Genomic DNA, 72,089 nt, shown 5'->3' with positions numbered 1-72,089 from the left:
CTAGAATGACTAATGACTTCGAGTACTTTTTCTTACTCTGCCTTGAGTAATAATGGGACCAGTGGCCTTGAGATCTACACAAATACCCAGGCATCTTAGAGGCTGAGGTCCCTAACATGCAATGAATGGACTAACTAAGATCCACAGAACTCACCTAATGAGAAACCATAAATATTCCCTCAATCTAGGTGATAAGAGTGAAATAAAACAACATGTAGCAGGAAATAGTACTATACATAAGAAAAAGGAAACAATATCTTAAAAATTCAAAAGAAACTAATTCTTTAGATATTATTTACTATCAGAAGCAGGAGAAAAAAAATTTTTTTTTTTCGGAAAACTGCTTGATCATCACTATTTTTTAAAGGAATGATCAGAGTAGGACAGGAGCAGAAAACCATGAGAAGATACGGGGCAGAGAATGAAGAGCAACTGTGTAAAATGATAATGGATGTGACACCTCTAAATGTTTAAAAGAAAATCTATGGATGCCAGATTTTTATGGCAGCCAAATTGGCTTTCATACGTGAAAGCAACAAAAGGTATCAGCAGATGTGTGAGAGCGCCAAAAATCAGTAAATCACAAACTTTTTGAAAAAATGAAGATCTACCTCACTAAACCAAGATATATACATTTATTTGTTCAGTAAATATTTATTTAATTGCTGTCATATGATGCCAGGCAATTTTTTTCAGGGTCCTAGGAAACAACTGAAAAGGTATTACACCTTTTCATCAAATGGATGTTGGCCCTTAAAATGCATGGTTAATTATGGACTATTGAAGTGTTATGTAATGCTTTTTATTTAAATAACAGGGATTTAGTTACTGTTCAAATGTTTTGTAGTTTAACTGTTCTATTTGGGAAGATCGCTGACAGACCTGTTCTGACTAATCCAATACTATGGCTCATAGAAACTTCTTGGCCATTTACTACTTATACTAATTGGGAGTAATCAATGACTAAATAAGTAATTAAGAAAGCAAATAAATAAAAAGGTTTTATTATAAAGTAATTTCTCACTTTCATTTTAATATTCCAAGAAGACTTCAAGATTATAGGGTTCTTACTATAAGGATGTGGTTTCATTGTACAATAGATGTGAACAATGCGTGCTTCTAGAATTCTAAATCACAGGTCATCTATTCTATAGAGACATTTAATTACTAGTGAGAACTTATTTGTCACATTCTGCCCTCCAACTGATTAGGCAAAGAGTTGGAAGAGGAAATTTGATCTCCACTGTCCCCGAGTTAGACACATTCTTGAAAATGCACTGAAGGTTTTCATGTACAAATATCAATAACCTGGAAAACATTAGGACTTTGACTCTTACCAGATAGTAGCAACTGGAAAGCTATTCTGACAGTAAGCCAGTGAGCTAGGTGGCTGCATACAAGTAGAATGAGAAGAACTCATCTCAGGAAACCCCTAGAAATTGCACCTGTAATTTGTCCTCTTTACAAACTTGATCTATCCCATGTTATTTCAAGCATTTACTTCATATAATGGAAGGTTTTCTGTTGTTGTTGTTAGAAGCACAGAGCGGGGAAAAAGACTCTTTAGAAAAACAACATAAATTTCTCCACTATTATTTCCACATTCCTTGTTGACTTACATGCCTCTCCTGCAATAAATAATTTACTGCAATAAAAAATTTACTACACTAAAACTATCATTAAGGCCACTGAAAGAATAAATCACCATGTTTTACACAGTATGCCTAGCTAACCAACTTTACTGCTTGGCTTTTTATTTGCTGGGTGATAGGATGTGCAATGCAGTTAGAGGAAGTAGGGATTACTGAATAAAAATTAAAAACATTCCTACAGCAAGCTACCAGGATTGAAACTGACCTTTGGGAAACAAATCAAAGGGTCTCATAAAGGCTGTGCTTCAAGAATTATTTTTATGGACAAAATCTCCAGTGAGGTCTTTGACAATATGTGTACTCATGACTCTCAAAGAAAAGAACAGGATATAATACCAGCTTGTTAGTATTCCAATACAATGTGCACACTTACACATCATTCTGTGTCCCCAAATACTAACAAAAACTCCAAGAATACCTCCTTTAACCTTGTGCCTTTTATATGTATATAGTGTATTGCATATATAATGTATTAGGTCTATTAGAACAGCTTTAGATAACCATTTAATAACTGTAATTTAGATAACAATGCAAATAAACCATTATCTAATTATTAAAATTATAGCTATGCAATGAATTGCTTTGTGAAGGTACCACCTTTTCAAAGAATAAGTTATTGTTCAAATGTTAAGTGATACTGTGTAGTTTTAAAATACAATGAGAATAATTTTAAAAATACAGTATATCTTGATAATACAGAGAAAAGTTATAATTTCTAAATCTTATGTTATTCATATCTAGAATACAACAAAAGGGAGAACACTATTTGAACTTGAATGATAATTTAATAAATATCTTCCTGAACTTAACTTTCAATTATTATTCCCAAAACACTTACCTCCCTCAAGCTTCATTTATCATTTATGATTTTATAGTTAAGCTTTCCAAATATTTATTGATTAATTTAATCAATATTTATTGTGCTCCTAATATATATTTAAAGTGCTATGCTAGTCTTGGCTGGAGGTATAAAATGGTTACAATATCCTTTATTCCTGATCAAGGATCAAGTAAACATAATATCTGTACCTGTGACTCTAAAGCTAAAAGGAAAGAAAAGATCATTGAAATTAAGCTTATAAACTCAGGAAGCTAGAGTACTGGCAGGTTTACACCCATGATGCTACTCAAGTCACTGGGACTGTTGCCAGGATTAGAGTGAAAAGAATCTGGAGCCATGTGCTAAAATTTTAGAGAAGCCAGGAATTGACAATGGCCTCAACATCATTCATATCTTTAGGATTTTCCTTTTTTTTTTTTTTCATCAAAACTGTGTCCTCATGCTCTATATGCAGAATAATATCTATCATTGGTATAAGGCTTTTGAGAACTCTTTATGATGACCCAAAGCAGGTGGGTAGGAAGAATGAGCCAGGACCTCATTCAGATAGACACCAGGGCTAACTGGGACTGGAGAAAACAATTTAGGTCATATGACATGATGCTAAAGTATAGCAGAAGGATCAGGCACAGTGCTCAGGAGAGGTAGTGACCGAAGTCACTCTTCTGGAAATCGAAGGACAGTGAGTGAATTATGACAGCGGACATTGGGGTGAGAGCATGCCCAGAAGTCCAAGGCAGGCATTATCCACTCCTGAGCATCCCAGCCTCAAATGCCAAGCATTTGAGGTTGAGAATCAGAGGAAAGTCTCCCTGAGCAAGAGACTGGCAAGATCAAGGGAGGGGAGACATCCCTAAGCATTGAGCTATAGCAAGGACATGCTCCACTGGGTTGAATGATGGGGCAGGGCTTCAGATTAAGGACCAAGGCAGAATCCCACACCCTGAAATCAAGCCAATACATGGGCAGGTGAAAGAGCTTTCAAGTCTGTCAAGTAGTTTGGAAAGAAGAATAGAGAGGGTAAATCCAGGTGTTGTGTGGCCTGATGTTTACATAACTTTGAGGCCATTTTTAATCAGAAAAGATACAAAATGATGAATATTAAACGTTAGGATCCTTCTCAGAAACTTGAAAGGTATCCAAGCAAGTAGGATTTTGTAGTTTAAACTCATTAGTTTATAGCTGTACAGGGACAGGGGGCTTGAAAGGGATAACTTTTTGTTGTCCCTAAAGCACCCACCAGTTTTTAGACTAAGATGCTGATGGTAAAATACACATTTTCTGCCTGTTTGAGTGGCCTTGGAATCAGAGTGGATTGTGCCTTCAACTTCTGAGATCATAGAGGTCAGCCATGGCAATGTGGAAAAGAGGGAATTGGGAAAAGTGAAGCAAAAAATTTATATAGGAAACTTTTACTTGCAAATGTGAAATGAATATTGATTTCCCTTGCTAAATTTCAGAAACTAGTTACATGAACATGCATGCATATTTGAGCATTATTTTTATGTAAATAATGTAGAAATGTGAGGGATAAAAACCATATGGCAATATAGAGTAGTCATGCTCAATATTTTCAACATGACAATATTTTTAAAAAATTTATTCAAACTGTAAAACATGCAATAACCACATTATAGGAAAGAAAGAAAGAGAGTAATCATTATTAACCCAGACACAGCCATTTTAGTTTTTGTTCATTCTTCTCAAGTTTTTTAAATTAATATATTTGCTTATACAGTTCCTGTGTCCTTTGAAATAGAGGATAATTTTCCTGAGCATTAGAACATATCTCAATTATTTATTCACTAACTTCTAAACTGCACCCTCATTTCTTTGAACCTGGTTCAAGCTGCATTTCATGCTTTAACCATCATTTCCATCCCTGTTGCTAACTGTTTAACAACAGTTAATGCAGCCCTCAATTTCATTAATGGAAGCATAATGCCCAGAATACAGGTGTTAATAGCCTCTCTCTACCCTGGCCTGTGTAGACCACATGTAGATCACTGTGTTCATTCTCAGAAACACATTTTATAGGGGTCATTGACAAATGAAACTGCATTCATTCAAAGGTGGATTATCAGGATGGTGAATGCCAAATGAGGGACATTAAAGAAATTGAGGGTCTTTAACCTTGGGAAGAAAAGCCCTTGAATGAAATGGGGAGATGTGATAGATCCCATCAATTATCTAAAGTTTTGTCATGTGGGAGAGGCATTAAGCTCATTCTACCTAGCTCGACCATTAGGTGTAAGTTCCTGGGAATCGAGTTGATGCTCAGTATAAGTGAACTTTCTAACCACGAAGGCTGCCTGGAATTTTAATAAGCTCTCTGTTCCCCATGCCTGAGAGTGTTCAAGCAGAGACTGGAGCACCACCTGGCAGATGTGCTTAATTGGGAAATGAGTCAAAGGCCCGGGAAGGTATGCGGGAGGACACAGAGCAGAGTTAATATGAGGAGACAGAACATATGGCACACCGGAGTGAAACATCCAGCCCCACCCTCAGCTGACGGCAGTCACGTTGTGTTTGGGACATTTAGAACACAAAAACACATATAGTTAGCAGGCCAAATTTGGCCTCTGGGCACCCTGACCTTTAAATTATATCATTTCTGAGATCTCTCCAAAGATTAGGATTCCTGTATTCTAGGTCTATGTTCAGTAATGTGCCCAAGGGAACATAATATTTTTATGTTGATGATCATGAATAAGTTTGCCTATTTTAACTTTAATTAAAACTGTATCATTTATAGGATTTCATTGATATTTAACATTTTTTTAAATATGGGCTTTTATAAATTGGAATATATTTCCTTTTTTTTTTTTTTTAAATCACCACCCCAAACTCAAGGGGAATTAAGGATTAACAGGAGTCCTCATTAATGGCATCGTCTATCATTGCAGATGCAAGTAAACAGAACCTCTAAAAACTGAGAATTTGAATCAGATTTTTCCATTGAATAATTTGTATGTGTGCAGTCTTTTTCAACAGTATTTCATAGTAAGTGCCCCGTCAATAAGTAATATGAAGTATTTGAATAACCTCACATTTGTCCAGATAGAGGAGAAAAATCCTTATCCTTGTTTCAGCTAAACATGAAAAACTAAAAAGCTCCTGCACAGCAAAAGAAACCACCAACAAAATGAAAAGGGAACCCACTATGGAGAATATATTTACCAATAATGCATAGGGTAGGGGGTTAATCTCCAAAATATATAAATAACTTATTCAACTAACACAGGGAAGACAAACAATCTAATTTTAAAATGAACAAGGACCTGAAGAGACACTTCTCTGAAGAGGACATTCAGATGGCCAGTAGATGTATGAAAAAATGCTCAGTGTCACTAATCATCAGAGAGATGCAAATTAAAACCACAATGAGCTATTACCTCACATCTGTCAGAATTGCTAGCCATCAACAAATCGACAAATGACAAGTGCTGGTTAGGATGTGTTGACTGTGCCAACCTTCTGCACTGCTGGTAGGAAGGTTGGTGCAGTCACTATGAAAAACAGTATGGAGTTTCCTCAAAAAATTAAAAATAAAACTGCCATTTGACCCAGTGAGCCCACTTATAGGAATATATCCTAAGAATCTCGAGACACCAATCAGAAAGAAGATATGCACCCATATGTTCATAGCAGCACAATTTACAATAGCTAAGATCTAGAAACAGTCCAAGAGCCCATCAGCAGATGAGTGATAAAAAAGCTGTGGTACATTAACAAAATGAAATACTATGCAGCTGCAAAAGAGAAGGATCTCTTACTCTTTGAGACAGTATGGAGACACTACGTGAAATAAGCAAGTAAGAAAAAAACATATACCATATAATCTCACTTATATGTGGAATCTAATGAACAAAATAAATTGATGAACAAAGTAGAAACAGAGGCATGAATACATGGAACAGACTGACAGTTGTCAGAGGGGAGGAGGTTGGAGGACTGGATGAAAGAAGGTAAACAGATTAAGCAAAGAACATATATGTGTAATCCATAGACACAGACAACAATATGGTGATTGCCAGAGGGAAGGGGAAGGTTGAGGTTGAGTCAGGTGGGAAAAAGGAGTAAAAATCAGGACATATGTAATAGTGTCAACAATAAAAAACAAAAAACAATAAGATAAAAAGTCTATTTTTACTATTTAATTTTTTTAACTTTTTATTTTTAAATTAAATTTATTCAGCAATGTTTTGAAAAATAGAACAGATCATCCTCAAATTTGTATGGAAACACAAAAGAACCCAAAGAGCCAAAGCAATACTGAAATAAAAATAAAGCAAGAGTATCACATTCCTTGACTTCAAATACACTACAAAGCTACAATAACCAAAAACTGATGCTATTGGCAAAAACAGTATGGTATTGGCAGAAAAATAGACACACAGACTAATGTAAGAGAACTGAGAACCCCAAAATAAACCCACACATATATAGGTAACTCATTTTTGACAAAGGAGCTAAAAACAAACAATAGAGAAAGGAAAGATTCCTCAATAAATGTTGTTAGAAAAATCTGGAAAGCCACATACAAAAAAATAAAACTACACTGTTATCTGACACCATATACCAGTGATGGCGAACCTAATGACACGCGTGTCAGAGGTGACACACAAACTCATTTTTTTGGTTGATTTTTCTTTGTTAAATGTCATTTAAATATATAAAATAAATATCAAAAATATAAGTCTTTGTTTTACTATGGTTGCAAATATCAAAACATTTCTATATGTGACATGGCACTAGAGTTAAGTTAGGGTTTTTCAAAATGCTGACGCACCGAGCTCAAAAGATTCACCATCACTGCCATATCCAAAAGTTAACTCATTGGCTCTGGCCAAGTAGCTCAGTTGGTTAGAACATCATTCAGATATGCTTAGGATGCAAGTTTGATCCCTGGTCAGGACATATATAAGAATCAACCAATGAATATAAGACCCAAAACAAAATACATAGAGGAAACACAGATACTAAACTTATGGACCTTGGTCTCAGAGGGGTTTTTGTGAACCTGACCCCCAAGGCAAGAGAAGTAAAAGCAAATATAAGTGAATAGGACTACATCAAACTAAAAAGCTTCTGCACAGCAGAAGACATCATTAACAAAACAAAAAGGCCAACTGAATGGGAGGAGGTATTTGCAAACAATAACTGTAATAAGGGACTAATATCTACAATATATAAAGAAAAATCTATTTTGACATACATTTTATAAAATGTAGTTAAAATTATAGGTTTTTCATATGTAAGTAGTCAGATTATTGACAATAAATGGAACATTTTAGATCCATAAAATAATTTATGTGGAAAAGTAATCTTAAATATACAATAATTTGCCTTTTGTCTAAAACACCACTATTTTGGGTCCCTGATATTTGAGGTGCTGACTGATACACTTAGATGTGGGATTTGGTGAAAGTGGTATTTTGAATTGATAGTTAATGAATACAAATAATTAATCATTGAAAAGGAGGAAAATATTGAGAATGGGAGTGAAGTTAGAATTCAATTCTGGACCTGTTGATTTTGAAGCTCTTTTGGGATTCTCTCTAGTCAATAGATGAATATAGATGGTTCTATAACTCAGGGGAGAGCTGTGTTCTAGAGCTGTACATGTTTTTATTTTTTTGTTAATCCTCACCCAAGGTTATTTTTTCCATTGGTTTTTAGAGAGAGTGGAAGGGGAGAAGGGATGGAGAGAGAGAGAAACATCAATGTGAAAGAGACACAGCGATTGGTTGCTTCCTGCACGCTCTGTGAGCAGGCCAATGCTCCAGCCACTGAGCAACACTGGCCAGGGCTAGAGCTGTAAATGTTGAAGTCCAGATGCTATTTAAAGCCAAGGGGGTGGATAAGCCCACATAATAAGAACAGGAAGAGTAAGGAGACAGTGAAAGACAAACCCTGGGGACCTGCGCTAGTTATCATGTGGGGAGGGTTAAGGGCACCTGAAAAGAAACAGGAGTAGAGGGGTCAGAAAGCAAAGAGCTCCAGGAAAACTGTTGCTCGGAATCCAAGTTAGCCCACATTTCAGGGGAAAATGATGGCCAATAAAACCAAATATCATGAGGAAAATTATCCTGTGGCATGAATGGCCCGGTTACCACGGCCAGAGAAGTTTCCAGGGGAGGGAAGAGCCTGAATCTTAATTAGAGTGGATTGAGAAGGGACACAAGGTGAGTTTTTTGGGACTTCTTGTGCTGTTATCTCATTGGGATATATATATATTTTATTTCCAAAAGTATATGTCTTTCACCACTTTTAGGTAATGCCTTATATTTCTTCTCTGCTCGGGTAGGCTCCTCCAAATTTTATCCTAGCTCTCCTCTCCTTACTTTTCTACCTATTTGTTGATATTCATCCTATAGAAATATGAATAAGAATAAATGTACAAAAATGTTCCAAACGACATTAGTGAAATAATAAAATTTGGAGAATCCCTAAAACATCCTAAATAGAGGAAGAGTTAAATAAATTATGGTATACTATAAAGTATGTAACTATTAAAATGAATGAGATAGAACTATATGTACTAATACAAAAGGAACTTAATGTTGATAAAGTTTAGAAAGCAAATTTAGTAATAGTGTCACATAATACTATTTTTAAACTTGCTTAAATATCTACACATTCATTCATCTATATATTCATGCTTTAACATGTAAACAGATGCAAAAAGATACAAACTGAACTGCTAACAATATTAGTTGAATGTTTTTGAACAAATACTGTTTCCATATTTTAAATAATTTTTAAGGTGTTTTTGCATAATTTATGCTTCAGTATTATGCTTTTTCTTGTTAATATACTCTATCAAATTAAGACTGCTTTCTTTAATTTCTAGATTACTAAAATTTATCAAGTGGGTATTGTATTTTTATTTACATATTCCTGGGGAAACTAATTTCCCATTTCAATATTATTCCTACAGAAATATGTGCATTAGAATATATGTATAAAACATTTTTTTGTAGTAGTCAAAATCAAAAGAAAATCCCAATAAGTCACCAATAGAGAAATGTTAAATTATGGCACATGAACATAATGACTATGCAGCTGTTACAATGAAGTAGCCTTTTCTGCATTTATGTCCTTGGGTTTATTTTCTTAATAAACTGGTTTATTCTTTTAATAAACTGATACACTTTTTGCTAATATTTTATTTTGCATCTCTATATCTTATTCATCAGTAAAATTAGTCTGTATAGTTTTTTCTGTTATTATCATTCATTACTAGGTTTTGCTAATAGAATTAAGTAATCTCATCAAAACAGTAGGCACCTTTTGTCATTTTCCCATGATTTTCTATTTCTTACACTGTATAAGAATTCTCTTTTAAAATCATGAAAGAACTGGCTGAAAATCCATTGGGCCCTGGGTGTTTTTGATCCCTTTTAATTGCCTTTTCAATTTGTTCAACAGTAATGGGGAAAGGAGAGAAAACGCTGCAGAAAGTTGAGTAAGTTTTACTTTTGGCGGAAGCTTCTTTTAAGTAAAAGCCTTGCAGTGAAAAGGCTTTTACTTAAATGACTCACCTCTAAGATCAAACAACGAATAAGGGTGGTGTTGCTTTCAGAGAGGAGAGTGGAGCCAGTGGACAGAGGAAGGACCACGTAGAACCCCAGGAGAACAGCAGCAGAAGGATCCTGGTGACTAGAGGAATCTTCAATTTGGGCAATGTCTAGGGTCTCTTGGAAAAAGAAGACTTGGATAGAATTAGCTAGTCTCAGGGCCCCCAAATTTAAGACAAAATTACTTTTGCTTTGAGATCAGGATTACTTGAGTAGTATCAATAAGAATCCTGTTTTATTCAATAGGTCAAAAAGTAGAGATGTGGGACAAAACCTCATGGTTTGGACGAATCAGTGACTTGACTTCAAATCCTACCCAGTTTGAGGGCCTGTCATATTGCCCATTCCTCCCAGAAGCCATCTCTACGTTGGGTGGTGACTGTCCTTCCTCTTAAACTAGAAGCTCTTAGTAGCACACAGTTGTTCAATGGCATATTTCTCAACAAATATTTTATGTTGAAATAATTTTACAGTTTTAGAAAATGTGCAAAAATAGTTCAGAAAATGCATACATAGTATTCCCATTTTCCCCTAATCTTAATGTCTTGTAATTATTGGTACAAAAGTATAATTAAACTAAGGACTATGCTAGAATTTACCACTTGTTCCATTAATATTCCCTCCCTCTTCTGGGATCAAATGTTGATTGGTGTGTTGCATTTAGTTATGTTTCCTTAGTCTCCCCTAATCTGTGACAGTTTCTCAGTCTTCCTTACTTTTTTAATCTTAAAACTTAAAGAGTATTGGGCAGATATTTTGTAGAATGCCCTTCCATTTGGTGCTTCCTCATGATTTGAGGGGAAGCCCGGGAAAATACCACAGAGTAAAGTGCTCTTCTGCTATGGATTTAATGTTGTATCCCACTCCTCGCAAATTCATATGTTTAGGCCCAAATGGATAGCATGATGGTATTTGGAGGGGGAGTGTTTGGAAGGTAATGAGACCATGAGTGTAGAGCTCTCATGAATGGGATGAGTGTCCTCATATGAAGAGACAGGGGACACAAAAGATATTCAGGGCAGTGCAATTATTCTGTGTGACACTACATTGGTAGATACATGTCATTATACATTTGTTCATATACATTTAAACCCTGAAAATGCACAACCCCGAGAGTGAGTCCTAAGTCACTTATGAACTTGAGTGCTATGTAGGCTCATCAACTGGTAACAAATGTCCCACTCTGGGGAGAGAGGGATGTTGATAATAAGATGGCTATGTATGTGTTAGGGCAGGGAGTATAAGGGAAATCTCTGTGCCTTCCTCTCAATTTTGCTCTGAATCTGAAACTACTCTAAAAAAATAAAATAAAATAAAGTCTTTAAAAAGAGAAGATACCAGAGGCATAAGCTCACTTTCTGTCCTATGAAGATAGCTCAAGAAAACTGCTTTTTGCAAACCAGGAAGAGGGCCCTCACCAGACACAGAACCTGTAGCTCCATAATGTTGGACTTCGCAGACTCCAGAACTGTGAGAAATAAATGTTTGCTCTTTAAGCCACCTGGTCTGTGGTAATTGGTTATAACAGCCTGAGCTGACTAAGATACCTTCTCATCACAATACCTGGAGTAAGGGGGTGGGGCAGGGTGGAGAGGAGCCAATGGGGGAGGGGGGAGCATCTGTAATACTTTGACAATAAAGATATATTTTTTAAAAAGGTACCAGAAGTAAATGATATCACTATGACTATCACTGATGATGTAAACCTTGATCTCTTGATTAAGGTGGGGATTATAGGTTTTGCCACTGTAAACTCACTGTTTTTCCCTTTCCATTCTCTTATTTGGAAGCTAGTCACTAAGTCCAGCCCATACTCAAGGGGAGAGGAATTAAGCTCAACCTCTTGAAGGGGGTTATCTATGTATAATACTTGGTATTCTATAAGGAAGATTTGTCCCTCTCATTTATTTATTCAATTATCTGTTTTTATATGAGTACGGTCTCATGGATACTTAATTTATTCTGTGGGTTAAAATCAAATGCTGTCATTATTTATTTTGTTGCTCAAAGTTAAAGTTCTCTTAACAAGTCCCCTGCGTGAGTTTGTGACTTGTCCACCCTCCTTCCTCAAACACCAGAGAGTCCCAGCTCGGTAACACCTGAACCTAGGCAATGCTATATAGAACTCCTCTGTTTTCTCCATTGCATTCAGCATAGATGATTGAATAGAGTAAATGTTCATCAAATACCTGTTGATAGGTGATAAGTAGAGAGAGACATGGAGACAGATGTGTCTTTCTACAATAAGGTAAATCTATATGAAAATCATTTTAGCCAGATAATTTCTTGCCCTAGTCTTATAGATCTCAAGGAGGAGAGGGGTTTGGTAGGGGGAAAGAATATTGTTAGACAAAGAGAGGGCAATAAAGAATACTTAAGGAACAATGAAGACATCTTCAAGACAATTTCCACCGGTAAAATGCTGTTTATATCAAAGCGTATTTTCCACTTAACATAAGCCTTGGCTTTTCTCTTTCTACAATGTCATATCTGTGTTAAGCATCAAGCATTCTGGCCGTTTCTACAAAACTGCCTATTTACAAAAAAGAACCACAGATTTTTAAAAATCAACACCCTAAAGGCTAATTTTAAAACGACTTAAATTAAAAAAAAAATCAACTAACGTTTACCCAACATAAAAAGGAAACACTACAAGTTTTAATTACCCTAATTTTTTTTAAAAAAACTGTTATTATTGCAATAATCAATTCCAAAGCTGCATATACTAATGAGATAAACACACTACTCTGATGCTTAAAAGCTCTTGACCCTAATGTACTAGAGATGTGTGATTCTCTAATTAGGATTCACACCATCATGTACTATTACATTTATCAGCCGAGGACTGCGTTTGTAAATTCCTTCCTGTGAGCAAATGCCAAGTGCTTAAAGGCCAAGTCTAAACAGTGAAAATGAAGCAGAATATCAAGTAATTACATAACAAGTTCAGACAGTGTGGACAATAATTACCGAGGCCAAAGCCTTCATCCTAGGTTCTGGGACAACTAAGCAACCTAAGTATTAAGCCACAGCTCCACAGAGAAATAACAATGAGTTAAATGTATTTATTAAGGTAAAGTTTAACAAGCCTTGATTGCTATTTATTCCAATTAAGAAAACAAAAGCTAACAATGTAGAGACAATTATATTATGATTGAATTCAGAAAATTAATTGCAAGAAGGACATTCCAAAGCCTTAACTAGGTTTGTAATATGTTTGAAAGAATGGTGGGGGCAGGGAGAAGCTCATCAGTAGAGAAAGTCTACTTTTCTTCTTGTTTTATATTTGAAGTCATCAGATTTGACATGCTGCTGGCCGAAGAAGTGCTTAATTTTCTAATATATCTTGAAATAGGCTGTCTGCTCTTTCCACACAGGGCTAAAGCTGGAGTGTGTATGCTGTATACTGACAGCTTCTATAAATACTATTTTCCCCTTGTGTGGTTACACCACCTGATCCCCAATTAACACAATGATTTACGTAAAATGAAAGCCCCTATTTCTTTGTTTCACTGTCATCCATCTGTAGTATGCCCAGGCAGGGCAGCATTTAAAGCAACAGCTGACAAGTATGTCTATTGAAAATGAACAGCAGCCCAGCAGGCATGGCTCAGTGGTTGAGCATTGACCTATGAACCAGGAGGTCACAGTTCGATTCTCAGTCAGGACACATGCACCAGTTGTAGGCTCAATCCCCAGTGTGGGGTGTGTAGGAGGACGCTGATCAATGATTCATTCTAATCATGGATGTTTCTATCTCTATCTTCTCCCTTCCTCTCTGAAATCAATACAAATATATATTTTTTAAAAAGAAAGTGAACAGCAAACACACACACACCACTGTTCTCATCCACAAGTCTGAAGGTATTCTACAAGAAGAGAAAAAAGAAACTCCAGCTTCTTACATTTCCAGCACTAATACTCCTTGATCCTCATTCTGCAGTTATTTCAAAGCACAGTTTCACCCAGCAACTGAGGACATTAGAGCAGAGACCATTAAGGTGGGAAGTGCTGCCTCTTTGCCCCAGAAAAGCCTCAGGGATCAAAGGGGTCCTGTTCACTGCTGTTTGAAATTCTAGTTTGCGACACTGAGCAGTAGAAATATTTTTGTTTGTTTGGGGCAGCCAGTAGTGGTGGTGACAACATCAGGAGTGCATGGTGGTGGTCCAATGACCCTTCTGTCCTATTTCAATCACTACTGAAGCCATTTCAAAGGCTTTTGTAGAAAGATAGAGAAAATCTAATTATGGCCATTTATAAACATGGAATGTGGCATGTTTTCCTCTAAAAATAAGTGAATCAAAATATATCAGGTAAGACTTAATTCATTATAGGTTAATGGTAGGCAAGGCTGGTTCAGATGGGTTTTGTCCATGTATGCTAAATAAAACTGAGCAGGAGCCATTGGAGGAACAGATACTATATTCCTTTTCATATTTCCAACTACTATATACCCAACACCTATCTTTACCCTAGTACTTCACTGCATCTGTTTATTATTACTATACTAGGGGCCCAGTGCACAAATTCATGCACCTTGAAGGGAACTGTGGGCCGCAAGGCTGCGGTGGGCACAGGGGCAGGTCTTGGCCCATCCCCTGTGCTCCCACCTGACCCCTCCCACCTTGGCCCCCGGTCCCCTGTATGCCCGCAGCCCTGCTCCCACTGCCACTGCTCCCACATGCTGCCGGCACCGGCCCCGCTCACACCCACTAATAGCACAGAACAATTGGGGCCTGCTCCAGCAGCAGGTGTGAGCGGCAGCTGCTGCCCTGATCACCTCTCAGGAGCAGGAGGAGGTGGAAAAGCCCTCAGGGGAGATCGGGGCTGGCAGCTGCTGCTCAAACCCACTGATGGCGCTGAGCGATTTGGCCCAGTGCTGGGCGCCAGCAGCAAGAGCGAGCTTTGGCTCCCATGCCAGCTGTGGGTGTGAGGGGGCCCAGCAGGGTGTCCTGGATCAGGGTGGAGGGTCCTGCTGGGGTGCCTAGCCAGCCTTGGTGAGGGACTGATGGCTGTTTGCAGGCTGGTCAAGCCCCCCAGTGGGGACCCTCACCCCATGGGGGTGTGGCCATCCTGGGTGAGGGGTTGATGGCTGTTTGCAGGCTGGTCACACCCCCTTCAGGGTGAGGGGGGTCCCGCTGGGGTGCCTGGCCAGCCTGGGTGAGGGGCTGATGGCCGTTTTCAGGTTGGCCACGCCCGCAGGCTGAAAGCAGGAATCTGGGATTTATGTATCTTCTATAATTGAAACTTTGTAGCCTTGAGCAGAGCTCAGGCCCAGCTAGGGCAGGTGGGAAGCTTGGCTTCCTCCATTGCTGGGGGCAACGCAAGCCTCCTGCTCATTCCAGCTCCATGGCCACAGCCATCTTTCTGACGGAGTGATGGAGTGAGGGTGTGACAGTTAATTTGCATATTACTCTTTTATTAGTAGGATTACTAGACATTTATCATAGGTTTATAGTTTATCTGGTAATATTTTCATTTGGCATAAAGCACATATTATGAGTTAAATTTATAAGTACAAATCTTTAAATGTCTAGTGCCTTATAATAGTTCTAAATCTTAAATTTTGAAGATATTAGAATGACAATCTTCAAACAGATTAGATTTTTGTATTTTCCACCACCACCATCACCACAACAAAGTGTTATCTGGACTAAGATGTCACATTGTGCTGAGGTCCAGAAACCCTGCAATAAAATTGCAGAAGGCCAGGCCTCTCTTTGTCACCTACTATTACTTAATTGAATAGGATGAATTTTGGTGTTAACAGCTATAAACTGTTAACACCGCACAATACAGATGAAAGGAATAAATAGGGTAATGTATATGGGGATGTACAATGAAGAAGGAAATGTAAGCTAAGAGTTGAAGTCATGACCCTTTTATGGAGAGCCACTATTTCCAGGCGATGGGGGAGGGAGAATAGGAAAGAATTAAAAAAGAAGAAGGGAAATAATTATTTCCTCAGTTTAGCAATATAATTTAAGAAAAATTTTTCTGGGATTTAATGCAGGGTGGGCAAAAGTAGGTTTATAGTTGTATGGAAATAATACAAATAAATATGTCAATTATTTGTGTACTAAGAACCATAACCTTACTTTTGCCCACCCCTGCATATATATATACATATATATGTAAACTAGTAGCCTGGTGCATGAAATTCGTGCACTCGGGTGGGGCGGAGGGGCCCCTCAGTCTGGCCTTCAACCTTTCCAATCTGAGACCCCTCATGGAATGTCCAACTGCCTGTTTGTGCCCACACTTTTAACAGATAACAGCTCCATTGTTGTTTCTTTCTTATGCTTAAAACTATTGGAATTAGTAGGTATTCAAAGTGTGTATACATTTTAGGGGGACACCCTGTATATCTCTAGTCAGCGGTGAAAGAAACCAACAGCAGATTTGGAACCCCCAGACAGGGAACCTCGCTCACTCCCCACTTCACTTTCCACCTTCGTGGGCAGCAGGAGAATCAACGTTTTCTCTCATTAATTCGGAAAAGCACGTCCTGTCACCCGCTGCCCGGCAGGAGTGCGCTAGGCCCCAAGCAAGTGAGGCTCAGTCAGGGAAGCCTTCACTCATGGGTGCTGGCACCCAAAGTGCACATTCCTCCTCTACAGTCGCCCTGACTATACCACTGTTTCACTGAGAGGACGGAATTCCTCTCCACCTCTGGGTTCTTGATCTTGAACTCTGATCAAAGACACCTCAGCGAGGGCCGCCCGAGCCCACCAGGTGTGTCTGTCTGCATCTGCTCCCAACTCAGCACCTGCATTAACCCACTAGAGGTGATCTCGTAGCTGCACTGGCCTCCTTGGGAACAGAGCATCACCATTCTGCCCTCTCACTGTCATCTCACAGGCTCCCACCCTCAGCATCCAGAACACCCAGACACTCTCCAAAGGACATGAGCGCATCAGAGGGGATGTGTGCACATCCTGTGGGGGTGTTAGGCATGCTGGGTTGATGGAAGTGCGGTGGAGAGGCGGGGGTACCTTGTGCACGCCTTGGTTTGCAACTGTTGCAGGTGCGGGAGGGTGACAGTGTGCTGGGGGATGTTTGCATGCCAGGGGGGGATATCCACACTGGAGGCCTCTGGCTTTGCAGATCTTCAAACCCCTGTGGTGCGACCAGGAGGACATCAGTCTGGCCCACCATGGTGGCTGTCCCTGCGATCCTACACCTTCTGGGCCAGGAGGCGGATCTTGCGCAGCCACTCCTGGGCACTGATAGCCTGCAGGCGCTACTTCAGCTCAGCCTGCAGGCTCCGCTTGGCGCACTCACAGTTGTCACCACCGCCATGTGGGGAGAACAGGCCACCCTCTGCCGGCCTGCCTCCCCTGTCCAGAGGCTCTCTGCCCTGCTCACCTGCCCAGAGTGACTGGGGCTGGGTGGAAGCCAGGAGTCCTGCCCTGCCCAACCCCGGCTTATCTGCCCCTGTGCGAGCTGCTGCCCTGCCGGGAAGGGTCACGGATCCGGGTCCGAGACCGCAGACAGCCTCCCGCGGTGCCCCCCGCCTGGCAGGTCACAGATCCAGGTCCCGGGACAGCGGACAGCCTTTTGCCCGCTGCTGCCCGCCTTCAGTATGCAAACTAGCCGCCATCTTGATGCTTCAGGGTGGGGGTCCCGTTTGGGTGCCTGGCCAGCCTGGATGAGGGGATGGCTGTTTGCAGCTGGTCACACACCCTTCAGCGTGAAGGTCCCCACTGGGGTTCCTGGCCAGCCTGGATGATGGGATGGCTGTTTGCAGCTGGTCACACCCCCTTCAGGGTGGGGGTCCCCACTGGGGTGCCTGGCCAGTCTGGGTGAGGGGTTGAGGGCCGTTTTCAGGCTGGCGGGCGACTGAAGCTCCCAACCTTTCCTTTTTTTCTTTTTATTCTGGGATTTATTTACCTTCTATGGCTGTCACTGGAGCTGAGAGCCGGCTTTAGCTCTGAGTTTCGGCTGCAGCTCTGAGACCTGGGCTGCTGAAAGCAGGGATCTGGGTTTGCTTGGATTCTATAATTGAAACAATGTTGCGTTCTTGCTGACTGAAAGCAGGTTTCTGGGTTTTGTTTAGCTTCTATACTTGGAACATTGTTTCTTAGAGTGCGAGCTCAGAGGCCAGCAGAGGCAGGCAGGGAACCTTGGCTTCCTCCTTCACTGGAGCAAGCAAGCCTCCTGTTCGTTTCAGCTGCCTGGCTGCCGGCCGCCATCTTGGTAGGCAGTTAATTTGCATATCGCCCTGATTAGCCAATGGGAAGCATGTCAGAGGTACGGTTAATTACCATGTTTGTCTATTATTAGATAGGATATGTATTATAGATGTGCATATATGTATAAGTATCCACACACAAAGACACACACACACACACACACACACACACACACACATATTGTTGATCCTATTTCTCTAGAGCAGTGGTTCTCAACCTTGGCTACACATTAGAATCACCTGGGAATCATTTTAAAATCCTGATTTCTGGGCCTCATCCTCCAGAAATTCTGTTTCTTTGTTATGAGGTGGGGCCACAACATTAGTAACAAAGAAACAGAATTTCTGGAGGATGAGGCTCAGAAATCAGGATTTTAAAAAGATTCCCAGGTGATTCTAATGTGCAGCCAAGGTTGAGAACCACTGCTCTAGAGAATCAGAACTAATATATTAAGCACCTATTATAAATGATGAATTTTTAACATTTTTGATGCTAATAGTAAGCCAGGATAAACAGGTACCCAACATGGGTTATTTCCTCTGAGACTCATACCATTTTGAGGTGGATACTGCTATCTTCTAAATTTTACAAATGAGAAAACTAAGGCACAAGATGTGTAAATTGCCCAAGTCACTGAACTACAGTTTCTGCCATTCTGACATCAGAATGCATAATCTTAGCAACTCTGTTAAGGTAGCAAAGCCAGGCACGAAGACATGTTGACATGGCCCCTGGCTTCAGTGGGTATTAGATGTATATGGAATAACCCTAGCACTGTGGTGAGTGTCCAATAAATTTTTGTTTAACTAAGCAAAAATTAATAAAAAAAAGTTTTAAAGGAAAAAAATACAATTTAAAAATAAAACATGAGGTTACCAAGTTCAACAGGAATCAAATTCTGATGACGTAAAATGCCATAAAACTACTGTATTAGAGGTACTATTTCAGTGTCAGAAAAGAGCAGAGCAATAATGGCCAATGGAGGCAACAGTGGCCCTCTTCCTGCAGTACATTCATAAGCTGTATGGACCAGGTGTAAAATTTTAAAGGGACATTCCATTCCATATAAAAGTGGTTCTACCTTGTACCTGGAAATTACTGTACCTTAGGAAAGCACGGTGCTCAGATAGTACAATGTTAGTCTCTAAGGGGATCTAGATTTTGTTTTAATTTTTTTTCCTCTGGTATAATTTAAGGTTTATAACTCCTAGAGAGATTTGTGTGCATCTCTGCTTGAACACAGGCTCATTATGTTCAGAACAGAAACCGGAGCAATGTGTCCTGCAGGTACAATGTTTTTCCAAGCAAATCCATTAGTCCACCAGGAGTTGCCCATTAAATGTGTGTCTTTTTACAACCAGCTGGATCACTTCCTATGACTCATAACAGGGCTATTTACAAATGAGATGCTGAAAAGTGCAACATCTTTTACCTCAGCCAAGGTACTTTCTGTTCTATTAAGAATATATAAAAGTAAGCAACAGAAAGGAAACATTTCCTGCCAGTTAACCAGATGCTAGTTAAGAGCCCAAGGCAAGGCCCAGGGCCCTTAAACTAGCCTTCTGTTAACTGCTAGGAAATGCACAGGTCACCATGGTGATGTAGGAGAGGGCAGACCCATCGAGGGGATATATTCACCTCTGCGACCTGGGAAACTGATGGATTAAGAAGAGAAACGTGGAGCAATTCAACGAACGCTTTTTCTTAGTTTTCATCTGAAATCAGTTCCATCAATACTACGGCATTTTCATGGAAGGAAAATCAGCACATCTTGTACTTTTCCTCCTTATTTTTTCATGTTTGTTTTTCAGAGCTTTTACTTTCTCTTCAATGAAATGGCAAACTCCACATGGAAGATCTGATTACAGATCTGGCACTGGGAATTTTAATAAGAGAACTTAGGATGAATGCCTGCTTTCTTGTTGCTTCATTTTGGTTCTAAATTACATACAGTACTGTTTTATTTTGTTTTGCCCAAGGATCAAAATAAAACCAAACTTCCACAAAATATCTAGGTTGGGCTAATCTTAAAGCACTAGTAAATTCACTTGCTAGAAATATTCACAACATGCCATTCCCACTTGATTAAAGATGTAAAACAAACCAATGTTGGTTTGAAGCAGCCTTATGCCTGGAGCTGCTGCTGTGATACACTGCTTTTGGGTTTGGTTTCCTAAATGTCAGCAGATGGAGAAACTGAGAAGTAGTAGAATGCTCTCCCAGTGTCCAGGAAAAGGAAGCCAGGACTTTTCTCCTCCTGATGCAGGTCCCAGGTCCATCCCCCACCCCACTGGTCTTGTTTCTGTGATATGTCTACGGGCTCTTCTCCACAGGCTATTTCTGCTTTGTTTCTTCTTGCACACCAGTACACAGGACTCCAGAGTTTTTCAGAAACCCCAGGAAGTATCAACTGCCACCAAAGGCAGTATGGCGCAATGCAAACAGTTCCCTAAGATTAAATGGAGAACTAGGTCAGTTTTACCTAATTTACCCCACAAAACCCAATATCCCTGCTTTTGCTCTCAACAAGGAATATCAGAGGAATATGTATGTCAGAGAGGAAGGGAGAAGGAAAGTTAGAAACATCAATGATGAGAGAGAATCATTGATCAGCTGTCTTCTAAATGTCCCACACTGGGAATCGAGCTGGCAACCTGGGCATGTGCCCTGATGGGGAATCCAACTGGCAACCTTTCAGTGCATGGGAAGATGTCCAACCAACTGAGCCACACCAATCAGAGTTATAAGATATTTATAGTCATTAATTAAAATTTTAGTTCCTGTTTATATTTGCAACTGGAAAATACTAGACCTTTCAGTTTGCAAGTAGAAAAACATACTTTTATACAGTAAGTGATTATTTAAAAAAAAAGGCAAGTTCCTTAGTCCTCGAGAAAAAAAAAATCCTTCTTAACTGTTATTTCCTAATTCCATCCTCATTTAACTCGGTTCCCAGAGTATGACTGTTTCTCACCTTCCCACACTTCTCTAGTCCTTTTATAAATGGGCTGGGCTTGAAAATAGAGATATATTTCACATGCATAATGGAAGTAATTTTTTTCAGTCTAAAAATCAAATCTTGGGATAGCCTGACACGAATTTATCAACCACTCCACCTGCTCCAGCACTACTACAATTAAGTCATTTTTGTCATTACACCTGCCAGTAAACACTGTCCCTTCCGATTGCCACTTGTTCTCATCATTTAGGAAGGCATGTAGAGTATCATCTCATGTCATTCTTAGATATTTTTTGTGCAATGACTTTAGAAAATAACTCTAAAACTTTTCTGAGGGAGCCTGTTTGCACTAAAACACCAATCACATTTAATTGAAGTTATGCAGGTTAAAAATGTTTTCCTGAATTAAAAGACCTTTCATAATCATTGATGGATAGCCCAATAATATAAGACTATACTAAAGTTAATAAAATGTTTCCCTTGCCCTAGCCAGTTTGGCTCAGTGGATAGAGCACTGGCCTGTGGACTAAAAGGTCCCAGGTTTGATTCTGGCCAAGGGCACATGCTGAGGTTGAGGGCTTGATCCATCCCAGTAGGGGGCATGTAGGAAGCAGCCAATCAATGATTCTCTCTCATCATTGAAGTTTCTATCTCTCTATCTCCCTTCATCTATGAAATCAATAAAAAAATATTAAAAAAAATTTTCTCTTGTGTTTTAATAAAAAAGACACTCCATAATTAATTTGTCATGCTATGCTCACTACATGCCTTTCTGTAAATTATGGTCGAGCCATAAAATTTAAGCTTGACTCTCATGAAAACTAGTGACTTGATTGCACTCAGACAAGATAGCAAGACTAAAAATAACCACTTAAATATAAGTGGTTAATAACTTACAGGAAATTTTACTACTAGATGTATACATGTCTTAGTAGAAAGCCAGTTACAAAACAGTAAGTACAGTATGACTTCTACTTTAATATATGTTTATAAATATCTAATCTAATAATAGACAAACATGGTAATTGACCATACCTTTGCTATGCTTCCCATTGGCTAATCAGCACAATATGCAAATTAACCGCCAACAAAGATGGCGGCTAATTTGCATACTGCAGTCAGGGTGGGCCAGTGCTAGCCGCCATGCGGGCCCCCGTATGTCGCCTAAGCCCCACCCCCAGCCGGGACCCCCTATTCTGGCAGGGGCTGCTAGGGGCCCAATCAGACACACAAATATGCAGGCCTGGCACCCAGCAGCCCCAAGGCCCACCACCTTGGTGGCTGGGGCCTGATCGAAGAAACAGAGCTGCAGCCCCAGCACCCAGCAGACCCAAGGCCAGCCACCGCGGTGCTGGGGCTGCTGGAGGCTGGATGAGAGACACAACACACAGGAGCGTCCGGCACCCAGCAGACCCAAGCCCTGCCACCATGGTGCTAGGGCTGCTGGGGGCCGGATTAGAGGCACAAACCCTCAGGGGTGCCCTGAACCCAGCAGCACCAAGCCCCACCACCATAGTGCTGGGGCTGCTGGGGGCAGGATTGGAGACACAAACCCGTGGGGTGGGGCGGGGGCAGCACCCAGCAGCCCCAAAGCCCACCAACTAGGCACTGGGGCTGTGAGGGCAGGATCAGAGACACAAACCCTGTGAGCCCTGCACAGGATGGGTGCTCTGCTCCAGGCGAAGTGCTTTCTCTCCAACCCAGTTCTCCCCGGGAGTCCAGCGTGGGAACCCGGAAATCCACCTCTGGGGTGACTGGGCAGCAGCCACGCCTGGCGAGCCACAGAGAGGGTGACCTACCCATGCGGATGTGTACACTGGTGGAGGTCACGCAGCTGCCATAGTTGAAGTCGTCCTTGATGTAGGAGCGGGGGTAGTGGGGATCAGAGTGGGCCAGGTTGGCAATGGAACCCCAGCTCCCCACCGATGAGTAGACACACAGTCCTCAGTCACTTCCTGAGCAGCAGTCAGCCCCGACTGGGGATCAACCCGAAACCTAAGTAGGTGCCCTGGCAGAATGGAACCCAAAACTTTGCTGTAGCAGAGGAGCTCTGACCCACAGCAGGGGCCAGGGCAACTGGCGAGTGCAGCGGCGGTGGCGGGAGCCTTTGTGGCAGCACTAAGGAGCAGCAAGCCAAGTAGTAGGAAGCAGCAAGCAGGTGGGCGGTAAGGAGGGAGGGGTCCCAGACTGCAAGAGGGCACAGGCCAGGCTAAGGGACCCCCCCCCAATCCCAAGTGCACGAATTTCATGCACTGGGTCTCTAGTCCTACATAACAAAAGGCTAATATGCAAATCAACTGACTGGCAGAACTACCAGTCTCTATGACGCACACTGATCACCAGGGGGCAGACGCTCAACATAGGTGCTGCCCCCTGGTGGTCAGTGCGCTCCCACAGGGGGAGCATCACTCAGTCAGTAGCCGGGCACATGGCTGGTGAGCACGGCAGGGGTGGTGGGAGCCTCTCCCGCCTCCACAGCAGTGCTAAGGACCCCTCAGGGGATATCCACCTGCTGGGTTAGGCCTGCTCCCCACTGACATCTCCCAAGGGTTCCTGGACTGCAAGAGGGAGCAGACTGGGCTAAGAGACCCCCACACCCAGTGCACAAATGTCACGTACTGGGCCTCTAGTAGGTATTATAAATATTCATAGTCTCAGATCTAGAAATTGATTCACAAAAGTCATCACAGAGATTCTCTCTGTCATCAGATTTTGGGCCTTTTAAGTTTCATTCTTTATATATATTTTTCTTTATTCTTTAAACTTTTCTATAATGAACAAGTGTTGATTATATAATCAGGAAAAATATTTTTTTAAAAATAGATGTGTATTCAACCATAAAATTCTAAGGTTAGAAGGTCTTGTTTTTAAATATTTAAAAAGAAATGCTAAGTTTAAAACTTACTAGGAAACCGGTATTACTAGTACATCTTCAAAATTTTGAAAATAATGTACAGACCAGGGAAATAATTAACACCAATTTTCCATCCGGAAATGAATTAGGTCATTAAGGACAAAGGACATGTAGAAATTTTTTTGAACCTAGAGTGTTAACAGTAATACAGGTGTTCCCCCCCAAAAATGTATACATACTCTGAATAATTATAAAGTCAGTGTTTATTAACATATAGTTTATTTTCAAATTTAAAAGAATCTACAGAAATGAGTAATTTTTTTTCTCAATGCCTCTTTTCAAACTGATAACTGGTCTGGTCCAGGCACTGCTGATAAAGCAAACCAATGGAATGACAAACATCAAGATTATTTCTTTCGCTATTTGTGTGCCCTCAATTTACTGACTATTGCTGGTTTTGTACTTTAAACTTTATCTTTTATGTATCCCCATAAAAATTATAGTGGCGCTTTAGGATAAATTTTCGTTGTTCAAAGCTTAGTCTGGCTTCACCCGTTATTTCACATTAGTTAAACCTGAAAAAAAGCTAAAATTAAGTGACTTATCAGCTGTTAAAGTGTGTATACATTTTGGGGGGACACCCTATATTTTCATGATATCTTTGACTGTATTATAACTAATTGAAGTTTGGGCCTTGTTAAGTAGATTCATAATTACATCATTTAATTTTAATGAAACTGAAGGAAGGTAATCATCACAAAATGGACAGATGACTTTAAAAGATTTTTTACAAAGAAAGTGTAAATTGCAGTTAATATGAATCACCCAAGCTCAAGCAAATATCCTATCTAATAATAGACAAACATGGTAATTAACCGTACCTCCGACAAGCTTCCCATTGGCTAATCAGGGCGATATGCAAATTAACTGCCAACCAAGATGGCGGCTGGCAGCCAGGCAGCTGAAAGGAACAGGTGGCTTGCTTGCTCCAGTGATGGAGGAAGCCAAGGTTCCCCGCCTGCCACTGCCGGCCTCTGAGCTGCACTCTAAGAAACAATGTTGCAATTATAGAAGCTAAACAAACCCCAGAAACCTGCTTTCAGCAGCTGAGGTCTCAGAGCTGGAGCTGCAACAGTGTTTCAATTATAGAAGCCAAACAAACCCAGATACCTGCTTTCAGCAGCCCAGGTCTCAGTGCTGGTGCTGAGCCTCAGAGCTAAAGCTGGCTCTCAGCTCCAGTGACAGCCATAGAAGGTAAATAAATCCCAGAATAAAAAAAGAAAGAAAAAAAGGAGAGGTTGGGAGCTTCTGTCACCTGCCAGCCTGAAAACGGCCCTCAGCCCCTCACCCAGACTGGCCAGGCACCCCAGTGGGGACCCCTAACCTGAAGGGGGTGTGACCAGCTGCAAACAGCCATCATCCCCTCATCCAGGCTGGCCAGGCACCCAAGAGGGACCCCCTACCCTGAAGGGGGTGTGGCCAGCTTGAAAACAGCCCTCAGCCCCTCACCCAGGCTGGCCACACACCCCCAGTGGGGACCCCCTAACCCCATTGGGGTGTGCCTGGTCTGTAATCTACCACAGGCTCCTTGCCCAGGCCGCCCCACCTCCCAAGGGAACTCCCACCCTGATCCGGGACACCCTTCAGGGCAAATCAGCCAGCCCCCACCCATGCACCGGGCCTCTATCTATACTAATAAAAAGGTAATATGCTAATTAGACTGGGAGACATTCCAGGAGACCTTCTGGACTTTCTTCTGGACAAAGCCATGGTGGTGGGTCCGAGGTAGAGGCGGTTAGAGGCCAAGAGGGGAGGGCAGTTGTGGGTGATCAGGCTGGTGGGGGTCGGGGCCATTGGGGGTGAGCAGACCAGCAGGGGGGCCAGTTCGGGGCAAGGAGGCCATGAGTGGGGGTCAGTTGAAGGTGATCAGGACAGCAGGGGGGGGGGCAGTTTGGAGTGAGCAGGCCAGCAGGGGAGCAGTTGGGGGTGAGTAGGCTGTCGGGGGGGGCAGTTGGGGGTGAGCAGGCCGGCAGGCAGAGTGGTTAGGGGCAATTAGGCAGGCAGGCAGGCAGGTGAGCGGTTAGGAGCCAGTCCTGGATTGTGAGAGGGATGTCCGACTGCCGGTTTAGGCCTGATCCCTCTAAACCGGCAGTAGGACATCCTTGGAGAGGATACAGGTTTGGCTGAGGAACACCCCCTCCCCCGTGCATGAATTTTGTGCACCAGGCCTAGTAATTAAATGATAGAGCTGACATCTCCAACTCCTTATACAAGATCTTTGTTAACATTACACCACAGAAGCGATTACCATCAGAGAATTCAAAATAATCAAGGAATATTTGTATGTACATATTTGATAATAAATTAATCTCAGCCTCAGTACATTCTTTGCCTTAAGATATTAGTGATAGTATACAGCCATCACTTTAGCAACATAAAAAAATGAATATCCAAGACTTAAAAATAAACATCCCTTAAAACTGTCACATCACACACTACGCAGTATTTTATCAAATTTCCTTATTAAACTATATGGTAAGTGTTTAGAAGTTTCTTAAGGTTTTCATTGGGAAATCCAAGTGCCTTGTACAAAAGAGGAAACGCACCTTCCTGCAATAGTAAAATGGATTTTGCAATGATGCCCTGAAAACAGCAGAGACACAATCTAAAATCATTGGAAGTGGAGGTGGGGGGAGGCAAACACTGCTGAGAAATAGAAAATATTGCAAAGACTGGAGGACACAATTCACAAACACACATTGTGTTTTTGGATTTGTTCTTTGGATAAAGCTATGGATTATGATGTATCAGTTATGGTATTGCAATGTACTATTTCAGTAATGAAATATATAAGAACTACTTTTCTTTGTGAGCCACTGAAGATAGTTGTCGGTGATGGAATAGAGAAGGGAATCGGCGAGAAGAACACAGAGATAGCCCTGGTTGTGGAATTCATCCATGACATCATTTATAGATAAGCTATTACAGCCAAGAACTGAAACCAGAAGCAAATAAAATGAATAAACTGCTATAAGATGTCAATCAAAGTCTCTCTTGCACCTGTAAAGCCTAATGAATGGTATACCTTGAAACTGGGCCACAGCAGGCCCACTGCTTTAGGTCATGGCCAGCTTTTATCACTAGATGGGAGTTTTTAAAATATGGAGGCATTCTTACAATATTTAATGGCATGGTGTGTGAATACATATATAAGTCTTTTGAGTCAAACACTAAGCAATGTGTCCAAGATCACATAAACTATGAAGTAGCAGAAAATTTTAACTCTACTCCAGATTCTGCTCATCACTGAAAGGAGACAGTAGATTCAATGACTGACTCACAGAAGAATCCTGAAAAGGCTTATCAATTAAAAGATGAGTTGTGTAGTGTTCTCTTACAAAAGATAAGAGGGTTAACTTTGTTGAGTCTTAATCTGTTAAAAAGTAGTCATAATCAATGTTACCCGGAAAATATTTATGGGAAAAATATACTTAATTTGTACTTTTAAAATAAAGATGGTATTTTTAACAAGATCACAAAATATCATCTATTTAAAAGAAAATCATGCTATGAAAAGAAAATTTTGGAAATTGATGTTTAAAATATTTTCATCTTTATGGGATTGCTGTCATTGAAAAAAATGATACAAACAAGTTAATCAAAAACCTTCATATTTGCACAACTGAACAAATAAAAAATGAGCCTTTCTAACCTGTTTTAAGAGCTTCCAAATAAAGTGTTTCAATAAAGTATAAATGTCCTCATTAAAACTATTAAAAAATAGCACCTACTATGTTTAACATTACAAAATATTTACATCTAATCACCCTATTTTCAACAAATGCTTTGGAAATTTAGGGATGGGATTGAAAACATGTTTTATTATTTAGCAGTCAGTCCATTTAGCAGTCAGAACATTTGTATGTTAGTGAAATAAAATTTTCTGTAATAGCCTTAAAACCTAATATAAAAATAAATATCACCTACAATCAGACCTTAAGTTGCTGTATCATAAATTGCTAAACAAAGCTTTGAAGAAAAACAAACAAACATGTTTCAGTTGTATCTCTCTATTTTTAGCTATTTGTGAGTAGTGCAATAGTGTTTTATAGTATGAAAGAAAAAAAATTTAAATTAACATTTATTTCAGCTTTTTTAATTTTTGGAAATTAAGTTTATATTTCATGCAGGTTTTATACTATTTAATTATATTAATTCAATCATACAAGCAAAATGTATAAATTTATGTGTATGTATTTATTTGTTGAGAGTCTGCTTTAAAAATTAACCTGATAGGATTTGTAATTTTAAAATGTGGTTCACTGATCTCCATGGTAGATGTCTGTAAAACAAGCTTTAAGCACTTCAAATACAGTAAGAGAATATTTAAATGCAAGTTTCATTTCATATTGTAAGTGAGCACGTCCAAATCAATATGTTTGTTATGTGGATTAGACCTAAAGGTAAGGAGATCTTTTCCCAGACAAACTATTGTTCCTCCTAATTGGGTCATGCCTGCTTGATGCACATTGTTTTTGCTGCTGTTGCTTGCAGGACCTTGCTGGTCTCGGTACAGCCAGGGCACCAGGAAAGCAGTGCACATTTCAGAAAGAGATCATTCCCCAAAATGAGATGGTGATCTCTGGAGAGAACAAGACCTTTATTTTCTCAAGCCTTGTGATAGTTCACGCTTCTGTTTAAATACCAACACTCTATAAAAATCACAGCCATTTATCTTACAATTCAAGAATTCTCCACAGTCGCCACATAGCAGTTTTATTACAGAAAAAAAAGGGAAGTAAATTTCTTTACTATTCCCAAATCAGATAATGGAATTCACATCTTTCTCCTTGTCTTATTTATCTGGGACTTTCTGGTAAGTACTCAATAGTGTGAGCATCATATCAGGTATATAAAGTGATCATTTATTTTGGGAATTGGAGGTTATTTGTTTCCAATTGTTTTGCTAACAGCTATAAATATATTTTAAAGTTACAGTTAAGCATCAATAAGATCAATCACGCCCTAACCGGTTTGGCTTAGTGGATAGAGCATTGGCCTGCAGACTCAAGGGTCCCAGGTTCGATTCCGGCCAAGGGCATGTACCTTGGTTGCGGGCACATACCCAGTAGGGGTGTGCAGGAGGCAGCTGATCAATGTTTCTCTCTCATCGATGTTTCTAACTCTCTATCCCTCACCCTTCCTCTGTAAAAAATCAATTATATATATATATATATATATATATATATATATATATATATATTTAAAAAAAGATCAATCACATCAGTGTGAAAGGATTAAAAACCTCATTATATATACATATATTTAATGATGATATAATAGTGTCTACACCCTCTGTAAGGATAATTTTTTTTTGAAAATAAGATAAAACTATTTTCTGATAGTAAATATACTACGTACTCATTGCTAAATTTAAATCTGAAAGTAAAATCATAAAATAATATAGAACAATGTGAATTCTCATACAAAATGGGTGGAAAAGTAAATCAATTGCCACTTGGGCAAACAACTTGGCATTTTCTACTAACACTGAGCACCAGGACACACATACAATATATAGTCTTCTTAGCAACATCCTACATAATAACTCTAAACCAGAAACAAATAAGATGTCCACTAAATAATAGAATAAAGTGTTGAAAGCTCACACATGGAATACTCTACAGCAAAGAAAACAAGTGAACTACATGTACAACTACATGAAATAGTATATAAAAATGTAAATAAAGTAACCACTGCTACATGCCATGCATACATCTGTATAAAAGTATTAAGTAGTCCTGACTGGTTTGGCTCAGTGGATAGAGTGTCAGCCTGTGGACAGACCGGTTCAATTCTGGTCAAGGGCATGTACCTTGGTTGTGGGCACATCCCCATTGGGGGGTGTTCAGGAGGCAGCTAATCGATATCTCTCTCTCTCATCGGTGTTTCGAACTCTCTATCCCTCTCCCTTCCTCTCTGTAAAAAAATCAATATGATATATATTAAAAAAGTATAAGTAAATGAACTACTGCTACAGGAATCACAGTATAGAAATGGGAAAGAGCCCTAACCAGTTTGGCTCAGTGGATAGAACGTCAACCTGTGGACTGAAGGGTCCTGGGTTCAATTCTGGTTAAGGGTATGTACCTTGGTTGTGGGCACATCTCCAGTAGCGGGTATGCAGATGGCAGCTGATCGATGTTTCTCTCTCATCGATGTTTGTAACTCTCTATCCCTCTCCCTTCCTCTCTGTAAAAAATCAATAAAAAGAAAAAGAAATGGGAAATAAATGAAAGCTACATGTATATGGAATACTATATAGCATTGAAAAGTAAACTCTAGCTGCATGCTATATTTATTTGGAATGCTGTCTATGGCCACATGGATCTCAAAAACAATCGTGAGGAAAGATACAAGTCATAGAAAAATAAATATTCTAATTCATGATGTTGAAAACAAAAGAAGACCTCAAATATGTACAGGGAGGGGCAAAAGTGGGTTTACTATTGTTTGTACGGAAAATACAATACTTAACAAATAATACAAGGATAGACTCAGTGTTTCATGTACTCATAACTGTAAGCCTACTTTTACCACACCCTGTATATTTTAATGATATATACATGGGGTCTATGCTGTAAATCAAGGGAATAGTTATCCTAAATCAGAAAAATACTTAACTCTTATCTTAGTCAGTTTGGGTTGCTATAGCAATACCATGGACTTGTAGCTTAAACAACAAATATTTCTCACAGTTCTGGAAGCTGGGAGGTCCAAGGTCAAGGTGCCAACCTTGAGAGTGTTAGGAAGAATATGGAAATAATTATTTGGATGAAAGGAAATTGGGACCAGTAATACTTTTTTCTGCTCTAACTTTAATTTCTAGACTGTTTTTTCATGTAACTGGTGGACCCATATCCCCTTATAACCACTGAGGGAGCTGCAAGTAGCTGAAAGAATAAGTAAGAATTTATTTTTATTTTTAAAATATATTTTATTGATTTTTTACAGAGAGGAAGGGAGAGGGAGAGAGAAACATCATGAAAAGTTGATCAGCTGCTTCCTGCATACCCCTACTGGGAAAGAGACCACAATCCAGGCATGTGCCATGACCAGTAATTGAACCAGCAACCTTTTGGTGCACAGGATGACATCCAACCAACTGAGTCACATGGGTTAGGGCTCTCCCCCCTTTTCTATAAGCACTCCCATGCACTCTGGTTCCACAGACAATTAGATTATGAGGGAACTGGAAAATTCAGCGTGAGTGGAGAATATTGGCAAAGAGAAAATGCGGAAATCCAGAAACCTTGGATGTAACACCACCAGAATTCAATCCTTGTTCCCAACAAACCAGTCATTTAATCTAGTTCCTACAATGTGACTAATATCATAGGAACCCAGGTATTTAATCTACATAATGTTTTCTGGACTTCTCCTAAATCTGACTTTATAAAACAGTGACTTTCAGATGCACTAATTCCTTCTTGAAGGAATATGTGTTTTAATTTCCATACTCACCACATGTTCTCTTCTAGGATACAGAATTTACACTAGAAATGTACAGAACCCTTGATATATCTACAGAGGATACTTTAGAATTATCTGGACTTTTTCTCATTTCTTAAAGATTTAAAGGCATTGTGACATAATAAGTCAAACAAAAGCTTGGGAGGCAAACCTGGTTTAAGTTCTAATGCTGTTGTTTTCCACTTATATAAGTTTCTGAAGCTTCTGATCTCTCATCTGCCAAATCAGGACAATAAAACCTATCTCATAAGGTGACTAGGAGAATTATATGAGGGGAAAAAATCCTGTCTCATGCTTCTCAAAATTCCTCAGAGTACTCTGCTCTGAGCCAGGGAAACTATGGTGCAGCCTCCTGGAACATAAATTTTATTATAACATTGAGGAGTGAGGGTAGTTAAAGTAATATGACTCATAAATAATGTAAAACATTTGATTAGATATTAAAACAAGCACATATCATAGAGTTCAAAATTCACATGACTATTAAGCTAAGAGAAAACTTCTACAAAGTGTGACTTCCAGTGAGCTGCCACAAATCTCATGCTGCCCTTCCATTAGCTATATTTTGGTGACAGTTTTTAGAAACAATATATGCATGTCCTGTGCATTGTCCAGCACTTAACAGATGCTCAAAAGCAGTAAAGATAAAAATTTCCTGATTTAGGTAAAATTCCCTTCTTAGTAGAAATTCCTCATGAAGTTAGTACTGCATGTCACACCACCTATAATACAACCACAGGATGAGCAACTGAGAATGAAACAGAGAGCAAAACACAGCACTTATGTGACAGGATCAATAACCCCTTGAACCTAGCAGACTAGGAAAGGAAGGTGATTTGTGGGAATTAAGAATTTTTGGGAGCCCTGGCAACTTGGTTGGAGCATCATCTCATTCATCAAAAGGTTGCGAGTTCATCAAAAGGTTTCCACTCAGGGCACATAGAGATTGTGGGTTCAATCCCTGGTTGGGGTGTGTAGGGGGATAAGCAATAGATGCTTCTCTCTCACATTGATGTTTCTCTCTCTCTCTCTCTCTCTCTCTCTAAATCAATAAAACTATATTCTTGGGTGATGATTAAAAAGAAAAAAGGATTTTGGGGAGAGTTGATAGCCCAGGCAAAGCCTATTTGTCCCTTGTAATCATTAGTTTTTGAAATAGGTACACATGTCCTCCTTACAAAATGAGGTAGAATAGTTTCCCCTTATCCAAGGGCGAGGGATATGTTCCAAGACCCCAATGGATAATATTGAAACTATAGATAATACTGATCCCTATATAAATTATGTTTTTTCCTAGACATACATACCTATGATAAAGTTCAATTTACAAATTAGGCACAATAAGAGGTTGGCAACAATAACTAATAATAAAATAGAACAATTATGACAATATACTGTCATACAAGTTATGTAGATGTGGTTTTTCTCTCCCTCTTTCTGATAACCAAGATGGCTACTAAATGACTAATGGGAGGGGAGCATACACAGTGTAGATACATTGGGCAAAGAGTTGATTCATGTCCCGGATGGGACAGAGTTGGAAAGATTTCATCATGCTACTCAGAATGGCACACAGTGTAAAACTTATGAGTTGTTTATTTCTGGAATTTTTCATTTAATATTTTTGGACCACAGTTAACCATGGGTAATAAAAACTGTGGAAAGCAAAACCTTGGACAAGGGGGAGGGGGACTACCACTGTACATACATGTTGGTGGTAATGGAGAGAAAGATAGCCTTGCTAATAGACTGTTAGCCAGGGAACTTGATGCTTAAGGAGTAAGAGAAATGAGCACCTTTCTTTTTTCATCCTTTTCATCATCTTCACAGATATAACAAATAACCCTAGATTAGTCTTGTAGTTTTAGGAGTAGCTGTAGCTATCACCATTCATTCAAATTGCGGATTGGCATTCATTATAAGGTAATAAAAATGTTAACTAGATCATCTCATAATTTGCTATTAAATAGAACAAAGTATTTTAACAGAATGAAATATAAAGGAAAATACCAGAGTGAGTGTTGTGCTTAGTAGGAATAATTATTGTTTCTAGAAACTTTTGTTTCAGTTATCTGTGAACTGGTTTCATATGTGTATACCAGGCTGGTCCCTATGTAAAATAAATTTTGTACTGTGCATTGCAGTCAAAAAAAGCTTGAAAGCCCTTGATGGAAAGTACCATTTGATTTTATAGATCATAAAACTGAAGCACAAAGAGTTTATAGCTTTGCAGAAGCAGATCATGAATTTTTGTTAATGTTAGGCCTCAAGGTAGCACTCAGGTCTCCTGATCCATTCCAAATTTATTTTTCTGTGTTTGCCAAATTTTTCTGCATTCCAACTGATTAAAAGCCCTGAAAACCTATTTCTTATTTTCTTTAAGAAATATCCTAGTGACATTTAAACAAATATCAAAACTTTTGTGTAAAAATACCTATATTTGTGAAAACATAAAAGGATATCTCTATCCCTAGTCTTTATCCTTTCCCTAACAACAACAACAAAATAATTGTGGTAAGCAGCCTCTGCCATGGCCCCACCTCCTGGTATCCAGGTTCTTGTGTAATGCCCTCCCATGAAGGTGAGCTGAACCAAGTAACTCACTTCTAATTCATAGAATGGGACAAAAGAGATGAGAGGATATTACTTCCAATATAAGCTTCAAAGAGACTGTATTTTCGTCCTGCTCACTCTGATGAAGTGAGCTGACATCTTGTAAACTGCCCAATGGAGAGGCTCAGATGGGAGAGAAGGAATTGAGGGAACGTCCAGATACCACCTGTCTGACAACTGGTGAGACCCTCAGTTCCATGACTGGTGAGAACCTGAATCCTGCTAACCACCTGAGTGAGCTTGGGAGCATCCTGTCCCCGGAAGCCTCAGTGGAGACCACAGCTCCGGCCACACCTTGGCGCTACTCTTGTGAGAGACCTTGAGCCAGAGGACTCATCTAAGCTGCCTATGCACTTATGACCCACAGAAAGTATAGAAAAGAAATATTTTCATTTTTAAGCCATCTGATTTTCACACTACCACAACAGTAACTTCTTCCAAACAGCAATATATCCTTTAATATATTCTCATTAAAGAGCTAACCCACTTCTTCCTTAAATCATCAGAACCTTTTTACAACTTTAGAGTACATTAAGGCCAGACACTTATTTTCTTATATTTCTTTTCATGTTGAATTTTATAAGGGTCAAACATTTTATTCTTTTTCAAATTATTCTCTAATGGGATTCTGTGCATAATCTACTGGATAGGAAATTCTTTGAAGTGCTGGAGGAAAAATTAAAAGCCTGTCATGAGGTCATAAATAGAGAAAAGAACATTTGAGCAGGATCATTTAATTGGGATACTAGAGAGAAGAAAATTTGATATGTAAAGGATGGGTCATTTTGACAGTTGTCAGGAAGGAGTACTCTGAAGCTAAAAAGGAATTTATTTATTAAGTTTTCATAAACTTTAATATTCAAGTGTATGAACTCTCACATGTCTAGGTCTGGAGTCCTTTTTCTCTCTCCATCCCATATCTAAACTATTTTTGAGTCTCAGACTGTTTCTTTTGTTATAATTATAATGGCAATCATCCTCTGCAGTCTAATTTCTCAATCACAGGGCTCATTTCCTTCCTCAGTTTTTTGAATAATTCTGAATAATTCTTCACTGGGTCTGGACCTCACATCTGGCCACCAGAATTATCTTGCTCTAATCCTTACCCTAAAGTCAAAAGTGGTTTTTCTAAATTATCCTATGTAATAAAAGCCTAATATGTTAAGTGTCAGGTCGATTGGTCAGCCGTTCAACCAATCAAAGCGTAATATGCTAATGATATGCTAAGGCTGCTCAACCGCTCATTATGACATGCACTGACCACCAGGGGGCAGACGCTCCTACCGGTAAGTTAGCTTGTTACTGGGGTCCTGCAGATCAGGACTGAGAGAGAAGGGCCTGACACACTCTGGAGCCCTGCCGTGGTCCCTCCCCAGCTGGCCAACCTCCCGTGTCCTTCCCTGGCCCCAATCGTGCATCAGTGGGGTCCCTCGGCCTGGCCTGAGCCCTCTCTCAATCCAGGACCCCTCGGGGGATGTCAGAGAGCCAGTTTCAGCCTGATCCCACAGGCCAGGCCAAGGGGCCCCACTGGTGCACAAATTCGTGCACCGGGCCTCTAGTAAATATGTAAGTCCTTTCAAAAATTCTTTCCCACTACAGGCAATGATCTCCTGCTGGGTCAATTAAACAATTGTGTGGATCTCAAACTTTTCTAGATTTTTGAAAAAAACGGAAGGGAAGGAAAAAAAGGGAGAGGAAAAATAAAAGACAATACTTTCCTAATGGGGAAGCCAGTTCAGGAAACGTTTGTTTTGAATGCAATTAAACATTTGTTTACAATTGTCAGGGTCAAAGAAGTTTGAAATCTGTGAGAAAGGTGAAATACAGGTTTAGCCTGATTTTGCCTGTGCTTCCAGCCTTTTCTTTTATCCCTCTAGCCAGGTTTTTCACCCAAGTCTTCCCCTTCCTTATCTGACAAATTTCTGCTCATCCTTTGCAAGGCAATTCAAACGTTTCCTCCATACTCAACCTCCAGGCAGGAAGCCTCGCTCCCTGTCCCACGCTGCCATCGACCCTGTTATAAGATTATTTATCACACTGAAATCATTTGCTGGTATGCTTACTTCTCTAAGATATCCAAAAGCAGAATTCCGAACAGGCACATTATCTGACTTGTACCAAGTGTCCAAGAAATGAATATTAGGTGTATGAATAAACAGAGGTTAAACATTCTTCCTATGTGTACACACCATTATACTGCTTCTTGATTAAATTATTCCTCCAGAATCTTTGGTGCTATGTCATTGAATGAGCAGTGGCTTGGGAACATTATTATCCACCACTAATTAGACAAGTTACTCTGCTGCTTTTCAGGGTATTGTGTCCTCCATGGAGGTTAGGATCAGTGTAGGAAATATTCAGCACTGGTTCTGTAGCCAAGTGCCCATGTTCAAAGCCCCATTCCACAACTTCCCAGCTGTGACTTCAGGAAAATCACACAGCTGCTCTCTGCACCAGGCACTTCATCTGATGATTCTAATAGCAAGGTTTAAATTATTTAATACCTATAAAGACCATAGAACTGTCCCCAGCACACAGTAAGAGGTCAATAAATATTAGCTATAGTTACTGCCCAAGTAAGAAGCAGAAAATCAATGTCTATAATTCACAGCTTCTGCACTAATGACCTCCAATTTGAAAAGGACTATTTAATTTATCTGAAAACCCCATTTGTTCTGTCCTCAGCTCCTTGGTATGTTTGGCATACTTTCCTACTGTAGGCACATGGGCCTCTTGCTGTATCTCAGATTCAACTACTCTGAATGGTAACTACTTACCTCTTCAAGTTGCCTCCCTGGTCGTTTTTCACAGAATCTACATTTTAAGTCAAATCAGGTCAAACTTAGTTCTCAATACTGAAAAGAAAAAATCTAGCCATTTCATCCAATGAGGTAAGAAACAGACTCAAGTTTCTTTTATTTTCTTGTAGACATTTTACCTCTTTGTTTTAGAACCGATAGGTATGTTGATTGCCAGACTAGCATTATTTAGATATGTTTTTATTGATTTTAGAGAGGAAGGAAGAGGGAGACAGAGATAGAAACATCAATGATGAGAGAGAATCATTGATTGCCGCCTCCCAAATAACTCCTACTGGAGAATAAGCCTGCAACCTGGGCATATGCACTGACCCAAATCAAACCATGGCCTCCTGATTCACAGGCCAACGCTCAACCACTGAGCCAAGCCAGCCGGGCTAGCATAACATATTTATTAATTATTTATTAATTTACAGGTTCTAATCATGTTTTATTTCTTAACCTGTGTGATGATTTATGTAGGTGTGTCACTTTGTGCCGAATTCATTGCTTTGATCACTTATGTCTTGTGAATGTTATACTTCAATAAAACTTTAAAAACACCAAAATTACACATTCCAAGTAACTAACACCTTATTAATATTTGTCTTATGTCAGTTGTTCTGCCTGGGCTATAATATTTTTAGTGAGAGAGCTTATCTCAATTCTCTCCCCAAGAACACTATTCCTTGATTAGTTAACCACAATACTTGATTCCCCAAACCAAAAACCACAGAGTAAAAATTGATTCCCCATCTCCTTGATCACTACAAATACCCAATCAATTATCAAGTCTCATTAATTCTACTTCTAAAATCTCTCTCAATGCCACAAAACACTTTGTCATTCCAAAGGCCAGTACCCTAACTCTGGCTCTCAGCATTTTTACTTGGATTACTGCAAATGTCTATTTTGTTTAATCCCTGGTTCATGGTTGTGTCCAACCCATCCTCCACAATGCTGCCTGAGTATCCTATCTAATAAAAGAGAAAAATGGTAATTGGCGTACGACGATACCCTTTTCATTGGCTAATCAGGGCTATATGCAAATTAACTGCCAACTATGATTGGCAGTTAACTGCCAACTATGATTGGCAGTTAACTGCCAACAAGATGGAGGTTAATTTGCATATGTAGGCACAATGCAGGGAGGTGAAAGGGAAAGCAGGAAGAAGCCCCCTGCCACTGACAGTGATCGGAAACCCAGGGGGGAGCTAAGAGCTGGGGGGCAGGGCAAAGGCGGCCCTGGGGCCGCCTTTGCCCTGCCCCCCAGCCATGATCGGAGAATCAGGCGCCTGTGCCACCCTGGCCAGTGATAGCAGGAAGTAGGGGTGTAGCCAGCGATGGGAGCTGGGCACGGTCGAAGCTGGCAGTCCCGGGAGCTAGGGGTCCCTTGCCTGGGCCTAAAGCGAAGCCCACGATCGCGGGGCCGCTGCAGCTGTGGGTCCCCGCTGCCCGGGCCGGACGCCTCAGCCAGAGGCGTTAGACCTGGGCAGGGGCGGAGCCTGCAACCGCAGGGAGCTGGGGGTCCCCTGCCCAGGCCTGACACCTCTGCCGGAGGCCTCAGGCCTGGTCAAGGGGCCGATCCGGTGATTGGTGATCGGAGGGTGATGAGGGTCAACTCCTCTGGCCGAGGCATCAGGCCTGGGTGGGGGGCGGAGCCGGGGATTGGGGGAATATGATGGTCCCCTTGCCTAGGCCTGAAGCCTGGGTCCGAGGCATCAGGCTTGGGCGGGGGGTGGAGCAAGCGATCAGGGGGAGATGGGGGTCCCCTGCCCAGGCATGATTCCTGGGCCAGAGGCCTCAGGCCTGGGCGGGGGCCAGAGCCAGTGATCAGGGGGAAATGGGGGTCCCCTGCCCAAGCCTGACACCTCTGGCGGAGGCGTCAGGCCTGGGCAAGGGGCCGATCAGGCGATCGGAGGGTGATGGGGGTCAACGCCTCAGGGCTCCCAGTATGTGAGAGGGGGCAGGCTGGGCTGAGGGACTCTCCCCTCCCCACACACACCCAGTGCACGAATTTCGTGCACCGGGCCCCTAGTCTATAATAATAAAAGCGTAGTATGCTGGGACATCCTTCCAGATGTCCTTCTGGATAACCTTCCAGATGAAGCCCAGGTCCTAGGCACCAGTGGCCGGAGGGAAGCTGGTGCCAGCGGCCGGGGTAAGGGGGCCTACTCTTACACGAATTTCATGCATTGGGCCTCTAGTCCTTTATATAAATCATATCTTATCATGAGGTTTATACTTTAAATGCAATTGATGATTTTCCATTGCCTATAAAATAAAGTATAAGTCACTTAAAGAGTATATTTAAGTCTTCCCCAAATCACTCCATCCTACCTTTCCAAGGTCATCTCCAGCCATCATCCACTCATTATCCACTAGAGGTTCCTTCATGTGCACATTTCTCAAGACTCCAAAGTAAGTTTATACATTTGTGCATTCTGTTTCTTCACGTCTCACTTACCCAAGTCCTGCTCGTCCTTCAAGTTTTAGTTCAAATGTTATTCCTTCTGGGGCTCTCCCTTTCCTGCCTTGTATTTCCACAGAAAGCATAATTAACCTTTCAAGTATCCTCCCTACTCTAACACTCCCTTTGCACTTTTAGTATAGCAGTACCATGCAATATTGTAGTTGGTTATTTACATATTCATTTATGCAAAAAGGGTTCTGAGCATCAGTTCTGTGCCAGTGTCTCTGCTGGTTCACTGGACTTCAATGATAAGCAGGATAGGTAAGAAGTCTGTCTTATTTTGCTTTCCAGACTAAACTGCTTGAAGTTAGAGAACATATTCATCTTTGCATCCTCACATTCGTTTAGAGTCTAGCATCTAATTAGTAAATTTTCAATGAATGTCTGCTCTCCAAGGAATAGAGACTTGAACCATCAGTACCTGGAGTAGAACTAGGCACATAAATTTTCAACTAATGCTAGCATTAATAAATATTTAATAACTCAACCAATTAATTTTATTTTCCATCCTAGTGTCAGTGCCCTAAGCCGGATCATGGATTATTTTCTAAATAATATCAAACAGTGCTTTGCTAAATGAACCTTAGTTTTCAATAATTCTCAGCTGTTGAATTGAATCAGTGTTCTGAAAAATTAAAGACTTCAAATATTTCTGAATGACATGAATCTTCTAAAATTGAAAAGCGCATTGCTGAGTTACTTACTTTAGGATGGCAAATAATCATTGATAACTAGATTTTTCAATGGGAGCCACTGCCTTTTCTTTCCAGCAAGCATCACTGATGCCCTGTGTTTGTGGAGTAAGATCTGTCGAATTTTGAACCAATCCATCAGCAGCCTCTGAGGCCTAACATGACTTGGATGACGTCTGGGTTCCTGTTTGACCCCTGGGCCATTGTTTGCACTTTCCTAGGCTATCCTACTAACCTGGTAGCCCTGTTATCAGTTGTGACTGAAAGCCTGACTTGAAACTATGACCATTAGCCCTAAAATCCAATTCCTTTCTTACAAACAGACGTTTACAGGTTAATGACCAACTCTGTAGTTGAATCAGTTTATCTCAGCATCCCATCCTCTTTAGTCCTAATTTCTATCTAATCTCTACCAGTTTATATTTCAAAAATCAAATCAGCCTTCACGATTAAAATAAGACAAGTAACACACTGAAGTAGTCTAGTATGGCCTAACCACAACCATCATCACCCACTTCCTTCCAAATGAAGCTGCAATATTATTTTGAAATTCAATACCAGTGTGCTTTAACTATGAAATCCTTCCAAAACTACAGATAAAGTAAATGTTAATTACTCCAAGACAATTACAGTAATTATATTCCCACTGGTAGCAGGCTTACATGTGACACATCCCTAGTCAATGAGATTTAAGAGACCATCTGTTGGAGGGCTTCAAGGAAAGTATCCCTTTAAAGACATAAAACTGGAACCTGTGCCTCCCTAAGACTGGAAGTTGCCTTTTAGGTGATATAATGCTGGAGGCTGCAACAGATATCTTCCCATCATGAACAAAACACCAAAACAATGTCCAAGATTCTCACTGAATTAGCCAAATCTGTAATCCCCTACTTCCAAGCCTTCTTATTGTTACTTCATTATTTCAGTCAATCTTAGTAACATATGCTGAATTACAGGTTAAAGGCATCCTAACTTTTGTATTCAGGTTCCATATGAGGTAAATATGTGAACTTATAAAACAAGAGAGAGGATAGGATATTTGGGGGAAGGGGGATAAGGGAGCGAGAAGATAAATAGAAAAATGTGAACCGCCATGAGGGCTTCTGCTCCAATCAGTGTGACTAGAAAGCCTAGAAATAATGTGAAAGGCAACCATAAGAGTCTGAAATCTGGTAAAGAGAACTGGAATGGGTTTAGCACTCTAAGACTGGAAGAATAACAGAGCGTTCAGGCGTGTAATTTCCTTCTACCAACACATGGCTATCTAGACTGGGAATGTCTGACCTCTGTCCTAGCATAAGAAGGCAGAGCAGGAAGGCTCATTTCTCTCTTGAACCTATCAGAAGACCAGTGGAAACTACTAGGTGAGCCTGTAACAAGGACCCATCAGGAGCCCTTCTAACAATTAGTGGCCTGGACAACAAATTGAATGAAACCCCAGGTAAATATAATCAGTGGGGGGAGAAAGCCAATTCCCAAATGGAACATGCCATATAGTTCTATTTATATGATGTTTTGAAACAACACAATTTCAGAGATGATTGAACAGCTAGCTCAGTGGATGCCAAGAATTTTGGGAGAGGAAATACTGAGGGAAGTGGGTGTAGGAATACTTGTGGTGATGAAACTGTTTAATGTCTTGATGAGGGTGGTGGCTACATGAACGTATACATGTGATAAAAATTGATAGAACTACATACACACACAAGTACAAGCTGAACTACAGAAATATGGATAAGACCAGTGTTTTGTATCAACTCCAGTATCCTGAATGTCATAGTATTCTATAGTTTTGTAAAATGTCACCATGAGGTGAACCTGGTAAAGTATACAGGTGATGTCTCTGTATTATTCTTTACAACGTTTTGCACAATAAGTTGAATAAAGGTTTTACTTTAAAAACACACACAAGGATTAAATAAACTGTACTTTGATTTGTGACTCCTATTTAAAGAACCCCTGCCTGGTCAGGCTTGTTCTAGAAATACCCAGGAAATAGAAAACCTCTCTGGGTTCAGGCCTTGGTGCCTCAGTAAACCTCTCACCCCATCTCTTCACAAACATTTTAGAAAGGTCCAGTAAACTCTGAGAAACCTGTTGCATCAAACATTTTTTCTTTATGCCCATCTGTATGTGCTCTTCTGCTTCCGACATACAGACCAACCCTGGTTCCTGAGGGTGGTGGGCTATATTGACTGTGTGTCATCTTCTACTAAATCCTATGGATTTCAGCAAACATAAGTTACTCTTTGGAGAAAGGAAAAGCAAAGGGAGAAAAGGAGAACGAAGGAAGTTTACAGTGAACATCACTGCCATGAGGTGTTGTGCTAATTAGGTGAAAGAGTTGCCAGAAAGTCTTTGTAGAGGTGATACTGCGTGTGGACCTTGAGCCAGCCATCGCAGCTTGTTTGTTGTCTACTAATGCTGTAAAAAATTCAGCATTTTTCATTTGCAGGTACATGAGTCATACCTCATGCAAATCAAAATGAATACTGAAAATCAACCATGCATGGAAATACAGAGTGAAGCACAGTTCCTTACTTCTCTAAGTATTTTCCATTTGAGGACTATTACCTGTTCCTTTGATATACTTTCCTCATATGTCATCAATGGGAAGAGAATAGAGTAGAACATAGACCAAGAGCTCAGTGCCAGCTACCTATGTCTTGTAAAAATTAATTTCCCCTCATTTCTGGAGGGCTTCAGGGGGAGACAGCTCTCCACACTTCAGAAGCGAAATTAAACTAACCGGGTTTGATCTTTTCTGTGAAGTTCAGATATTGAATTGCAGTTTGAAAAAAAGCTATTCCAGGCCCTGATATTCTAGGTCATTGACAATAACTTTAAAAATAATAGTTTACTTTATGAAAAATTATATAGTAAGGCCTAATTCATAATTAGCTAAAATATTCTATTTTCTTTTTGTTCATTATTTGATCCATTTGTTTTCCTAAAGGATCTATTTACATATGCAAGTTGTAATAAAATATATAAGCCACTGTCCTAGAGAAACCTAAAACAACAAACTTTTGTCACCATTGTCTACATAGTCAGGTTAATATTCTACCTGTGACCACACAGTGTCTGGGCCCAATGGTGATTTGAAAGATCAGGGACGAATAGCATTGGAAGCCAACGACAACCGTTTCACTCTGGACTGCAATGTGGACTAGAGCCAGCCTTTGACTGGCAGGAGAGAACTAAAGAGGGAACTGTTTAATTTGGCTTAAGGTTATGATTCAATAAGTCACAGTGCCCCCTGAGGCCCCTAAACCTAAGTCCCTGTGGTTATTCAATCTATGACTTTTTGTCAATCTTTCTCTCAATTTACTTCTAAGTCACAATTGACATTAGATCTAAAAATTGGATTTATGAAAAAACCCAAAGGGCACGTTGATATCTGCTCCAGCTTGTCAAAGAAAGCCACCTTTATGATCATACTATTACCATGGCAGAAATTTATTTACAATGGTTAATATGAATCCCTAAAACACATGAAAATGATATAATCTATTTATGAATTTGACTAAAAGATCCATAAAACTAAACGCCTCTACCTAGTAATTTTCTGTCATTGTATTGTTTATTATAACTTTCTGGTTCACCAGTACTGTGATATACCACAATTACTTAACCTATATCTTTAATTAAGCATTAATAAAATATGAGTTATATAATTATCCCAGCAATTTTATTTTATGACTAGTGAATAAGTTAACATGAGATTGCATTATGAGATTTCATATAAAATTCAGTATGTGCCTATGAGCTTAATTTAATGACTGAAACAATCCTGAAAACAAAAATAAGAAGGATTTTTCTAAAGCATTCTCTTATTTCTAGAAATAAGTCCTAAAGAGAAGGAAACTTTTCAAACAGCTTAGAACATTTAGAAGTGAAAGTAAGTATGAACATTGGTGGTTTTCATTTTCCACCACTGTTCCAGGGTCTCCTGACCAGCCCCCCTCTATAGTAGCTGTAATACATAGCGGAACAGGTCATAGTGCACCTTTTACAGGGCAGGAGCTGAATTCAAAGTCACAGACCATTTAAGCTCCTTGCCCAGTTGCCCCACCTTTCCCGAGGTGAGGCTGGCTCCCTAGCTTCCAGTTGGTCCAGTTCTCCCTTTCCTGCTTACCACGGCCTCTGTGCAGTAGAAAACATTAATGCTTTAATGATGTGATAAAACAAGAAAAAAATACATTAAGTTTATTGCTGAGGGAGTTTAAATCAGTGTTAGAGTGAGCATTACTTTTAAAAGCAATCACCATGACATATGATAAAGTGGTCAAGAGGGGGAAAAAAGTCAAACATAATATGGACAGGCACAGCGTAAATTGGGTGGGGGTGCATGGGTAATTCTTCTCTCACTGACTCCTCTACCATAAATTAAATTATGTTTGATTCTATTTCTGGAAAACCAAGTTCTGATTTCTATAGATTCTCCAGTATGAAAATAAAGTTTTAATTCATTAATTTAGAATTATCATTATATCTGTTGGTCCCTCCTTTAGGGACCATAACAACTGGGTCCTAGATCATATTGACCCCGAAACATCGCTGGAGGTTATTAAGACCAAACTGAAGCTGTCCTACTTTGAGCACATTATGAGAAGGCAGGGTTCTTTGGAAAAGACAATAATGCTAGAAGACAGCAGAAAAAGAGGAAATTAAGTAGGAGATGGATTGACAGCATAAAACAAGCCATAAGTGTGCACCTACAGAAGCTGAGCAGGGCTGTTGAGTGCAGGACTTTGTGCACAGCACTCATTCATACACTGGCCAGAAGTCAGAGCTGACTCAACAACACGTAATGCATAATATAGCCAGCCTTATATTTTGTTTTTGTAAATACAATTTGTATAATTTTCTCATGTGTGTTTTTTTTTTAAATTTTGAAGACTATTTTAGTTGAGGCCTCATTTTATTTATAAATAAAATTAAGAATTGCCTGTTCACAGTTTTAATAGTATTTGGTCTTATAAGAACGAGGTGTATTTTTCCAATTTTTTAATAAGTGGATGAACCCTGGCTGGTGTGGCTCAGTTGGTTGAGCATTATCCTGTGCACTGAAAGGTCACCAGTTCAATTCCTGGTCAGGTCAAGGCACATGCTCAGGTTGTGGGTTCAATCCCCCTGGTCAGGGGGCATGCAGTAGGCAACCAATCAATGTTTATTTTTCATATCAATGTTTCTTTCTCCCTTCTTCTCTCCCTAAAGTCAAAACAAACATAATAAACAAAAAATAAATGGATGAAAGCTTAAGGTTTTCTTTATTTGGAATTTAAACTTTTCTTGTTCAGGTTTTCTTTACGTGTCTTTGTTGCAATTTTATTCATATATTATATAATTTGTATGGGTGTGTGTGTGTATTTGTGACTAGCACTATTATTATCATTGCATTCTCATTTCCAATACATTTTCAGTTGATGCTCTTCTATTATTAAAAAATATTACTTGCATATAATGATGTTTTTCACTTAACTTTCTGACACTATTACCTATTTCACTCTTGTCCAGTTACATCAGCTCATGATTTCAGAGAAATATAAAAGTATAGAAGTGATGAAAGCATATTTTATCATAATTTCATAGGAATGTCATCTAACTATTCACCATTAAGTATAAAAGCTTTTGTTTATTTAATGTATACCTACCTAGAAATATAGAGAAGGTATACACACATACACATATGTGTGGAGATATATATATATCCTATCTAATAAAAGAGAAACATGGTAATTAGCATACGACTGCTACCCTTCCCATTGGCTAATCAGGGCAATATGCAAATTAACTGCCAGCCAAGATGGCGGCCGGCAGCCAGGCAGCTTAAAGCGAACATGAGGCTTGCTTGCTTCAGTGACGGAGGACTCCAACGTTCCCCGCCTGCCACTGCAGGCCTCTGAGCTGCAACTCTAAGCAACTATGTTACAAATATAGAAGCTAAACAAAACCCCAGAAACCTGCTTTAGTCAGCCTGGCTTCAGCCAGCAGGATGGGAACATTGTTTCAAATACAGAAGGTAAACAAAGGCCAGAAACCTGCTTTCAGCAGCAGAGGCCTAAGAGCTGGAGCCAAGCCTCCGAGCTAAAGCTGGCCCAGAATAAAAAAGAAAAAAAAAGGAGCGGTTGGGAGCTTCAGTCACCCGCCAGCCTGAAAACAGCCCTCAGTCCCTGATCCAGGACACCCTTCAGGGCAAACCAGCCGGCCCCCACCCATGCACCAGGCCTCTATCCTAAATAGTAAAAGGGTAATATGCCTCCCAGCACTGGGATCGGTGGAGCCGCGAGACCTCCCGGCACCGGGATCAGCATGACAGGGGGCAGCGCCCAAACCCCCTGATCACCCTGCAGCTCTGTGTGTGACAGGGGGTGGGGCCACAACCTCCCTATCCGCCCTGCTCTGTTCATGACAGGGGGGAGCTCCTCAACCCCCTGATCAGCCCTGCTCTGTGGGTGATAGAGGGCGATGCCCCAATCGCCCCCCATGAGCCCTGCTCTGTGTGTGATGGGGTAGAGCCATAACCTCCCCATCGGCCCTGCCCTGAGTATGACAGGGTGCGGTGCCCCAACCCCCTGATCCGCCCTGCTCTGTGTGTGACAGGGGGCGGTGCCCAACTCCTCTATCGGCCCTACTCTGTGAGTGACAGGGGCGAGCTCCCCAACCTCCTGATTGGCCCTGCTCTGTGCATGACGGGGGGGGGCGGCGCCCCAACTCCCCAATCAGTCCTGCTCTGAGCCCAACCAGGGGCTGCACCTAGGGATTGGGCCTGCCCTCTGCCACCCGGGAGCAGGCCTAAGCCAGCATGTTGTTATCTCCCGAGGGGTCCCAGACTGTGAGAGAGCACAGGCCAGGCTGAGGGACCCCCCCTTCCCCCCAAGTGCACAAATTTTTGTGCACCAGGCCTCTAGTATATATATATATATATATATATATATATATATATATATATATATATATATATATATATATATATATATATATATACATATATATATATGATATGTATACATATGTTAATATATATGTAATACACACACATCAGGGAGGGATATGTAACTATTCCTACAGATTTTAGGCAGAACAGAAATTGTTCTATAAAATACTTTTGGGAGAATCTGTTGAGGTGATTATATGATTTTACCTGATCGATATAGTAATTTATATTATAGTGTCCTGGTTCACGGATTCGTGCACATTGAAAGGAAATTAATTAGAAGAAATATTTTAATATTGCTATTCACGTCTTGCTAGTAAAAAGAAAATAGGGCCCTGTCAGGTTTGGCTCAGTGGATAGAGCATTGGCCTGTGGACTGAAGGGTCCCAGGTTCAATTCCAGTCAAGGGCACATGCTGGGGTTGCAGGTTCAATCCCCAGTAGAGGGTGTGCAGGAGGCAGCTGATCAATGATTCTCTCTCATCATTGATGTTTCTATCTCTCTCTCTCTCTCCCTCTCCCTTCCTCTCTGAAACCAATAAAAATATATTTTAAAAAATAAAAGAAAATAGGATTCTACCAAGTCTCCTATATACCTACTGTAGGACTTCTGTGAGGATCAAATGAGATGAGGCATGGGAAAACACTTCACAAACATTTAGTTAAACTGTAAAATGTTTGCACCTGGCTATATAGCAAGTTATGTTCCTGGGCTGAAGAAACTCCAAGGATGCTAGTTGCTAGTCGCTAGGGAGAGGAAGCTGGGCATTGACACTTGACATCATTACCCGGCACCCACAGCCACCATTTCTGGGCTGGGCTGGGCTGTGGGCCGCATTTTGTGCCACGGGGTCTTGGCAGCATTGGCTGTAATTTGGTAGGGTGTTGCTCCGGGGTGGTCGTGGGGCCTGTGTCCCACTTGGGGGAAGCCGAGTGTTGCTTTGTTGGCACCAGGTCTGTGGTGCTGTTTATCTTTAAATGGCCAATGTACATCATGGCAGCATCTGCATTGAGCATCTGCCCCCTGGTGGTCAGTGTGCATGATAGCTACTGGTCGGATGGACAGATGGACACTCAGCCTTTTATATATATAGATTAGTGTAACTTCTAATATTAAAACATTGTTGCACTCCTCTTCTAAACCCCATTTTTGGTGCTTCATTGTTCTTTTAGAGTATGATGAATTCTACCCTTAAGATTATTCTGTAGTGTGAACACTATAAAAATTAGTATGAAGGTTCCTTAGAAAATTAAAGATAGAACTACAGTATGATCCAGCAGTTTCACTTCTGGATATCTATTTGAAGGAAATGAAATCCCTATCTCAAAAAGATACCTGCACCCCCATGTTCATAGAAGCATTATTTACAATAGTCAAGATATGGAAACAACCTACGTGTCCACCAATGAATGAATGGATAAAGTATATGTGGTATATATACAATGGAATATTGTTCAGCCTTAAAAAGAAGGATACTCTGCCATTTGCCACAACATGGATGAACCTCAAGGGCATTATGCTAAGTTAAATAAGAGAGTATAATGAGACAGAGTAAAGCAAATACCATATGATCTCAATTATATGTGGAATCTAATACAAACACACAAAACCCACTGAACTCACAGATATGGAGAATATAGTGGTGGTAGCCAGAGGCAAGGATCAGAGGAGATGGGTGAAGGTGGTCCAAAGGCACAAACTCACATTATAAGTCAAGTTCTGGGGATATAATATACAACATAGGGACTCTAGTTAGCAATGCGGTATTGTATTTTTGACAGTTACTAAGGAAGTATATTTTTCTAGAAATTAATTTTTATTTTTATATTTTTATTTATTAATTTTAGAAAAAGAGAAGAAGAAAGAGGGGGAGGGAGGGAGAGAGAGGGAAACAGATTTTTTTGTTTCACTGATTTATTGCATTCATTGGTTGATTCTGATTCTTGTATGTGCCCTGAATGGGGATCTAATCCATAGCCTTGATATATCAGTATGATGCCCTTACCAACTGAGCTACCTGGCCAAGGCCAAGAAAACAAATTTTAAAAGTTCTTATCAAAAGAAAAAATATTGTAACTAAGTGTGTTGAGGGATGTTAACTAAAATTATTGTGGTAATCATTTCCCAATATATAGATATGTCAATCATTATGTTGCACACCTTAAAGTAATACAATGTTATATAATAACTAAAGGCCCTGGTGTACTGGGTTGGGGTGTCCCTCAGCCCAGCCTGCACCCTTTCCAATCTGGGACCCATCAACAGTCGGACATCCTCTCACAATCCGGGACTGCTGGCTCCCAACCACTCACCTGCCTGCCTGCCTGATTTCCCCTAACCACTTCTGCCTGCCAGCCTGATCACCCCCTTACTACTCCCCTACCAGCCTGATCAATGCCTAACTGCTCGCCTGCTGGCCCAATTGCCCCCAACTACCCTCCCCTGCCGGCCCGGTTGCCCCTAACTGCCCTCCCCTGCAGGCCCAGTCGCCCCCAACTGCCCTCCCCTGCTGGCCTGTTTGCCCCCAACTGCCCTTCCCTGTTGGCCTGATCACCCACAACTGCCCTCCCCTGCTGGCCATCTTGTGGTAGCCATCTTGTGACCACATGAAGGCGGCCATCTTTGACCACATGGGGGTGGCCATATTGTGTGAGGGTGTGATGGTCAATTTGCATATCACCTCTTTATTATATAGGATTATATCTTAATTTAAAAAATAGTTTATTCTGTAATATTTGTGGTGGTGGTAGGTGCAGTTGCTATGGTGTATACGTGTTTGTGAGTAAAAGTGCTATTTTCAGGTTTAGATATATTACTGGTCCTATAAAGCCTTTCCTTCACTGTGCTATTCAAAACGTAGAAGAGCATTGGAATAACCTGGTCCCTGAGGGTTACAAATCCCTACCTACAACACCATTTGGAGCCTGATTTTATCAACTTCTTCAATTATCATTAGTCTCTTTAGGTTTTTCCTCCTTTCCTGCCCTCATTTAGATAAGATATATTTTATAGATATTTCTACATTTCATGAATTCTTTCAAAATGTGTCTGCATAGAATTGTGAGAAATATGCTTTTAGGAGTCTTCAACTTATTTTATAATCCTATTTCCTAGTATTTCATTTTAACTTTTGCTCACATTTTCCTTGACTAGGCCACTTAATTATTTATCTACTTTACTACATACATGTGAGTATGTATGTTTCCAAAGAGCCAGATGTCAGATTGGAAAAAAAACACACACAAAACAAACAAACAAACAAAAAAACACTCACGAGAACAATGTTGCCACAAAGCAGATAAAGATTGGGATCAAATATCTGTATGAATTATAAAAATAAAAATAAAAACGGAGTTGCCTCTATAAAATAAAACCACAAATATAATGACAAGCATTTATAAGGTGCTTACCATTGGTAAGACACTATTCTAAGTGCTTTAAATAAATTAACTCATTTAATTTCCACTACATCCCTATCAAGTAGAACAATTATTACCCTATTTCTAATTTAGAGAGTTGGAAGCACTAAAAAATTACAAGTTCACATAGATGGTAGGTGGCAATAGTTCATAGCAGGAATATAAAAAGCTCAAGAAAGCTGTAACAGAAGGAGATATAACATTAGCTTTTAGAGAAAAATGAAACTTTATCAGTTCTGGTAACAGAAAATTGGTACATAAAAAGAGAGCAAAGGGGCACTACACCCTATGAAAACACAGTACAAATCATCAAATACAGGTCAGGAAGAAACAAGTAAAATGTTAAAGAAAGTTAAAATTACATAGAAAATGTAACAGACAAAAAAGGCATAAAAGAATATCCAATATATGCATTCAGGAGCCCAAAGAAAAGAATTAAAATGCAGTCAGCTTCCCATGTTGATGGGTTTCACATTCATGGATTGAAAAGACATTTTAGAATCCAATAAAGTTCCAAAAAGCAAAACTTGAATTTGCTACATGTCAAGCACTATGATGAGTTCACATGAAGAAATCTGTAGGCAAACCCAACTGTAGTCTATGTAGGTTCTATGCAAATACTATGCCATTTATTTTAGGGACTTGAGCATCTACATATTTTGGTATTCACAGGAGATTTTGAGAACCAAATTTCTACAGTTACTAAGGAACAACTGTAGATATAAAAATAAATACAGATGCAATTCAAAAAACCTTGCCAGAAAACATACACACACACAACAAACAAACAAACAAAAACAGGTGTGAATCTTTAGACATGAAAAGACATTTTCTCGCTGAAACCGGTTTGGCTCAGTGGATAGAGCGTCGGCCTGCGTACTAAAGGGTCCCAGGTTCGATTCCGGTCAAGGGCATGTACCTGGGTTGCGGGCACATCCCCAGTGGGAGGTGTGCAGGAGGCAGCTGATCGATGTTTCTCTCTCATCGATGTTTCTAACTCTCTATCTCTCTCCCTTCTTCTCTGTAAAAATTCAATAAAATATATTTAAAAAAAACAAACAAACAAAAAAAAACTTCCTTTCCTTTAAAAAAAAAAAAAAAGACATTTTCTCAGAGCGATTGACACTGAAGGCTCAATACCACAACATACCCTACTAAAGTTATTGAAATAAGATAATGAAAGTAGGCACTTAGATAAGAAGATCAAGCTACCTTTAAGGTAAAGGTAAAGAAATCAGGCTAACCTCAGGCTTCACAGTAATATTCAGTGCCAGGAAACAATAGAAAAGTGCTCAAAGGTACTTGGGGAGAAAAATTGATCCAATAAATAATTTAAATTCTCTCATTTGAAAATCAGTGCAATTGAAATGTAGTTCTTAGGCACGCTTCTTGAAAAAAAATAAAAAAGAAAAGAAAATTTTAATTAATGGGAGCCTTGGCTTCCTTGGTCACCCCAGCTGGCTCCGTGGCCACCGCCCAGACAAAGCCATAGTGGCAGGGCTGAGGCAGAGGCAGTTAGGGGGGATCAGGTCAGGAGGGAAGGGCAGTTGGGGTGATCAGGCCAGTGGTGGGGGAAGTTGCGGGCGAGCAAGCTGGCAGAGGGGACCAGTTGGGGGCAAGCAGGCCGACGGGGGGGGGGGCAATTGGGGGCAATCAGGATGGCAGGGGTGTCAGTTGGGGCCAAGCAGGCTGACGGTGGGGGAAGTTGGGGGCAATCAGGCTGGCAGGCAGAGTGGTTAGGGACGATCAGGCAGGCAGGCAGGTGAGTGGTTAGGAGCTAGAGGTCTCAGATTGTGAGAGGGATGTCCGACTGCCTGATTGCCCTTAACTGCCCCCGCTGCTGGCATGCTAAACCGGCAGTCAGACATCCCCTAAGGGGTCTCAGATTAGAGAGGGGGCAGGCTGGGCTGAGGGAAAACCCCCCCCATCCCATGCACAAATTTTGTGCACTGGGCCACTAGTATACATATATTTAAAGGCATAAAAATAATATCAAAGAAATATATCAACTAAAAATTAAGTGATGGGGATCTGGAGAGACGAAGTGGCAATATAATAATTTTGTCATTTTTCAAACAGGAAGCTCATAGGTAACTTATGTAGAAATGGGGAATTAAGTATCTTTTATGTTACGGACTGAATGTTAGTGTTCCCCTCCCCAAATCCCTATTTGAAATCCCAGTCTCCAATATGCTAGTATGAGGAGGTGCGGGTCTTCAGAAGGTGATTAGGTCATGAGGGCAGAGCAGCCCTCTTGACTGGCATTGGTGCCCTTACAGAGAGACAGGAACTCTCCCTCCAGCTCTCTGCTCTCCACCTGATGCGGACACACCACCACAAGTGAGCTGTCTGCAACCCAGTAGAGGGCCCTCACTAGAACCCAACCATGTTGGCACCCTGACCTCCAGAACTGTGAGATACACATTTTTGTTGATAAGCCACCCAGTTTACAATATTTGCTATTGCAGCCTGAGCTAAGATATTACCTGGGCAAAAGTAGGTTTACTGTGCCATTGTGACATTCTTTTGAATTAATAAAGCTATTATAATAATCAAAACCTACACATCTTTTTCCATATGAGCAACTTAAACCTACACCCCTTTCTAAAAGCTTCCACTTTTAGAAATTTATCACACAATTATACCCCCACATGTTATAGAAAATATTTATGCAGGTATTTATTGTTAATAATAAAAATAATTGAAACAATCTAAATACTCATTTTATAAGATGCATTAAATTACAGTAACTTCAGATAATGAAATGTTCTATAGGTGTTTAAGAAAATTTAATCAGTTGTGAAACAATGTCCAAGGTGAATAAGTGGAAAATGTAAGCTTAGAACAGTATATACAGTATGCATCACCTGTGTAAGAATACTTAAAAATAAAAATGTATATATGTGTATACTCCCATCCTATATAATAAAAGGCTAATATGCAAATCAAGTGAACAGCAGAAGGACTGGTTATGATGCACACTGACCACCATGGGGCAGACGCTCAATGCAGGAGCTGCCCCCTGGTGGTCAGTGTGCTCCCACAGGGGGAGTGCTGCTCAGCCAGAAACCATGCTCACTGCTGCTGAGCGGGGGCTTCTCCCACCTCCGCGGCAGTGCTAAGGATGTCTAACTGCTGGCTTAGGCCCACTCCCCCCGGGGACCGGGCCTAAGCCAGCAGTTGGATATCCCCCAAGGGCTTCTGTACTACAAAAGGGTACAGGCTGGGCTGAGGGCTCCACCCGCCCCCTGAGTGCACAAATCTCATGCACCGGGCCTCTAGTTTGTACATAATAACAAATAACAATGGAATTAGAATGACGTGTTTGTCAAGCAGCCACCAAGCGTTTGTTTAAAAATAAAAACACTGTTAGGTCCTACTTAGCTCCATAGGAACACCATCATGATGTCTAAAGTTTTGCCTTGGTTTGAGCAAAACTGAATTTATGAGGCATCCAGGTATTTAAATGAAATCATGGCTCTAATTGATTAAATGCTTAAAAGCAAAATGATGTTATGTAAACACACTTAAAGTAAAATGACATGCGAATTCACATAAAATAGGGAAGACTGCACCTCATACATTCCCAAACTCTAAAACATGCTCAGAGGAAAGTGAGAATCTCCAGAACGCCAGAGTGGGCACGACCTGGCTTGATGTTTCCATTTTTATTGAAAACTGCTTATCAGGAACAGCTGAACCTCCAAATGAAGCCCACAGCAAATACAAGCTATAAAAAGCATTCGCTTGTCACTAAGAGAATATGAACAGGTTTAGAACATCTACTGTTCCGCATCTCAAGTATTCAAATGACACTGTAAGCGACTATCCAGGGATTTTGCAGGAAGATAACTTTCCCTGTAAATCTTTTTACCCAGGCGTGATATACAAATGTGCAATAGATCTTTTCTGTAATTAAGTAAACTGTTCCCTTGCTTCATAGTTACTCAGCAACAAATGACACCTACATGATCTTTCTGAAGAGAAAAAAAAATCAGGGCTTATTTATTGCCAAGTAAACTCATAGAAAATGGACATTTTAATTGATTATTCTTGTAATAAAATTATTGAGAAAACACTTTTTCACCATATTTCTCCTTGACAAACCCCCTTTATCATTGTTTTGAATTCTAGCTATACTGCCAAAAAGCTGCCTTACATTTTGTCACTGTGTCATCTTGCCTAAAGAAAAAAATGTTTGCCTGGGAAAACTGTGCATTTGAAGTGTCTGAAGGAAATATATATATATTTTTAGTAATGCTACCACTAGAAAACACTAGTTCTGATTATGTTTTCACATTCAATATAAAATATATAAAATAAGACCTAAGGCTGCCAAATTATTTATTTATATATATATATATATATATATATATATATATATATATATATATAAATTTTATACACACACACACATTTATAAAACAACCTTTCAGTTCTGTTCGCAATCAGTTTCTGAGAATTTACCATCTTATATGGGCTGAGTTTGAAACTGAGACACAAAGATTATTTCTGCTTTCAATGGAATCCCAATCTAATAGTGATGACAGGTATGTAAATTTAAAAAGGTTTCTAAATTAAAAACAAAAAACACACACAAAACTGTCAGAATTGCAAAAAAAGATACATATAGTCTATATATAGGTGCAAAAAAATAAATAAGTGATTCATTCCAGTGATGAATGATGGTAAATGAAATCAAAATACTATTTTGAGAGGCTCAAATGAAGTTCACCAGGAGATTCTGGGGGAGAGAAGAGGAAAAGAGAAAAGTAATTGCAAGTAGTGGAAATAGCATTCACATAAGCATAACGTGTGACACATTGTCATGTTTTCAAGAAACTATAAATTATTGACTATTGCCAGAAGATAAAATGCTGGGACTGAGGAGTGATAGGAGATCAGGGCTGGAGAATTAGACTTAGGCTGAACTAAGAGAAACCTTAAATATCATAGACTAGTGGCCTGGTGCACAAATTCGTGCACATTGAAAGACAATTAATTAGAAAAAATATTTTAATATCGCTATTTGCCCTTTCTCTATAATAGAAGTGTCAACCAAATTCACAATTGACCATGACAGATCAAAACACATGCGTGCAATTGGCGGTAGCAAGAGCTTTATATGTATCACGCATGCGAGAGTCAACTTAGCCTTTTATATATGTAGAATAAACTTGTTTAATTAGACCTGCTTTCTGATGTAGCTAAACTTTTTCTAGCCCAGTGAAGCACCCCAACTTCTCTTTCAGGTAATTGTCAGCAACACAGCAGTAAATATCAACACGAAGCAGGTTATTATTGCAGATCATGCAGGGAGAACAAAGGGTAAAATATTTAACTGCCGCAGTGTTTGACTATATTCTGTGCAGTGAGAAAACCTGAAGTCATTTTCAAGGTCCACCATTTCTTACTTCTTTTCAGTCAGATCACGTTTCTAAGCTTTCTAAATTTCTATTTTCTGGCTAATGAAAAGAAGATTCTACCAAGTCTCCTATCTACCTACTCCAGAACTTCTGTGAGTATCAAATGAGATGAGGCACGGGAAAATGCTTCACAGACATTTGGTTAAAGTGTAAATGTTTGCACATGACTATAAAGCAAGTCATGTTACCGGGCTGAAGAAACTCCAAGGAGGCTAGTTGCTAGGGAGAGGAAGCTGGGCATTACTACATGATGTTATTACCTGGCGCCCACAATGACCATTTCTGGGTTGGCCATGGAGTCACGGCAGTGTTGGCTATGATTTAATGGGCTGTTGCTCTGGGGTGGTGGTGAGGCCTGTGTCCCACTTGGGGGAAGCCAAGTGTTGCCTTGTGGGTGCCAGGTCCATAGTACCATTTCTTTGTAAATGGCCAGTGCACATCACGGCCGCTCCTGCATTGAGCATTTGTTCCCTGGTGGTCAGTGCACATCATAGCGACTGGTCAGATGGTCAAACACTTAGCATATTAGCCTTTTATATATATACTAGAGGCCCAGTGCACAAAATTCATGCACTGGGGGGGTGGGCAGGTATCCCTTGTCCAGCCTGCACCCTCTCCAATCTTGGACATCCCTCTCACAATCCGGGACTGCTGGCTCCTAACTTCTCACCTGCCTGATTGCCCCTAACCGCTTCTGCCTGCCAGCCTGATCACACCCTAACCCAGTGATGGCGAACCTTTTGAGCTCGGTGTGTCAGCATTTTGAAAAACCCTAACTTAACTCTGGTGCCATGTCACATATAGAAATTTTTTGATATTTGCAACCATAGTAAAACAAAGATTTATATTTTTGATATTTATTTTATATATTTAAATGCCATTTAACAAAGAAAAATCAACCAAAAAAAATGAGTTCGCGTGTCACCTCTGACACGCGTGTCATAGGTTCACCACCACTGCCCTAACCACTGCTCTGCTGGCCTGGTTAACACCTAACTGCTCCCCTGCCAGCCCGATCACCCCCAAGTGCCCTCCCCTGCCAGCTCGGTCATCCCCAACTGCCCTCCCCTGCTGGCCTGATCTCACCCCTAATTGCCCTCCCCTGATGGCATGATCTCACCCACAACTGCCCACCCCTACCAGCCTGGTCCCCCTCAACTGCCCTCCCCTGCTGACCCGATGGCCCTCAACTTCCCTCCCCTGCTGGCCTGGTCCCCCCCAAGTGCCCTCCCCTGCCAGCCTGATCTCATCCCCAATTGCCCTCCTCTGCTGGCCAATTTGGTTCTGATTGGTTGGTTTCTATGTCAGTCAGTATCAAAAGCTCCGCCTCCTAGGCAGCCATTGGCTCCTCACAGTTCACCCAGATTTGGTTCTGATTGGTCGGTTTCTATGGCTGTCAACATCAAAAGCTCCGCCTCTTAGGCAGCCATTTACTCCTCACAGTTCACCCATATTTGGTTCTGATTGGTCAGTTCCTTGCCAGTCAGCATCAAAAGCTCTGTCTCCTAGGCAGCCATCAGCTCCTCACAGTTCACCCAATTTGGTTCTGATTGGTCAGTTTCTATGCCAGTCAGTGTCTCTGGGCCTATCAATGGGGCCTGATCAGAAAGACAGGGCTGATCAGAAGCCCTGGTGGAGGCCTGAAGAGAAATGGAGGCACGGCTGCTGGAGAGAAAGAGAAGCAAGTGCTGATCAACAGTTGCCACAGAGGCTACGGATCAGACCCTGCTTCTCTCTTCAGGCCTCTCTCCAGGCCTGATTCGCAGCCCCCTCAGCAGTCAGCGCTGGGTCACCATGGCAACCCAGCGCTGACTGCTGGACTGACTTCCAGTTGGTCAAGCCTCCGGTTGTGACAGACCAGGGTTTTTATATATTAGGATAGATAGGAACTTAAAGTTTATCTTGAGAGATATGCAGAGATCTAAAGAGATTTTGTTATGCCCATATTTCAAGATCCCCCAAGACAGACCACCAGGGAGCCGAGTCCGATACAAAAGCAAAGAGTCCTTTTATTCAAGCCCGGGCTTGGTCCCCCTCCGCCTCCATTACTGGATGCGAGAGAGAGCCCCGAGTCCCAAGGGAACAAAGAATTTATAGGGCTTGGGGTAGGGGGTGGGTGCACACTCTGACCACTGATTTGGCCGATTCTGGTTGGTTGAGTGAGGGCCGGGGGCTAGTGACGCAAGGGCAGGGTGCAGCTAGGGTCTGGTTACACAAAGACAGGGGGGTGGCTAGCATACTCTTGGCCTTGGGCTAGTTTCCCCCGCTTTCCCATTGGCTGAGATAAGGGCAGGCTGAGTAACTGATACATTCTGTGGCTTTTTCAGGGAGAGGAGTTAGAGACACAGCTATCAATTCCGTTCTGTCCCTTCATTTTCTGTCAAGGAGTCAGATCAAGGTTGCTACTGAGAAGAAGCAAAGCAGTTGTCACTAAGTAAGGGCCTGATCAGAGACAAGAAGACTAATGAGCAAGTCACTTTAAAGGTTTTGGACTAGGGTATCAAAAATGTATCTAATCCTATTAATTTCATTTTAAAAATATGTTTTCTTAAAATGTAAAAATGATAAAAGATAAAAGGTATAAGGCAAAATTTCCTAGACACTGAGGCTCACTTTCTGCAGATAACTAATATGAATGAATATATTTTGCCTCCCTTTTCACACATTTATATACTCCTTGTCCCATTTTTTACAAAACAGTTGCATATTCAACATACTATTCTACATTTTTCTTTCTTCACTAAACAAATCTCAGAGATATTTCTATTTAAGTGCATAAAACATACTTAATTTTTTTTTTACCACTGCATATATTTTCCAATGAATATCTGCCCTATAATTTATTTAACCAGTCACCTACACATGCATGTGTTTTATTTTGTACATGAACACTGATGAGATTCTGTTGCCATCATCTATTGCTGCATAACTAACTACCTCACAATTTTGTGGGTCAGGAATTGGAAAACATTTTGCTGAGATATTCTCCTGCTCTATGACGCATCCAAAGGGGTCATTTTATTTTATTTTATTTTTTTATTCTGCTGGTGGGTGGTTTGGTCCAAACATGGCTCAATCAGATATCTAGCAGAAAGGGTACACCTTCGAGTTTTAAGATAAGCAAATTCTAGTATCCTAATGTACAGCATGGTAACTAGTTAACAATATTGCATTGTATACTTGAAAGTTGCTAAGGAAATAGAATTTAATTGTTCTCACTCCAACATAAAAACGGTAACTATGTGAGTTAATGGTGTTAATTAACCTTACTGTGTGTCAGAGACAGCAAGCGCACTGCTCAGTACTGCTGCTCTGAGTTCCTCTGAGTCCATATATTCTTCTCAATTCTTTTCAAAAAAGTTCAAGTCCAGATGGCTTCACTGATAAATTGTACCAAATGTATGCCAGGGCTGGTTCCTTCTCGAACCCTGCCGACTGTACTAACTGTTGGGAACTTAGTCCAAGTTCTTCCTTTATCCTCTGCTCACAGGTGTTGGATCTGAGCCCCTCTGCCTAGGGCTGGACCTCCTAGGACACCGGGTCTTAGACAGAGAAGGCATGAGAAATTGTGGGTATATCAGCATGAGTCTTTATTGCAGAAGCCAGTGGCCATATAGCTGTCTGACAGAACAGTCCTTCAGAGCAAAGTCCCATGTACAGATAGGCAGCCGTACACCGGCCGGTTAACATATACATCTTTCCCACAAAGGAGCATTAATCTCTGTACCCACAGTTATTATCTGGGCAGCTGCATGCTGCCCCCTAGACTCTCCACCTCACATCATAGTGGTACCTAAGCTCTCTGCCTCAGCAGCTGCTCTAGCCTCTCTTACTCAGCAGCTTCTCCTGTCTCGCCTGCCCAGCACACTGGCTGATCTCTGTAGCCTCCCATAGTAACTATCTCTGAGCTTCTCTCCCACTTCATTTTTCTAGCTTCATCTTCACACTCTAGCTGGTTAACGTGGTAGCTATATCAGAGTTCTCTCTGAGCTCTTAGCCTTCCATTGTGGTAAAACCAGCTCTCAGCTCCATCTGAGCTCTCTAGCCTCTCCTGCACACATAGGAGTTACATTCTCTGTGCCTATTCTCTGCTTCTCACACTAGCTGGTCAGTAACCTGTACATTATTCCAGAGACAAAGAAGGCTAGTTGCCAACCATGACATCAATCAGAAGGGCACAGTGTACTGTGAGATTGCTGTGGCCTTGCAGCTGCCTATGGTATCTTAGCCTAGGTGCAGAGTGGCCTGGGACAGTCTGGTGTATTGACAACAAGGCCTCTGTGCTCTAATTGGCCTTAACGATCAGGGGCCTCTGGCGTGGTTCCCACACTATGGTAAACATGTCACAATCTTCCTATATAATAAAAGCCTAATATGCAAATTGTCTGACTGGGAGTTTGACAGCTCACTATGACATGCACTGACCACCAGGGGGTTGCACAGAACATGGTGGGCATTGGCAATGCAGCGCTGGCAGTGGGCAGCAGTGGAGGCACTGCCGGCCCCGATGGGCCCTGAGGAGAGCAGGACTGCGGTGGGATGGTGGAGCAGGTAAGCAGATGGCACAGGCCAAGGTGGGGTGCTAGGTGGGGCTATGGGGCTGTGAGGCTGGGGGCACGAGCTGGGGCTGCGAGGCTGGGGGTGCAAGGTGGGGCCGATTCCCACAGGTCACCCTGAGGGACTGCCGGGGTCCAGCCCCAGCAGGTCCAGGGGTCCCCAAAGGTGTGGACGGAGTCGGTGAAGAAGGAATGACACGGAGACAGTGTTCAGTTGATCAGCAGCCTAGCCAGGATCTCCAGCCAGGATCTCCAGCCAAGTTCTGGTCTGGGTCTCCAGAGAGGTTCTGCTTCGGAGCTCCAGCCAGGTTCTGTAGCCATGTTCCCTCACTAGGCTCTCCAGCCAGGCTCCGTCCAGGCTCTCCAGCCAGGCTCAGTCACCAGGTTCTAGTCAGGTTCTCTTGCCAATCTCTGTAGTCAGGTTCAGTCCAGGATCTTTTGCCATGTCTCTCCAGCGAAGTTCTTCTGTCTCCAGGCTCCATGTAGGTTCTGTCTTCTGAATTCTGTTCTAAGCTCTGTGTTCTGAGTTCTGTCTCATGAGTTCTGTGTTCTGAGTTCTGAGTGTTTCTGTCTTGTTACAACTGTATTTATACCAGTTGATTCAATCCTATCAATCTCTATTACAAAGGTTAGGGCGTTTCTTATCTCCATTCCAGGGAGAAAAGATTATGTAGTTTAAGCATGATTGTTCGTAGTTAAAGGGATTAATTACCCGCCTGGCACTTAGTTGAGGGGTTTTATTCCCTCCCTAACTTCAGGGGAAAATCCCTACCTGGGGATTCAACCTTTCTCGGAGAGGTGACCTTGGTTAAAACACAGCGCCAAGAAGGTGAGCAAACATATTAAGAACCGTATGCCATATATGCCAGGTCCCTTGAAACAGCAAGGATGGACCGGCTCCCGGCAAATTCCCCCTTTTTTATTTTTTAAAAGCAAGCATTAAAAAAAAAACCTCAAATGCTCTCTTATATCCATTTTAAGAGTAGGATTGGCGCTTTCCGCTATTACCTGAGTCCTGATCTATCATCCCAGGGAGAGCTTGCCAATCCTGCACTTTCCCAGGGTAGAAAGGCTGCAGTGGGGTTAAGGATAAGGCTCCTTGGGCCTACCTTCTCCCATGCCATTACATTTACCTTTCCTTCCTCAGAAAAGCATGGACGTATTTCTTGTATAAAACGTTCTGTCTGACTGGGAGTAACCTTAATTCCTCTGCTAGCAAGCACATATGTTAAAAGATCAATACAGAGTCTTTTTTCTTTAGACTCAGTATGGCACATCTTCTTAATCTAAAGATCAATACAGAGTCTTCTTTCTTTGGACTCAGTATGGCACATCTTCTCAATCTAAGGATCAATACAGAGTCTTCTTTCTTTGGACTCAGTATGGCAAATCTTCTCAATCTAAGTTCTGTACTATCCACCTTCTAACCCTACTTATCCTCTATAGGGGGGTCTGTAGCACCCTGGTGGAGTCCTATCCGTCCCCAATGTGGGGGTTCTCAATGGGGGGGGGCTTACCTAGGGGAATCCTTTCCAGGGGTTCCCAAAGGTGTGGACGGAGTTGGCGAAGACTATCCACCCTCTTCCTACGGTGGAGTCCGATCCGTCCCGAGTGTGGAGGTTCTCAATGGGGGGGCTTACCTAAGGGAATCCTGTTCCAGGGGTTCCCAAAGGTGTGGACGGAGTCGGCGAAGACTATCCACCCTCTTCCTATGGTGGAGTCTGATCCGTCCCGATTGTGGGGCAAAGACTATCCACCCTCTTCCTACGGTGGAGTCCTATCCGTCCCGAGTGCGGGGCGCTTACCTAGGGGTCCCTGTTCGGGCGCCAGATGCTGGGGTCCAGCCCGAGCAGGTCCAGGGGTCCCCAAAGGCGTAGACGGAGTCGGCGAAGAAGGAAGGACACGGAGACAGCGTTCAGTTGATCAGCAGCCTAGCCAGGATCTCCAGCCAAGTTCTGGTCTCGATCTCCAGAGAGGTTCTGCTTAGGATCTCCAGCCAGGTTCTGTCCAGGTTCTCCAGGCAGGTCCAGTCACCAGGTTCTAGTCAGGCTCTCCTGCCAATCTCCGCAGTCAGGTTCAGTCCAGGATCCCCTGCCATGCTCTCTCGCCAGGCTCCGCCTCCAGGCTCCGAGGCCAGTCCCTGTCCAGGATCCTCCGGCATGCTCTCGCCAGCGAAGTTCTTCTGTCTCTAGAGAATGCTCTGTGTAGGTTCTGTGCCTAGGCTCTGTCTCTCTTGGTCCTGTCTTCCAAGCCCTGTGTTCTAAGTTCTGTCTTCTCAATCTCTATTACAAAGGTTAGGGCGTTTCTTATCTCCATTCCAGGGAGAAAAGATTATGTAGTTTAAGCATGATTTGTTCGTAGTTAAAGGGATTAATTACCCGCCTGGCACTTAGTTGAGGGGTTTTATTCCCTCCCTAACTTCAGGGGAAAATCCCTACCTGGGGATTCAACCTTTCTCGGAGAGGTGACCTTGGTTAAAACACAGCGCCAAGAAGGTGAGCAAACATATTAAGAACCGTATGCCATATATGCCAGGTCCCTTGAAACAGCAAGGATGGACTGGCTCCCGGCAAGGGACCCCACCTGTGCACGAATTAGTGCACTGGGCCTCTGGTATATACATATACATCAAATCATCATATTAAACTTACACAATGTTATGTGTCAAATATACTTTAATAAGGCTAGGGAAAATAGGAAAGAGGGAAGCATACATTACCAGTATCCTGATTAACCTACACTTGCCTTCTCTCAAAAACAAAATTGAGACGTATTTACCTACACTGACAAAGCAAAATAGCAAGAACTCTCAAATTACTAAAAACAGAAAAGAAATAGGTGACATTACAGAAATAAAAAAGATTAAGGGTGATAGAAAAAACAATTGAAATGTGTCAACAATTATATACCTATATATAACAGATATATTTCAAGAAAGATACAAATTACTGAAATTAACTCAAGAATAAATAGAAAATCTCCAAGGACAGAGATTGAGTTAGCAATAGGAAAAACTTCCAACAAAAAGTTCAAGCCCACAGGTCGTTTCCCTAATAAATGGTACCAAATATATAAAGAGGGATTGCCACCAATACTTCAAAAACACTTCCAAACTTTGAAAGAGAAGGGAATACTGCCTAACTCTTTCTATAAGGCCAGCATTACCCAGATACCAAACCAAACCATGACATCACAACAAAATTGCATACCAATACATCAAATGAGTACAGTGAGGCCTTGACTTACGAGTTTAATTCGTTCCGTGACGGAGCTCGTAACTCAAATTACTCGTATGTCAAATCTTAAAGTGAATGAGTGAGACATGTGATGCTGGGCTGATGTTGTGACATTCACTGTGATGTTCGCTGCGCCAACTAGCGGTGGGGTATCTGAAGCTGGCTCGTAACCCAAATTTTAGCTCGCAACTCAAAGCAAAAAATCGGCCAGGAGACGGCTCCTATCTCGAAAAACTCATTAGTCGGGACTCTCGTAAGTCAAGGCCCCACTGTATAGACAAAATCCTCAACAAAGTGCTGGAAACCAAATCCAGCAGCATATAAAAAAGAATATCACTGTAACCAAGTGGGATTTAACCTAGGAATGCTGGTTGAGATCAGTATACAATCAATCAGAATAATACAACATCCACACTAATAAAAGAGAAAAATGGTAATTGGCGTACGATGATACCCTTTTCATTGGCTAATCAGGGCTATATGCAAATTAACTGCCAACTATGATTGGCAGTTAACTGCCAACTAAGATTGGCAGTTAACTGCCAACAAGATGGCGGTTAGTTTGCATATGTAGGCACAATGCAGGGAGGCGAAAGGGAAAGCAGGAAGAAGCCCCCTGCCACTGACAGTGATCGGAAACCCAGGGGGGAGCTAAGGGCTGGGGGGCAGGGCAAAGGCGGCCTTTGCCCTGCCCCCCAGCCATGATCAGAGAATCAGGCGCCTTTGCCGCCCTGGCCAGTGATAGCAGGAAGTAGGGGTGGAGCCAGCGATGGGAGCTGGACACGGTCGAAGCTGGCAGTCCCAGGAGCTAGGGGTCCCTTGCCTGGGCCTAAAGCAGAGAGCACGATCCCGGGGCCGCTGCAGCTGCGGGTCCCCGCTGCCCGAGCCGGACGCCTCAGCCAGAGGCATTAGGCTTGGGCAGCGGCAGAGCCTGCAACTGCAGGGAGCTGGGCGTCCCCTGCCCAGGCCTGACACCTCTGCCGGAGGCCTCAGGCCTGGTCAAGGGGCCGATCCGGTGATTGGTGATCGGAGGGTGATGAGGGTCAACACCTCTGGCCGAGGCATCAGGCCTGGGCGGGGGGCTGAGCCGGGGATTGGGGGGATATGATGGTCCCCTTGCCCAGGCCTGAAGCCTGGGTCCGAGGCATCAAGCTTGGGCGGGGGGTGGAGCAAGCGATCAGAGGGAGATGGGGGTCCCCTGCCCAGGCATGATTCCTGGACCAGAGGCCTCAGGCCTGGGCGGGGGCCAGAGCCAGTGATCGGGGGGATTTGGGGTCCCCTGTCCAAGCCTGACACCTCTGGCGGAGGCGTCAGGCCTGGGCAAGGGGCCGATCAGGTGATCAGAGGGTGATGGGGGTCTACGCCTCTGGCTGAGGCATCAGGCCTGGGCAAGGGGCAGAGCCAGCAATCAGAGGGGTCTGGGGGTCCCCTGCTCAGGCCTGGTGCCTGGGCCAGAGGAATCAGGCCTGGGCTGGGGGCAGAACCAGTGATGGGGGAAATGAGGGTCCCCTGCCCAGGCCTGACACCTCTGTCAGAGTCGCCAGGCCTGGGCAAGGGGCCGATCCTGCGATTGGAGGGTGATGGGGGTCAACGCCTGAGGGCTCCCAGTATGTGAGAGGGGGCAGGCTGGGCTGAGGGACACTCCCCGCCCCCACACCCAGTGCAGGAATTTTGTGCACCGGGCCCCTAGTTATCTATATAATAGAGGAGAGGAATATGCAAATTAGCTGGGACACCATAATGGCACAACCGAACAGCAGGGACTTGAGGTTGCATGGCATCTGGTCAGGGCGAGGGACCTCAGGCTGCACCCCTCACCCAGCCCAGCTTGATGGGGGACCTCAGGCCATGCCCCTCACCTGGCGCTGGGCCGGGAGACCTCAGGCCGTGCACCCTGCCCTGGTGCCAGGCCAGGGGACCTCAGGCTGCATCCCCTGCCCAGCGGGGCTTGATGGGGGACCTCAGGCTGTACCCCCCACGCCAGTGCCAAGCCAGGGGACCTCAGGCTGCACCCCTGCCTGGCGGGGCTTGACAGGAGACCTGAGACCATGTCCCCGCCCTGGCGCTGGGCCAGGGGACCTGAGGGTGTGCTGAGGGATCTGATGCTATGCCCTCAGCCCAGCACCAGGCCAGGGGACCTGAGGCTGCACACACCCCCCACCCAGCCGGGCTTGACAGGGGCCCTGAGGCTGCACCCCCCCATCCGGCGGGACTTGACAGGGTGGGGCTGTCCAGGTTTGGGTCTAGCGCAATTTCAAGGTGCACACGGTTTGACAGGGACTTGACTCTGGGTCCTGCAGTGTGCCCCAGACTCTGAGAGAAGGAAGATTTTCATATACATTTTACTAATTTTCTTTCATCTCTGACACTTCTAGTATAGAGAAAGGGCAAATAGCAATATAAAAATATTTCCTCTAATTAATTCCCTTTTAATGTGCACAAATTTCATGCATTGGGCCACTAGTAATTAATAATAATACAAGAATAAACTGTGTTTCACCCAGTTTATTCTCAATAATAAACCTAATTTTGCCCTACCCTGTATAGAACCCACCTGGATAATCCAGGATAATTTCATTTTGAGATCCTTAATTACATATGCAAATATTCTTTTTTTTTAAAGATAATATTCACAGGTTCTGGAGATTAAAAAGTATGGACATATCTTTTTGGGGTTACCATTTAACTTCCTATACTATTCAATAGGGAAAGAATAATCATTTTAAGATACTTTGCTGGGACAACTTTATATTCACGTATAAAAGAATTAATTTGGCCCCTACCTCATATCATATATGACAACTAAGTCAAAATAGATCTAAGCCATACATTTAAGAGCTAAAAGTGTAAAACAATAAAATACAGGCATAAATCTTTGTGACATTAAATCAGTCAACAATTTTTTTAGATATGACATCAAATGCAGAATGAATCAAAGAAAAAATCTAGAATTTGGACTTCTTTAAAGCTACCATTTGTGCACTGAATAGCACTAGCATGAAGAAAGTGAATAGACAAGATCCACAAAAGTGTTTTGTGGGAACCCTAATCAGAATACACTGGATGTTCAAGGCCAACTTGCCATATGCAAATGCAAAAGCAAGGACACAGCAATCTTACTGTATGCAATGTGCAGGCATACCTTTCTATAACACAAATATTTATGTCACTATTTGGCAAGAAGCCTCTTTTGTCTAAGCTAGTGTAAGAGTGTGTTACTGACCAACAGGTGGCTGGCTCCTATGTTTGCTGCAGCTGTTTTGTGAGGCTACTTTGAAAAATTGTTTTATCTGATGGCTCCCTGTTAGCAATGGCTACTTGGTCTGCAAAAAAGACTGTCTTATATGCCTACTAGAGGCCTGGTGCACAAAATTCGTGTACTTGGGGGGGTGTCCCTCAACCCAACCTGTGCCCTCGCAGTCCAGGAGACCTCGGGGGGTGTCCGACTGATGTGGGGAGCAGGCCTACGCCATCAGCCAGACATCCCCATCGCCGCTGTGCTTGCCAGCCATGAGCCGGCTCAGGGTTTCTGGCTGAGCAGCACTCCCCCTGTGAGAGCACACTGACCACCAGGGGGCAGCTCCTGCATTGAGCGTCTGCTCCCAGTGGTCAGTGCATGTCATGGTGACTATTCGTTCTGCCATTCGGTTGATTTGCATCTTATCCTTTTATTATTTAGGATGACTGCTCATATCTTTTAAAAAAAATTAAAATATATTTTTTATTGATTTCAGAGAGGCAGGATGAGGGAGAGAAAGATAGAAATAGTCATGATGACAGAGAATCATGGATTGGCTGCCTCCTGCAAGTCCCCCACTGGGGATTGAGCCCACAACCCGGGCATGTGCTCTTGACCAGAATCGAACCTGGAACATTTCAGTTCGCAGGCCAATGCTCTACCCACTGAGCCAAACCAGCTAGAGCAACTGCTCATATCTTCATCTAATACCCGGTGTCTGAGGACCTGTATTCCCACAGGTTTTATTTGCAAATTTGTATGTGATAAGAGACTTGTATCCACTGTATATGAGCACTTGAAATCCACCATTAAAAAAACAAGTCACCCAATTTTTAAATGGGTAAAGCATATGAATAGACATTTCTGGGTGTGTGGGGGGAGCACAAATAACAAGCACATGGACAAATGAGCACCATCATTAGGGAAATGAAAATCAAAATCACAATGAAACACTATTTTACATGTTCTAAGATAGCTATAATTTTTTTTAATGGAACACTAACATTAGTGAGGATTTCAAGAAGTTAGAATCTTCATGAGTTGCTAGTGAGAAAGAAAGTCAGAGTCACCTTATAAAATGGTTTGCCAGTTCCTCCAAAAGTTAAACAGAGTTGCCATATAACCTAGCAATCCCACTCCTAGGGATATAACAAGAGAATTAAAAACATATGTCCAGCCTGGCCAGCATGGATCAGTGGTTGAACATTGACCTTTGAACAAGGAGGTCATTTCTGCAAAGCAAAAGAAACCATCAACAAAACAACGAGAAAACCCACTGTGTGGGAAAACATATTTGCCAATGTCATATCTGATAAGGGCCTAATTTCCAAAATTTATAGGGAACTCATACAACTTAACAAAAGGAAGATAAACAATCCAGTCAAAAAATGGGCAAAGGACTTAAATAGACACCTTTCAAAAGAGGACATTCAGAAAGCCAACAGACATATGAAAACATGCTCAAAGTCACTAATCATCCAAGAGAGCAAATCAAAACAACAATGAGGTACCATCTCACACCTGTCAGACTGGCTATCATCAACAAATCAACAAAAGACAAGTGCTGGAGAGAATGTGGAGAAAAAGGAACACTCGTGCACTGCTGGTGGGAATGCAGACTGGTGCAGCCACTATGGAAGACAGTATGGAGTTTCCTCAAAAAACTGAAAATGGAACTCCCATTTGACCCTGTGATCCCACTTCTAGGAATATATCCCAAGAAACCAGAAACACCAATCAGAAAGGATATATGCACCCCTATGTTCATAGCAGCACAATTCACCATAGCTAAGATCTGGAAACAGCCTAAGTGCCCATCAGTAGATGAATGGATTAGAAAACGGTGGTACATCTACACGATGGAATACTATGCTGCTGTAAAAAGGAAGGAACTCTTACCATTTGCAATGGCATGGATGGAACTGGAGAGCATTATGCTAAGTGAAATAAGCCAGTCAATGAAGGAAAAATACCACATGATCTCACTCATTCATGGACAATAGAGACCATTATAAACTTTTGAACAATAATAGATACAGAGGAAGAGCTGCCTCAAACAGACTGTCAAACTGCAGCGGGAAGGCCGGGGAGGGTTGGGGGGCAGGAGGGAGGTGGGTAAGAGATCAACTGAAGGACTTGTATGCATGCATATAAGCATAACCAATGGACATAAGACACTGGGGTAGGGGAGGCTAGGGGACTGTCTAGGGCGGGGGGAAAAAAAGGACACATATGTAATACCCTTTGTAATACTTTAAGCAATAAAAAAAAAATTTAAAAAAAGGAAGTCATGGTTTGATTCTTGGTCAGGGTACATGCCTGGGTTGTGGGCTCGGGTTGAGGGCTTGATCCTCAGTGTGGGGCGTGCAGGAGGCAGCTGATCAATGATTTTTCTCATCACTGTTGCTTCTCTCTCTCTCTCTCTCTCTCTCTCCCTTCCTCTCTGAATTCAATAAAAACATATTAAAAAAATATGTCCACACACACAAAAGAAAACTTGTTTATGAATGTTTATAGAAGCATTATTCATAGTAACCAAAATGTGAAACAATCCATATGTCTACAAACTAATGAATGAATTAAAAAAATGTGGTACACTGCTCAGTGGAAAATTATTTAGTCATAAGAAGAAATTAAGTACTGACCCATGCTACAATATGGGTCAAAAACCTTGAAAATTTTGTGGTAAGTAAAATAAATCAGACATAATATGAAATGTTCTCATAGGAAAATTCATAGAGACAGAAAGTGGTTGTGAGAGCCTGGGGGATGAAGGAAATTAGGGATGATTGTTAAAGACCATGAGTTTCTTTTATTGGTGATGAAAATGTCTTAGACTTAGGTAGTGGTGAAATTCACAAGGTTATGAAATCAACAAGGGAATTGTATACTTTAAACAGGTGAATTTTATGGCATGTGAATTATATTTCAAACAAAAAATTTTGAAAAAAATAAGTGAGCTATACTGACCCACAATATGGGTAAACATTATAAAAAATAATGTTGAGTTAAACAAATTAAGTCACAGAAAACTACATATAGTAACTTTCCTTTTTTTTTGTAAAAAAAAGTATAAGAATATCTAAAAGGAAAATATATAAGAAAAATAAAATTTAGGGATCCTTTAGTTGTGGAGATAGCCAAATGTATATGCAAATGGAATAGTAATGTTTTTGTTATTAAATACATTAGTCGTATGAATGTTTATAAGTATGACTCTTACTGAACATATATGCTCTGCTATGCTTTTAATGATCAACACTAATAAAAGAGAAAAATGGTAATTGGCGTACGAGCTACCCTTTTCATTGGCTAATCAGGGCTATATGCAAATTAACTGCCAACTAAGATTGGCAGTTAACTGCCAACAAGATGGCAGTTCATTTGCATATGTAGACACAATGCAGGGAGGCGAAAGGGAAAGCAGGAAGAAGCCCCCTGCCACTGACAGTGATCAGAAACCCACGGGGGGAGCTAAGAGCTGGGGGGCAGGGCAAAGGCGGCCCTGGGGCCACCTTTGCCCTGCCCCCCAGCCATGATCAGAGAATCAGGTGCCTTTTCCGCCCTGGCCAGTGATAGCAGGAAGTAGGGGTGGAGCCAGCGATGGGAGCTGGGCATGGTCGTAGCTGGCAGTCCCAGGAGCTAGGGGTCCCTTGCTTGGGCCTAAAGCGAAGCCCACGATCGTGGGGCCGCTGCAGCTGCGGGTCCCTGCTGCCCGGGCCGGACGCCTAGGCCAGAGGCATCAGGCCTGGGCAAGGGGCCGATCCTGCGATTGGAGGGTGATGGGGGTCAACGCCTGAGGGCTCCCAGTATGTGAGAGGGGGCAGGCTGGGCTGAGGGACACTCCTCTCCCCCCCCACACACACCCAGTGCACGAATTTCGTGCACCGGGCCCCTAGTATATAATAAAATATTTGACTCATTTGCTTTTCAATGTTAAGTGGCTGGGGGAATGCTAGTATCACTAATAGAAAACAGCGGCATTCAAAGCAGCTGGTGTGGCTCAGTTGGCTGGAGCACTGTCCCAGGCACCAGAAAGTCATGGATTCGATACCTGGTCAGGGCACATGCCTACGTTGCAGGTTCAATCCCTGTTCGGGGTGTGTATGAAAGGCAACCAGCAACAGATGCATGTATTTCTCTCACATCAATGTTTTTCTGTCTTCCCTTTCCTCCCTCTCTAAAAATTAACTAAAAAAAGTATTTCATCATTTTATGCCATGGGTCACTCAGTCTTACTATTTTTAGTCAATCTGCCCACCATTCTTTTTATAATGATTACTTCTGAGTCACCAACCTGTTGCTGCCCAGCCAGCTGAGTCAGGAGTAGGGTTTTTTTTTTTTTTTTAGTTATAGAACATCTACAGTGAGCCATCTACTCACTCTGGCAGTTTATTTCAAAATTCTCTTCTACCCCCTCTTAGCTCATATTAGTTGGCCTATTATTTTACCTAAGCTGATATCATTGTTATGCCAGTTTAATATTTAAATTTGAATCCTCCTTAAATCATGATGCCCTGTGATTCCTCATTTGTTGAATAAAAGCATTTCAGTGCTTTATGAGAAATGTATGTATAGGACTAGAGCAACAGTATCACTACTTAGATTTTGAGTCAAGCTGGACTTTCTTAGTTCAGGGTATAACAACCATCTTGAAAAACAAATTTGTTGAAAAGATAAAGGTAGGTTTTGTTTTTAATTCTAAAAGCTTCTCTTCATATGACTTTATCATAAGGGAGATTTCACAGGAAATGAAGCTGCTGCAGTAAGCCTTCTAGGTTTGGGGAGGAGCCAAGGATGAGACAAGTAGGTTAAAAAAGGAGTTCAGGAATAACTGTGCCAACTCCTAGCCTTGGGATCAAACATCAGCTGTAGAAATCTACACAAAGACTTTGGCTGCGTGTGTGTACAGACTCTCTAGCGAAAGGATCAGAAAACTGGTGAAAATTACCAAACAACTATTTAAAGTCTTTGGGAATTGACCTGAGAGCAGGCAATAAATTGAGAAGAATTTATTTTCAAAAACAAGTCTACAATTTCAGTAAGAACAGTAGTAATCTCTGGCATTTGATCCAGAAACA

The sequence above is a fragment of the Myotis daubentonii genome, chromosome 2, assembly GCF_963259705.1.
Source record: "Myotis daubentonii chromosome 2, mMyoDau2.1, whole genome shotgun sequence".
In the NCBI taxonomy this organism is placed as follows: Eukaryota; Metazoa; Chordata; class Mammalia; order Chiroptera; family Vespertilionidae; genus Myotis; species Myotis daubentonii.
Note: the sequence above shows the minus strand (reverse complement) of the source record.